The sequence below is a fragment of the Aulonocara stuartgranti genome (assembly GCF_965226115.1).
Source record: "Aulonocara stuartgranti genome assembly, chromosome: 7".
NCBI lineage: Eukaryota > Metazoa > Chordata > Actinopteri > Cichliformes > Cichlidae > Aulonocara > Aulonocara stuartgranti.
In genome coordinates, this window is record NC_138945.1 from 54,082,697 (window position 1) to 54,154,785 (window position 72,089).

The following is a 72,089-nucleotide window of genomic DNA, read 5'->3' on the forward strand; positions in this document are numbered from 1 at the left end:
ATTAAATGCACATATATAGCCTCTGGCCATGCAGTTGCTAAGGAAGTGCTGGTATCCAAGCAGAAGTTGGCAGGGAAACATCCCCAAAGTTGATTCAAGAGATTGGATGCCGCTGGAGATGATTTCAAGCTACATCCATATTTCATTTATGTATACGAGTTCTCTGAAGCCAAAGGAGGAAAATTACCTGGACATCTGTAGGAAGGCTGCAATGTAAAGTGTATCAGATCCAAAAGAAACTCTGTGAACGTCATTATTGGCTCACAGGACATTAAAACAACAACCAGAGTGGTTGGATATGACAGTTGTTAGACTTATGGCCCCGTATTCAAATGTTATAAACACGTGTTCACATCAAACTTGGTCAACGAGGTCCCAAACTGGCCGAAGAGAGAGAAGACGCAAAGCAAAACAAACAGTGACCACCGTGATGTTGTTTCCACACCTGACTGCTGCTCTCCACTCAAAACCAGACAAGCAGGCTATGGCTGACAAGCCACCAAAGTACACTGTAAAACATCAGAGAGCAATTTAAAGCAGTTCTTCATTGTAAATGTATCACAGCAGATCCACAGATCTTCTACAGCAAGTGATTGTATCCCAGACGTTAAATTACTATTTAATCAAGGAATTGAGAGGCGCAGTAGAAGCAGAACAGTGACTCATGGGTGCAAAATGCTGCTACGGTAAGAGGGTCATGCATTTTCTCAAAAACCTGATGCCTATCATGGCCCAATATGTGACATAAAAGCAGCAAAGACATTCAAATTCACACTCACAGACTTTCTGTTAAGTCCATGAGGACCAAGGGCTTTCAAATTGTCAAGTGCATGAGGGCTCTCTGGCAGGTATCTTGTATCCCTTTGCACTTTCCGTGGAGTGAATTTGGATGTTTTGAGAAAGGGAAAAGGAAAATGAAAGCTGAAAGAGCATTATTACAAATCAGAATCCAGCACAATAATAGTTTTTATTTTGTTTATCTTTTTTTAATTATGGTGATATTAGGTGTAATTAGGTGTAAAGGTGTAATCGGAATTAAAATTGGAGCAATTTTACAGTATAATTGTTTATAGAACTGCCAAAGATTAAAATTTCTGCTGTCTCTGCCCCAATATGTAGGTTTTAAGAAGCTTTCCCCCCCACATTACATTATTACAACTTTATTAACAGCTTAACATTCACCTACATCTTTACTCCAATAGCAAGTGGATATAATTCCCACCAGATATTAGCTGAACTGTTGTATAGCGCTACTGTGCACGCGCATCAGTGCAACAGTTTGATTGGCTCATTTCTCTTTCGGATGATTGGCTCTTTGAGGGCAGGGGTAGCATATCTTTGGAGACTTCTTACAGGATCCTTTTAGTCTCTTACTTGTAATGTCTCTACTTTAATGTTGGTTCAAATGAACTCATTTGAATATGAGCGATGGTGCTGACTGTCTTATGCACAAAGTGAATGTGTTTGGGGTGGAAAAACCTTTCTATGTCCCACGGTTCCATTTTCCAAGACTCTCAGACCAGAAAATGTGTCTGGCTCAACCAGTAACCACAGAGCTCCATACTTCTGCAAAGCATCATGGGGCTCTGACTGGCTTCAGCAGCTTCCTTGTAAACCTGTTTGAATTAAGTATGTCAAAACATACGCAGACTGTGTGGCACACGCACAGGACTACAGAGTAGAAAGTGCATGTTGTATCTGAGATAGAACAAACAGCCCATGTCAAACGAAGAAGGAGAGAAATTCAGTGTGACAGACAAATGGATCTTTCCCTGCCAGTGAATCAGATTTCTGGAGGAGGGGATGCAGCGGTGGCTTGCCTGGCCTACTTTCCTCCATTCATCAGCCAGTTCATCCTCCTGGGAAGACTGGAGGTACGGTATATGAAGGGAGTTCAGCCACGCTTGGCCTGCCACCACAACAGCAAAGAAATGGCTGCACTCATCAAGCAAGAGGGGATGGGTGGAGAGTCAGCATGCAAAGGTAAAAAATGGACCGCTCGCTCCTCTTTTCCATCTTTACACTCTCCATTTGCACTCACCCCGTGGCCCTATAAGCCTCGTGTGTGGCTTCTTTCTTTCCCCTTTCCGCTTGGTTAAGTTCAGGCCCTCCAGATGTTTCTGCTGTGTGCATTCCTGAATGAAGAGGTGTATAAAGTATCTGGTTAGACTGGCATATAACTCTACAGTATTCCCCCTCACACCCCCTCATATCCTCGGGCTCCTGTCACAGACTGAGATACAGCAGGTAGACATCCATAATTATTAAGGTGGAGGAAGGCATCGCGCTAGATTGCCTACAGGTGTTTTTTAATGCTAAGGAATGCACACGCAGAGGGAGAAACACAATCCAGAGCCGTCTCAATACAGTGAGCCTTAAAGATACTTTCAAAGCTTTCTAATTCCAGATTTAGCCTGCTAATGCTCTGATTTCCTTCTTTATTCCTCTTCCCACGGATTTGTCCAATTACTCCTCTAAACAGCGCTGGGGGCTTGTTGCTAGGTTACCACCAGGTAACACACACACACGCAGTCACCACAGAGTTGCTAAGATGAAGGTGTTTCCAAATAAAGATGATTCCTTAGCTTCTGGCTTAAAAATGAAATGGTAAATGGCCTGTATTTATATAGCGCTTTACTAGTCCCTAAGGACCCCAAAGCGCTTTACATATCCAGTCATCCACCCATTCACACACACATTCACACACTGGTGATGGCAAGCTACATTGTAGCCACAGCCACCCTGGGGCGCACTGACAGAGGCGAGGCTGCCGGACACTGGCGCCACCGGGCCCTCTGACCACCACCAGTAGGCAACGGGTGAAGTGTCTTGCCCAAGGACACAACGACCGAGACTGTCCAAGCCGGGGCTCGAACCGGCAACCTTCCGATTACAAGGCGAACGCCCAACTCTTGAGCCACGATCGCCCAAGATCGTGGCTTAAGAGTTAAACAGACACGTCTACTGTCACCTTCCTCTAACCCTTCTCCATCAGCTTGGTGAACGTGACAGATGCAGACAGGCTCACTAAGCCAGATGGAGCCGCATGAATTCACACATGATTTCATGTGAAAGCACACTGATTTTAAATGGTGTCGCAGACAAAGTCATAGAGGGGAAATTTGTTTGCCACTCTCTTCACAAGTACTGCTTCAGCTTAAATCCCATATATTTCACATATATATATCATCATTTTTTCTCCAAAAGTTTCCTCTCTGGGCAAATGCATGCCTAAATTCAATCTGGAAAACCAAATTATGACTCAAACAATACAATGGAAAATTAAAGACAGCAAGCTCATTCAGTGCAGTGGCATTGCAACTTGAATGTGTGTTATACAGCCCTGATCCAAAGGATGAGTCTACTCTCTGCCTCACAGCTTGAGTCCCGTCCTGGAGACTTAGAGGGGGCAGAAAAGCTGGGACACATGCCACGTCCCCCCTGGGCATTGGCTGATGCCCCCTGACAGATTGAGGCTGCAAAGATGTGTTCACATTTGTGTACTGTGTGCGCTTAAGGGTCTTACATTAATCAGAATTGACAAACTGCGCAGTTTGGGACAAGTAAAGGTCTGTTTGTTCAAGTAAATAACATGTAAAAAAATTGATCTGTCATAAAAGTCTATGGCTGGACTGCTCTGTTTACAGTAATGTGCAAGAGTCACCCTTGATTTCATTATATTTTGCAAGGGAAATGAAAAATAGGTGAGGTGATTTACTGAAACGTGTGCTATCTAGATATGCTTTTACTGCATTGGCAGTGTGTTTGGCATCACTGCCATGTTGAAAAATGAAGCTGTTGGCAGTCAGATGCTTTCCAGATGGTATTAGCTGATGGATCAAAATCTCATTATAGTTTTCATCATAATTCCATCAATTTTGACAAGATCCCCAACATCACTGTTAGAAATGCAGTCCCGAACCATGACAGAGCCTCGACCGTGTTTTACAGATGGGTCTAGACACTCACTGTTGTACCTCTCTGCTGACCACCTCCATACAATTTCACATTCTACCCATAAGATCTGTTGCCACTGAAAGTCCAGTTCTTGCATAATTTGGCATACCTTTGGTGTAGACATTTATACAGTCCTAACACTTTTTGCACATAGAGGCGTCACCTCTTGCTAGCCAAAAAACAATGCAGGTTTAAAGATTCTTTACGGTTGCCTTTACTTTTCAGACCCAGACGCTGTGTCCATCTTTTATACAATTTAATTCTGCTTCATTTAATTTGCACTGCAAGAAAGTCAATCCTGTGTGTTTCAGGGACCAAAGTAACACAGATATAAGATATGAGGTAACACTGAAAGAATCGGACAGTTATCAGTATATCTAACTTTGGAGCAAGCATTATGTCACTAACAGAGATAGGCAGTAACGCGTTACTGTAATCCGATTACTTTTTTCAAGTAACAAGTAAAGTAAGGGATTACTATTGCAAAAACGGTAATTAGATTACCGTTATTTTCCCGTAGGAACGCTGCGTTACTGGTTACTAAAACCGTGATTTTTTTTTGCGAGAATGTAAGCGAGTGCTACATTGTGACAACAGCTGTGTGCAGATCAACAATGGATCATATGAGTGTGGGAGAGAGTATGAGCGTGCAGCATTTAAAGCGTGGAAGTACTGACCTTACTTTGAGTTTGATTCCATAAAAAGTGACAAAAACATTAGCGTCCGTTGTGCGTGGGAAGAAAACTTCTTTTTACAGCGAAAAAACCCCCCTAAACTTCCAAGCAAGCACCGAGTAGCTACCACATAATGGGAAACTCACAGAGAAACTCGCGGATTCTTCCACTGACCGCTGTGGCACACCTGCACCAGGGTAAACCTCCGCCTACCCGACTCCTGCTTTACAGGTGAAAATAGAGCAACAGGACCGCTGAGTCTTTGATGTTATTTATTTTCTGCTGTGTTTTACTTGCATCTATTTGAAAGACTGAGTGTAAACACAAAAAAAAATTTATTTTATGTGCTGGAATGTGCAGAAAATAGGTTTAAATATTAAACAAATTTCTTCCAGTCAGAAAATGTTGCATATAATTTAATTTTTGCTTGATGCATAAAGTTAAAAGATTAAAACTAATAAAACAAGTTTTAAAAAGAGACTTTTCCATTTGATTACATTTTGTATGATGGATTATGCAGAAAAAGTAGAACTGGGCTGAAAGATCTATTTCTTCATCACCTATTCAGGTTGTAAATCATGTTTTTAAAAAGTAACTAAGTAACTAAGTAATTAATTACTTTTGAAAATAAGTAATCAGTAAAGTAACTGGATTACTTTTTTGGGGAAGTAATCAGTAATTAGTTACTGATTACTTTTTTCAAGTAACTTGACCAACACTGGTCACTAATAAGGTAAAAATCCAAATATCACCTTAGGCTCACTGAACAGTGTTACACTGCAATGTAAAATACTCTAAAAGCTATAAGTAACGCTAATTATGTTTGCTAACTCAGGGCTAAATAGTGCCTTGCTAACGCATAACTGACATTAGCTTTCTTACAACTAAGTAGACACAGAGCTCTAGCCAATAGCACTTCAGCTGACAGATGCATATAATGGGGGTAAATGTGTTCTGCTCCAGAAGGTGTGGCCAGGCTCCTCTGTGTTTTAAATGTAAACTTACGGTGTTAGCGTGAAAGCTCCATGGGTGTTGGTAGTAGTTTTTAGCCAGCTGTTTCCATCTGCTTTCAGTCTTAAAGACAAGTTGGATAGATAGATTTGTTTATTTCAAACATACGGAATATATTAACCATGCATCTGCATATAAGTAACTCCTAAAAGGAATAGGAAGAAGTATAAACCTATGTGATCCTACCCCTCCAAGTTATTGGCCCCTTGACTCTAGCTACATATTTAGCCAACCTCTAGAACACAAACAATTACCCTATTGATTAGCTGATCGATAGAAAACAAATTGTCACTCTCTATGTATTGATTAATGGCTGAAATGATTGTTCAAGCAGAAACATTCACAGATTTTCCGGCTTTAAAATGTGCTGCTGAAGTGTAGGAGCATTATTTTCTCCCTCCAGTGGCTACACAATGGTGATATTTCATCCTTTGCTCATAAGGACTTGATATTTGCATGCTGCAAAACATTTAAAGAGAAAACAAGACAGCATTGCATTAACACAAAATGCGGTAAATTAAATTACTCCTATGCCGTTGCTGGGGAAATTCCTTCAGACTCCATCCCCTGTGTGTGCTTATGCATGTCTCTGTGTGTACATAACAATGAGTCCCACTTTGTGTGAGCTTGTGAAGCATGGCCATGGCCTGTTTAATGAGATAGCATGTGTTATGATGCTATGTGTGTGAAATTGAAGTGCCGGCAGTGTAAATTGAATTAAATGGGTATGTGTGCGATAAGGATGTGCATATGAGGAGCTGCCTATAGGCTGAGATAGTTCTACCTGCGAGTGTCATGTGCATCTTATGTGATTACCATGGACACAAAAGTAAATTTCACTGGCAGCTGCATGGATGGAGGAGAAACAGTAATGAAGTCTGCTTTCAATCCAAATTCTAAACAGTTTAACATGCACATGACTTAGCTGGAAACTCTCAGCAATGATAAACAAATAAATGGTTAATTGCACCAGTTTCCATCTGAAGCACCTTAAATATGACTTGGAGTTTCGAGAACAAATAACTTCCTGGATTTTCTTTTGTATTGGGGGGGATAAAATGTCACTCTAAGCCATTACAATCCGACTTAGGCCATCAAATAAAGGTCAAAACCCGAGACTGTAATCCAATTTTGTGGCTGTGTATTGACTGTGACTGGCGCGCTGCATCATGTGGACAACAGATCAGTACATTCGTTGATCAATCACTGATTAGCTAAGAAAAGAACAAATAATCACTCAACTGAACCGTGTCAGAGCTTAAAGAGTGCACATCTCCCATCGCCAGTGAACCATGTGAGCGCTCAGATGGGAGTGGGGCTGTTTAGTCAGTGATTCACTTCAGCTTTTCTTTACTCTGAGCCCTCTGAAAATACCCAAGGAGCCAAAAGGAAAATACCTCACAGCTGTTCTCTCTGCAGCCAAATCATTCCAGATATACCTCTCTTTACTCGCCCTACGCCTGAACCCCGAAGAGCTATTGAATCCAGCCTTTCCATAAGCTAATCTTTGCCCTCCTCCAAACTTCACATTAAGTCGCTGGATGTCTTTTCTTTTCTTTTTTTTTGCTGTTGTTGTTTTTAACATTAGAAATACATTTAAAATAATAGACGTGTCCCGAGAGCCAATGAGCAAAGAGTCAGGAGACTGGGGGTTGGAGGTATCACATGTGCCAGTGGGAATGTCAGTGTCATGACCTTAGAGGAGTGGGCAAAAAAGATCAGTCTCCGGAGCGCTTATCTTGCTCTCCATCTGTAGTAGATTTGGTGACACGAGGAGCACAGAGGGATAGAAAACACTTCAAGCTCAACCCCCCACGCCCCCAAACCTGGAACAAAAGCACTCGCCTTGTTTTCTGGCTGGTGAGAGAGTCACACAGCATGAATAATTAACAAGGGACAAACAATAACTATCAGCTGCCTATGTGTAAGTTGTTGCTTATCTGTGACTGTCATCAACAGTGCTTCAAAGGAACCCATACTCGTTAGTCTCATAAAGATAATATTCCTGTATGCCTTGGGGTACTCGCTAGAAGCAGTATATTGTTCTGTGCTGTGGAATTTTGTTAGTTTCCCCCAAAGTGTTGACGGCATTCAATTCAGTTTTATTTATATAGCATCAGATCACAACAGCAGCAATCTCAAGATGCTATATAGTATAAGATAAAAACCCTGTAATGTTAGATAGGAAACCACAGAGTCCCTCATCTGTGCAAAAAAGACACTGAGCGGACGGTTTTCCTTTACAAGGGATGATTGCAAACATTATGATCATTTTATCCAGCAACCCAGCAACTTTATAAGCCATTTCTCTGCTAACCACAAGCTGCAGAAGTGATTATTTGAATCATGCCTAGTGCTGCAACTTATTTTCAATACAGATAAGTGTGTAAATTATCTTTCCCACACCCAGTTTGCGTTTATATTTTATTTATTTTTAAACTATGAGACACAGAGAAGGTTCCTTGCATTTCCCCCTCCTATTTAAAGACTTAAACAATTAATTACCCATTAAAAATTATGATTTTCTTTAGATGGACTAGGCCTAATCAGTTATTGAACTCAGCAGCTCCAATTCTGAGTTCAATAAAGGTTGAATATAAATGAACAAAACCTAAGAGATCCAGAGTTCCCCAAAGTTTGGAAACCAGGTAGAAACAACTTAGTGGAGACCAAATCTAAGCAGGGGGTCGGGGTCTGGGGCCGTTATTACAGTTGATTACACTTGTGTTTGGTGGTATTTGAATGAATGTGTCACTAATGAACTTTTCAAGAACTGATTGATCGGTACTAGCTTAATTATTATTATTATTATGATTATTATTATGATTATGATTATTATGATTATTATTATTATTATTATTATTATTATTAAAATACTTGGGGGGAGGGCATATTTGGCGATATGTATTACACCACCCATCTGTTCTTACACCTAATTTTGACAGATTGATGCTTTCCATTAAGCTGGTAAACGCACGTTTCTGCTGCGTTTTGCCACACACGCACAAACAACACAGTGAGCGTAAACTCGAGGCGTGTATGTGGTCCGGAGTCTCCGCCCTCCGGAGCAGAGCAGGCAGCTGTATGAGCCGCTCAGCTTTCAGTGAGTTCAGAAAACTGTTTGCATACCAATCTTCCCCCAAACACTGCGTGCGGGTCTAAATTGGGATCGCCGATCTCGTAGTGGTGGATCTTTTTTCACAGTTGGACGCCGTTGGGCACGTTTCACTCCAGTGGACATCCCAGCTGATTCCGCCTTTCCTTTTTTTCTTTTCTTTTCTTTTTGGTTTTGTTTCACCTGAATACGTAGGTTGCAATCAGTAGTAGCAGCTCTCAGAAATAGGCTGTGAGTAGCAGCGAAAACAGCGTGTCACAGCCAGAGGTTTCGGCACTGAGGTAAGAAACTGCTCTTCAGAAGTGTCTCCAACTCAAATGTTACGCACCGAGGCAAAAGATTTAAAAGAGAATTTCGTGACTGCCTCGTTGAACTGAGTCATTATTTTCAACAGCGTGTCTAATTGTCTAATGGGTGGTGGTGTGAGGGGTGTTGTTGTGTGCGCACTGTTTGATTTCTGCAGAAGCTACTTTGTTGCGGAGAGTTTAATTTTCACATCAAACAAGGAGCAGAAATGAAATGCCTCGCAAGAAGTGACACGAGCAGGAGCGCGCTTGTTAATTGTTTAAGTCGTTTATTGGGTTGTTAAAACCTCTTTAACCACGGGTCAGATCTCTCTTTCGTCTTTTAGAGATGCAGAAAAAAAATGCATCGACGCATATCTACATTCTTTGAAAGTAGTTCAATCTTTTCATTTAATTGTGGGTTATAGTGTGAGAAACCTGACAGCAGGGGCAGTCCAGAGCGACGTCTGTCAGTCTCCAAGCTGGCTTTCTTCCCACGGGGGTCCAGCTAAAAAACGGGCAGGCTGTCTGCAGAGACTTATGGAGCCACCAAATGGATGTCTCTCATGGCGCTACCTTCGTTGTAGGGCAGGAGTTCACTGTCAGTTCGCGTTAATCAGAGGGATGCATCATCCAAAATCACCTCCTCCATGTTTCTGTCTGTCAGAGCTCCTCTGGACCAGACATGAAATACTCAGAGACTGAAAGGGCAAATCCGGCACTCTTAGGAAAGTCCCGTACTTGTGGCTTTTCCTAGTAAACTTGGGCTGTTTTTGTTTTTAAACTGATAAGTTGGATAGAGTGAAAAGTTGACGTTCTAACTCACTCAGTATGCAGTGAGAAACTCAAAACATCTGTCACTGAGTGTAACAGCTGGGAATCGGGTTATAATCAGATTTTGCCCAAGGAGATTGGCTCCAAGGGACCTATTAACACGCTCACCGGTGTGTCCAGGTGAGCGTGGTCTGCTGGGCTCTCTCGCCTCAAGTTAAAGTCACTGCCGGGCCCATGTCTCCCCGAGGCTGGTACAGTGTGTCAGGAGAAAGCAGAATCATATCACGCCCCAGCAGCTTGGACAGACTGACAAATCAGCTTCTGTCTTGATAAATGAGCTGAGCTCCACTATACTGCTGCCTCATGTGAAGATTTCTCTCTCTCCGTCTCTCTTTCTGCTGCCTGCTCTTTGTTCCACCTTATTTATTTTCTTTATTATCATTTTCTCCCCCCTACAAATCAGATGAATGTGAGCTGGTGGCTGGAGAAGAAGCACAGAAACTGGGAACAGAGGCATGTTTGTTCACCATGTTGCGGATGAACATTTGCCTTGTCAAAAAAAAAAAAAAAAAAGACAGAAAGAAAGAGGAGGAGGAGGAAGGGGGGAAAAGAAACAGTAGTATTGATGCTTTTGGAGCAGCAGCCAACACGGATGACTAAACTCCGCCTGAAGCCTTTCTCTCCTCAGCTTGATTCACATGAGTGTTGGAAAATAGAAATTGTTTTTTTGCTCAGCGATGTTTCCAATACAAGTACAAATGTCAGCAAGGGGCTTTGCAAACCTACAGTGTAATTTATACGGGGAATAAAGGTTAGCAGCAACAATGCAGACTCCGGAGGACAGCAATTAGATGGGAACATGTTTGAGTAGACTCAAGTCTCCGGCGTGCCCGGCTGATATTTATTCCACCTACAGACAGAGAACACCTGGTGTGAGACTTGCCACCGGTGATCAGTGCACTCGTTTTAATAGTGCCTCTGATAATGTGTTGCTCTTAATCACACGTTTATGCGCCGGCGCTGAAGTGAACAGCAAAAACACATTAATAGGAGAGAGAAGGCGAGATGGAAAGAGGGAGAGGAAGTGTGGTGAGTTCTCTGCTCCTGTGTCATTCAGTCCTTGGCAGAGATGGGGAAGTGTGAATTGTAGTGTATGGCAGCTCCCGCTGTGAAGATGGGGTGACTGACTTGATGCCGCCTGGCCTGGCAGTGCATCGCTCATTAAAGGCCTGAAATTAATCAGTCTGCGGTTCCACATGGTTGGGTGCCTCTGATTTCTCTCCGTCCCCTCCTGTTTCACTCTTTCTCTCTTTCTTTAATATCAGCTGATGTGCATGCAAATGACGGGGTGGGGAGGCTGATCACCGACCCTGAGTTTACATTCCTGATTCACTATGCCTCACCATAACCTCCTTCCATCTTCTCTTTCTCTCTCCGTCTGTTGCATCTAATCTATTTTTCCTTCTTCATCTCGTTCCCATCCTTTCTCATCGTACCTTTCTTCGTTCTGCCCTTATACAGTTTGCAGTACACGTCTGTATATTGATGAGTTCAGAGCAGCGGAGGCACAGGGAAAATGAGGCTGGGTCATCACTCTACACTCGCTTTCCCCTGTATCAGCCTCACTACAGCAGCAGTGGTCCGTAGAGATCCCGGAACTAAATGGAGTATCTATTGGCTCAATGAGAAAATTGCTTTTTTCGATTGCTAGAGGACCCTTCATTTAATGTGTGTGATGCAGAGGCCCCGGCCTGTAATGGGTTCGGCATCTTTGTTGTCGAGAGACAGGAGAAAATGAAATTTGCTTTTCAGCTGGCAGAAATAATTTACTTTCTGAAAGGTGTATTTTTCATCAGCTGTTTAAAAGCAGCGAAGGTGCGTGTTGGTGTACGGGCCACGTCTGCGCTTGAATGTCCAAACCGGCGTGTTTTGATGTTCTCTGCTGAGGGCAGTTTTTCCGCTAGAAGTTTGATCACAACACAGCTCTGCTAAAATATAAAGCCGAGGTGGAAAACTTTGCTCCTCCGTGAAAGCAAAACGCAGCAAAGCTCGGTAGAAAAATGAGCGTACGAGGTCAGTGAAGCCCACTACTTCCTCTCGCTGAGGACGCCTGAAACTGTGGCAGGCCAAAACAAGCATGTTGAGATCACAAGTGTCTGATGAGACATTTTGGAGAGCGAAGAAGCAAGCACAAACAACAGCTCTTATCTTGTCCGGCGATGATGCGCAATAAATGGTACTTTCATCCACACTCCAATATGAATTTACACATTAACCTCCTCAGATGAGGCTGCCCTTAATTAGAATAGGAAAAATGTTATTCTCTTTAAATGTGCCAGGCACGGCAACATTTAACCTTGTTCGTACCAGATTATTTACATTCTTGATTGACCTATACTTAGCTTTTATAAGGAAGTGAACAGCTAATATGCACCATCTTTAAAAAGCCAAATCTTTATTGCAGTATTGACCAGCGGTATTGCACATTCTTGGGTTTTCTAGGGTTTAGCTACCCTCCCCATCATCTTCAACCTTCATCCGTTCACGCTTCCATTTTCTGTTTTGTTCTTGGGTATTAGTCGCTGGGGAAGCAGTCTAAGGCATATCCCTTTTTAAATCATTTTTCAATGTGCAAGATTCTCCAGTAGGATTGACTCAGTCCCTAAACCTCTGGAGTAGATGCTTTGAGACTCAAATTTGCTGTGCTGCTGTCGTTGCTTGGAGAGAAGCTCGTTGCAAATCAGAAAACTTTGTCTGGTGAAGTGTGTCATAATTGGGTGTTTTAACCTGAACTGTGATCCTGACCAAACAACTGGAGGAAAAATGGAAAAGGAAAGTGTAAAAATAATCATCTAGGCATTCAAACTCTTTGATTAACAACATCCATCTGGATCGAGGAAAGAGTTTGCATCGGGTATCAACAAATTTTGGTCAGGAGTGAGAAAGTGTTGTGTCAAAGCTGTAGCAGCAAGTAGACACAGTAAATTGTTTATACTGTAAATGTTGCCATAGCGAAAAAGAGACATGGAAATTGTTAAGCATTAGTATGGTTAAGCAAGTATTTTAAACGCTTGCATATCCTTCTAAGGGGACTTTATAATTTTATATTTGATGATTGTATGTGTTTATATGCTAATTCTGGATACCTCACGAGTGCAGTTGCTTGTTAGAACAAAGGTGTGTTGGAAACACAACACACCTAAAAGGTTTTGCTACATCATATTGCATATAAACTGTTTATTTGAGATGCATATAATTATAAATATTATAAAGTACCAATCAACGTGAATATAAATTCAGTCTTAGCTTGCTATCGAGTCATGTTTCTGCATGAACACACAATCGTGCACTCCTGTGTCCCCGGTGTGTCTCCATGTGCACCAGGAAGCAGAGAGTGACCTAAACATGGGGCAGTTGGCAGCTCCACACTTCGCTGAGAGCAGGAAGTTGAAGGGGCCTCTTCCGTTTTTATCTGGAGGAAGCAGGACGTCTGTTTGTGCTCAGCCCAAGAATTCTTTGTGCTTATCTAGCGTTCACCCTATTTCCCTCAATAATGGCTGTGCAGAGCAGGTAATGAGGTAAAAGGTATGTATGTGGCAAGCTGGCCTCAGCAGATAGCAGGCTCTCCAATAGGCTTATGGCTCTTAGTTGAGGGCACTCTCAGCCACGTTTCAGATTGTTCAAATATCTCAAAGTCTCCCCCCTGCTTCCCCTCACCAACCCCGCCCTCAAGCCATCTTTCCTTCTGCATAATGTTTTTCAGAATTAATAAACCATTTCACTCAGGTGGCCATTAAAGGCTACTGGTGAGGAACCGCGAGTTATTACACAGAGCGAGCATACTTGCTAAATCCCCTGTGCTTTAGCCGGGAGGTTTCTTCATCACCTTGTGGTCTATTCATCCCCCCCACCCCCAGATGTAGTTAAAGCTGAGAGAGGGGCTTAGGCAGACCAGGAGTCTAGGTATGTGACACGGTGAGATTATCTGCCTGGCTTCAGAGAGTGGAGCGACTTGGTTGTACTGAATGATGTTTAAGTTTAAGCGCGTCGCTGATGCAGAAAGCATTGTAGCAAAGGTACAGCAGAGTGCCTCACAAGTTTTCTTTGCTTTAGGTGTGTAAAAGGGAGGCATTTGTTTTGTGTTTGCGGCTGGGCTCGCTCACATTGGGTTCAGTGCCGGCTCACTGGGCTGATAATCAAATAGTACCAGAGAGGAAGAGTTCATTTTACGGATGCGATTGTTCTCCACGCTCTCTGCCTAACGCTGGCTCTTTCTCACTGTAGATGACTTTTGGCCTCCCTTTTTAAACTGTTTCTTGTCTTCTTTTGCAGAAACGACTCACTCGCTGTTGTACATTGTGATAAAGCCCCTGTGCTCACATGATTCATTAGGCAACTCAAATGGGGGGGGATTATACACTGCTTACGAATCAATGAGGAAGGAAAGAAGTGTGTTACAGGAAGAATAACCCATTTTCTACAACAATGGGAAAAGACTCCATTGTAAGACTCCACCATGTTTCTCTGTTTGCACAATGTGCAAAAGCGTCACTCTGATTGTCCACTTCAGCTCCAGTGTTGTGTTTCAAGCATTCTTCACTGTGTGTTTGACTCTCAGCGGTGATGTGAGAATTGGAAATTGTGCAATTATAGAGCTGAAGTGAGTCATCAATGCCAGTCATCAGTCAGTTATTCACTAAGTTTTTCTGATCAACTGTTTGTGTTTTTTAGGGCTGTCGCTGTCTAAATGCCATGTTTTGGCCTTTTGAGCTTCAATGGTAATCGATAGCGAAAAATAATAAGTATCTGCTGGTGTACAGGAGTTAAGATCACATCTGCAATTTCAACATGAATGTAGATTTTTCACTCAAACACACAGAAGAAGAATATATTTCATACTTTTTTTTTTTTTTTTATTGTTCTCTGACTCGGTGCACCAGTGCTCACCACCCAGAGAGAAGGCAAGGAAAACATTGCTGTGCCAGGAGAGCAAGACTTGCTTGCAAAATGCAATCCTGGTCATCCATTTTTTGTGAGGCTTTTAAAGCCTTTAAATCGGATGCAAAGTCACTACATCTGCATCCAAGCAACAAGGCAAACTGAAGACTGAGCATCATTGCAGTGAGTAAAAAGGATATCAGACAGAGCAGCTTAAGTTATATTTACTCATCTGTAGGTAGCAACAGAAAATTGAACAAAAAACAATACTTTCCCAGCCAATATATGTGTTTTATTGTTTTATTTTGAGTCAAATAAAACCTCTTACCAACCAGTGTACCAGCTGTTTTATTTCTAATTGCACATAAAATTGCAAACTTTAGAAAGTTCCTGCAGTCCCTTATGCATTTAATTGAGCATCCTTGAAGCACATTAGCAGTCTGTGGCTAGCATGAGCGCATTATCTGAGTAGATGTACTGATAAGGAGACATCAGCGGACATGAAAACCCATCGCACTTCGTTTAAGGCCACTGTTGTACTCTTTGGCTGCTTTTTGAGGATGGTACTGGGAGCTGCACTCAGTTCAGATCTGTTTTCACAGCCTCTCCCTGTGACTCACTGGGCCTAATGGTTCTCTGCTCCTGACTCAGGCATTTTTTCTGATGAAATGGGACTCTCTGCCAGCTTCTGGTCTTTTTTTTTTCTCCTCCTTTTTTCTGTTGCTTCAACCACAACTGCGTCCCAAATCTCCTCTTTCTGTAGGTTCTTTTCCTCGAGTGCTCGCACTCTGTGCATCCAGGTTTTTGGATAAAAAGGCCATAGCATTACAAGAGTACCCCTATTAGTCATCACAGGCTTTTAAAATGTGCCCTATTTTATTCCATATTCAGCACGGTGCTTTTTATTTCCTCTGCCTACAGGGGATCTGAGCGCCTGTAAATATCCCTGTTTATTTTTAATCACTGACGACGGGCTACACAGTATAATGTGATATGATAATTGTTGCTTGCAAATACAAACACACTTGCTCTTGTCAGAAATTGATTTGGCAATTTAGAGCGTACAAATTATCTTAGGGATGGACAGCAGGTTGTTAATGATGACCCAGATAATTAGGTCATTATCACTGTAAACAAATTAAAGGCATGTTGGTGCTGGATGATACCTCATTAACTCACTTTTTCAAACATTTACATTCTGATTGGAAGTCGGGGAAACAAAGCGGCGAGGGTGGAGTCGCATCAGGTTTAATGATACAGAGCGGACGCTTGGTTGGTGTGTGACGTCGTCTTGTTTGCTGTCTGTTGCTTTTCCAAAGTGGCTGAATTATAGAGTGCTTTTTGGAGATTTATATTCAGCGTGATATGGGTTTGCATCCCGGTCTGTTAATAACACTTTGCTGTTCCAGTCAGTTATACCCATACAAACCTCAAATACAAAACCACAAGTGCACATGAAGCTCTCCCACACACACACACACACACACACACACACACACACACACACACCCCTGCAGCCTGGGTGCTGCTGCTACAACTCTAGTGGAAAATGGGGTTGCTTCATATTTACTGCATATGTCTTTCATATCTGCTTGAATGTGGGTGAAATGTTTTGAATCGCACAGGGGGGGAACCTTAGCTAAGCAGAGATTTCTTTATTTTAACCTGGAAGAAAACGTAAACTTCAAGAGACGTAAGTAGGCTAATGTGATTCTTTCACTGCAAACTGATTATGTGCGTTCATATTCACGTTTCAGTCCCTTTTCCTGTCAGCTGGCTGGCTTTGCTGTCTTTATAGCCCACACACCTCGTCCACAGTGCTGCTCCCCCCTGTAGCTCCTGTGGAATAACAGCAATGTTACAGGCCCTCCCACAGGGTCAGACTTGCCACAGGTCTATTAGACATACGGGCTCCCTGTTAGCTTCCAGGGCATCAAGGCCACAGATCGGTTTTTTCTAATTAAAGAAAAAAAAAAGAAGCTCGCAGCAGGTTAGAAGCTGTACCTGGGGAAACTTGTGGGGGGGCAAATAACGGTCTCTCTCCCACCATGATCACAAGCCTCTGAGAGAGACGACTGCATTTACCTCGAGCTTGTTAACAGGAAAGTGAAAATCTTTAAAAGTCGTGGCAGTTTATGTGGCGGGCGTCTGCCTCCGCTGTTTTCTGTTTACATTTTGTAGGCTTGCTTGTGATTCGCTTTACTCGTGCAATAACGTTTTGTCGCCTGAGGTTATAGAGCGTCTTACGAGTGTGACACAGGTGTGCTCCTTGCCGGATTTAGCTTCCCTTCAGCGTCGTCCTTGTTTATTGCACACAGTCGCACTGTTGGACTACATGTGGTTGAAAACTGAAGCTGAACTGTTGCTCGCAATGTATCCCTCAAAGCCAACTGAGGTTGTCCAAGTGAACCAGCATCCTCCAGCAATCCAGAGTAGGCCTGTGTGAAGATCGTAGTGATGGTTCTTGGACAGCCTCCCTGCGTGCTGAACGTCTGCCCCCTTCACGTCTGACTGAATAATTGCCTTTTAACAGCAGATCAGATGTACACGGTGTAGACTGTTATTTTTACTCCTCAAAGGCGAAAACAATTAGACGGCAAAGACGGTACGCACTGCTGCCTCATGACTTTTTCATGGCGCTTTATGAAATTTTTAACCTGCTGCCTCTTTAAAAGTGCGGCGTGCTCGAGACAGCATTCATGGGTCAGTGCACTAAAACCCGGCCTCTGTCCTTTGGGCAAACGGTACGTCAACCCCAGCTGATGTGTTGCAGCCACAAGCAAACCACACCATTAGTATGAAGGAAATGTGCTGCATTTAATATTCTCTGTGGCTTTGCAACTTCCAAGAGGAATTCTTAAGAAGTCATGCGTTTTCTAAGAAGAAAATAGATCTCTTTTTTCTTTTGTAGTTCTTCATGGTAAAATAGTTTTTATTCACTAATAGTTATTAGGGTAAACACAGGCAAACCATGAAGCATAATTCCCTTTTCCTTAATCCGTAACTCTCTGTTGCTTCTTTGCTTTGAAGCTTGAGAAGAGAGTCTGTGGAATTGAAAAAGCTGGCCACTGTTTAATTATTTAAAGTAATATTAAAGCATTTGATATTTTTATGAAAATGTGTTTGATTCCAACATTTCTGACACCAGCATCCAGGGATCACCTTCACGTGTGTTTGTCAAAGATAGCACAGGCAGGGCAGGTGTCTCCAGTCTGTGAAATCAAATTGGCTGCAGTGCTCATCGATTTAAATGTTCAAAAAGCGAGAACACCCCCCCCCCCCCGATCAGACACACTTGGAGATTTTTTTTCCCCCCTCAGTGGAACATCAGGTGAGCTTGGCTGGCTTCCCGCTCGTTTTGTCACTCGTCTCACGTCAAGATGACAGGCTGCTCGCACAGTGGTCCAATGTACTCTTGACCACCTGGTTGTGACGCTCACAAGTGTGAAGTGTTTGAGGACAAAACAGACAGCTCAGGCAATTTTCCAAGAGTTTGCACCCCGGAGGATCGCTTGCCAGATCGTCTTTCCCGATAACGCTTGGCAGGAGGCAGATCCCATATGAAATATCTCGGCACCGACTATGAAGCCAAAGTAATTTTGTGGGTGTCTGTGAAAACCCCTGGACGTGTAAAGGTTCTTTTTAGCTTAAAAAAAAAAAATGGTGGTTCTGCTGCTGGCTCCAGACTGCTGCTTTAATTGGACAGATGACAAAACAGGATTTAACAAAGATAAAACAGCTTTTAGATGAATTCCTTTTAATGCTTAAAATTTGGCCTCACAAAAGAAACAATGAGGCAGAGGAAAGCCAATATAGCGGGCAGTTATCACAACCACTTTTGCTTATCTTTGCAGGCGATTTTGGAAATGGACAAGCCCCCCCCCCCCCCCCCCCCTTTTTTTTTTTTTTTTTTTTTTTTTAAATAAGGAACAGATGTCTACCCTTTCCTCACTCAAAACATCTCAGGGTGAGCTATTTGCCACATCGGGTGCGGCCGTGGAGTCTATACACTGAGCTTTCAAAACACCCCCCTTCAAATATTTGGTCAGCTCCGTGTGTCTATATATTTATCCTGTTGCTTTTGGCTTGAGCCAAATGTGTGTTGTGCTTCCAAGAAGCTCAAGACTTTGCAGACAGCAACTTTAAAGAAAAAAAAGGAAAGAAAAGAAAGCGTTCCATATCTCCTCCTGCATCACCACAGCTCATTATACGGGATATCATCTGTAATCTCCCTCTGCTTTGTTCATCTCTTCACCATTTGGTGGCTCACATAAACACAAGTCCCACGCCGTGAAAAGTAATGAGTTGCATCTTATATTTGTTCTCTAGGCTTAAATGTTGTTTGCAGCTGTTTGTAGATATATTTTTGTTGTTGTTAAGACTATATAACAGACCCCTTGGATACCTTTGATCTGCAGTACTCCTCTGCTTCAGCTCGCAGGATTGCTGAATGTGCATCACAGTCTTTTTTTTTTTTTTTTTCATTTTAAAATCAGTCAGACGTTTAAATAAACACATAATCTGTAATGTGTTTCGCCATAAATATCCCAGCGGTGGTCACTCCTGTGGTCCTGTTTCAGGACTGTGGGAGCACTAAGTGGACTATTTATTTATAACTGTTAGCCTGTGCTACCCCACAAAAGCTGCAGTGCACGCTTGAGCGCATTACTCACAATTTCGTCACCATCCCAATTAATACTCAAGACGGCATCAGCAGCATCTGCATCAGTCCCTCTGCTTGAGTTCAGTTGAGTTGAGAGAATTAAAAGTATATCAGCAGCGGTGTGATTGCTATTCTGAGCTTGTTATTGGCGTGTGCAACCATGAGCAGGTTCGCAGAGAAGAGTCTGCATTACAATTATGTCTGTTTTCATAGTTTAGCGTTTTTGTTTTTTTTGTTTTTAGTTTTAAATCGAAACCAATAATTTCAGATGGGTTTGACCTCACCGTGTTGCCCGTGCTTCTACGACCGCAGTCCTCCCCATACGATTGTCTCAGATCCATCATGTTCTGTGGTGTAAATCTATTGACTTGTGTTTCTTCTGGGACTTAATCTTGGAGCCTCTCCAAGCAGCTCAGTTTCCATCCTCTCCCTATCTTTCCTCCCTCTCCCATAAATCAATGTGATGTAATTGCATAAACTCCCTTTCCCACATCTCAGGACTGGAGGCAGATCATTCTCAGGGAGAAAGTGTTTCAGTGTGGCCTGTTAACCTTAACCCTCAGATTCCCACATTTGTGATGTCCGTGTCTTGTGAAAGTTTCATGTTGACCTTTAATAAAAAAAAAAAGAAAAGAAAGAAAAGAAAAAAGCAGTGTTTGCAGAGTTTATTTCATTGGTGATATTTGGTGTTTCGTTTTTCCAAGCAGCAGGACTGTGGAAGTGAACTTTCTCACAAATGGCACTGGCTGTTTACATCTGGCTAATTTACTCTAAGATCAGCAGATTAAATCTCATTTCTCTGAGTGCTTTTTGTGTTTAGCCAAGCATGATTTCTCCTGACGTCTCCTCATCGTCAGGAGTCTCACTAGGTTCCCTCGGCCTATTGAAGGAATGTTTCTCAAAGCACTTCTGCATTTTCACGAGATTGGACCGTGGCAATAGTCCAGCTTCCATTCCCCCTGTTTTTCCACATTTCATTGCCTTCCTGGCTTCCTCTTTCATTCAGATATCTCTCAGCTTTGTCCGAGGAGAATCGAGCGTAGAGTCTTACTCACACACTTTGTACTTATACTTTATCCAGGTTTCATCATTCGTCCGCTGCTCCAGTAATCCTCCCGCCATGAATCGCACCCTGCTCTCATGGTGATAAAATGATTTTTTTTTTTCTGGCTCACGCTGAAACACACTTCCACGGTATTTGGCTATTAGCGCAGGCATATTTGACAGTGTGAGAGACAAAACGCATGTGTCGCTCTCAGTTGTGAGTTTGTCACAGCTTGTTACCTGCTGCTTGTTACCGCAGCTGCCACATACAGGCCGACATGGATGAGGAATTCTGAGGGATACAGGGTTCTTTGGCATATGTGCAGCTTTATGAGGAGTTCCCAGTGTGGAGCCTGTGTGCCGAGGAAATGATCCAGATGCAAAGCTTCTGGCTCTCATAACCCAGTGGGACACCTGCCTTACTGCTCCCGTGCAGCCCTCTGCAAAGTCCACAAAAACGAAGGCTACCATCTTTCCTTGGAAGGAGGAGGAGTCATAACGTGCTGCTGCATATCAGGCATGTGGAGTATTTGTGTTGCTTGTATTGCATGTCTCTGGTTTAGGAGTTTCAATTTAAAGCCGTTGTTGAATTCACCTAAATGAAAACTCTTAACAGATTAAATGTTGAACTGGTTTTGCCGGGTGTGATTATTTTAAAAACCATGTTTAATTTTCCCAACATGCGTCTGATGGATGGAAAAAGCTGCTGGACAACCCGAATAAATGCCTCGGTGTTTGTCAGCCGCAGAAAACTGCCAAACCACGCTGTGATTAACTGGCTTATGCTGAAATGGCTAATGTTTTTCTTTATTTCTCAATAAATTGGGCTCAAAAGGTTTTGACATTCACATAATTTACTGCAAGATGAAACCAACATGTCACAGTCTTAATTGCAGGCAAATGTAAAAAATATTATAAACTTCAAGCATATTTCTTTTTTTTTATAAATATAGTAAACAAGGGGTTTTTGCTGTGTTTACAAACCTAAAGGAGAGCCAAAAATGTATGTATATTTATGTTATCTGGATTATTTTTGTTCACATTAAGCATCTCTTTGAGGTATGAAATCAAAATGACATCAGATCCTGGATATATATCAGGATGTCCTGCAGTCTTTCTCTGTGTGTGTTTGTACTTTTTCTTTAGTAATGCGACCCACATGTTTGCATGCTAATAAGCCCAACATGTGTTGTTATAGCCCAGCCTTTACAGCATTGTTCCCCTTGTTTGAACACAACAACAACTTGCAAACAGCGGTTTTAGAACTTAAAATACGCCGACAAAATAGTTTTTGTCAGTCGGTGCATCATCATCATCTTATTTCTGAAGTAGGAAGCTTCACTGGGGTGTGTTCACCAAGGTATGTAGTGAAAACCATTAAGAATTGGAACCAGATCTGATGCTGTAAGTACCAGGCAGTGATCCAGACATTGCTCCTTTTTGGGATTTATACGTTAGTTGTGCCAAAAGTTTTTGTTTTCATTCATGCGGCAGTGTGATGTACAAACTGTTACAAAGTGGCCATGGAGCAAATTCAGATTAACAAAAGCAAAACATCACTGGCTTGGCACAGCCTGTCAAGCGTATGGACGTTTCAGAAGAGGAAGGAGTCCAAGTCACTCCTCCTCCTCCTCCTGGTTTTAATCATGAAAATAAGTTTCATCTGGTCCCATTGCGCACATATTCTTGCTTCCACTTCTTGTGTCTCTTTTGCATTATGATGTTTACCGCTCATGACCCACTAAATAGAGTCATGAGCTTCAGCTGACAGAAAGGTCAAGGTGAGAAAGATCATATCCCATGGCAGCTAATCTCACAGGTACAGGATGTTTCTCTCTGCCATTTCTACATCTCTTCTCAGAGATGTAGGGAATCAGATCTTCACAGCTATACAAAAAACACTATTACCTCACGGTATTGCAGAAACATTTAAGTGAAGCCTAGAAATGGTTTCCAGATGTTTGTTTTTTTTTTTGTTTTTTTTTTAAAGTAGCTTGTTGGGTGTATAGGACAACAGTGGGCCAATATTTCTACAGCGTGCTTCGGGGGGAGTCAGGATATCATACGCTGTTGTACAAAATGTAGCTGATTCATAATATATTTCAGTCTCTTAGGTGCAGCAGATATCTGTATTTGTTCTATACATGCATAATACATCATTTTGTAAAACGGTCTTCTGTTTGCAGCATCGAGCCTGATCTGTATGTGCAGGCTGACTGACAAGCTGTCATTGCTATAGCTGTAAGTGACCAACAAAAAATAGGCTGTCAGTTACTCAGGAGACGCTGCCAAAAGTTCCATATTTTAAATTGTTAGTAAATGGTGTTTATTTTATGTTTTCAGAAGCTTTGGGTTTTGTTGCAAAGATTCAAAATATCAATGTGCAGACACTGCATTGAGCTTTAGGACCTTTAACTGGGATTGATAAATAAAACAACAATTAGTGATCGGAACCAGCTGAGAATGGTTTCCAAATGGTCTAATCCAGGGGTGCCCAATCCCGGTCCTCGAGAGCTACCATCCTGCAGCTTTTAGATGCATCCCTACTCCAACACAGCTGAATCAAATGGTTTGATCTCTTCAGCATGCCATCATGTTTGGCAAGGGCCTGATAACAAGCCATTCATTTGATTCAGGTGTGTGGGAACAAGGATGCATCTAAAAGCTGCAGGACGGTAGCTCTCGAGGACCAGGATTGGGCACCCCTGGTCTAATCGATCAGAATCTATCAGAATCGTTTGCCTTCCAGCTAATCAATTCCTTTCATCAGTACGGGCATGCTGTTGTAAGACTTACATGCAGCAAAACAATGATATGAAACTTTTACAAACCTCAAACAAGCACTGTTTGTATGCTGTATATAGACTTGGAGATCACATAGATCAAAAAGGGACGGTAATCAAGAACTAAAAAGTAAACGGAATCAATAATGGGATTGGTATCAGTTGTATCAGTATACATCCCATGTTACAGCTCTACTAATGAAAAAAATGTCTACAATAGTCTGATCTAATAGTTTGAACTGAGCGCAGATCTGGCGTTGTTTCTTTTTGTGTACACGAAACACTTTATGAAAACTGTGCTAACTTCCTCTCTGTGCATGCAGCTTGGATTTTCTTCCAAATTCCTCTTAGATTTGAAGCTCCCTGAGCTCACTTCTGCACAGTTCTCAAGACTTACTGACTGAGGAATTTCTGTGGGTTGGAAAATGATTATCCTGTGGCTGTTCGACAGCTCGCACCTCTGGCGGTGAACAAACTGGATTTAGCAGCCTCAGCCCCCTCCCCCTTTGTGTATCTAGTAATGAACTCTTACCTTGGCTTGGAAGGGTGCACTGCTGCTATCCTTTCTGTGTTTTTGTAACCCTCACTAAAAAAACCTTCCTCTTAATTGTGTCCCATGGGTCCCGAGCTCTCAGTATTCACAGCCTTTCCTGTCCCTCTTACTGATCCTCCTCCTCTCCCAACCTTAGCCCCATCATCCCAATTCGACAGGTTTCCTCTTTAATCGCTTGACTTCAAAGCGGTATTTTGATGCCCCCTCCCCAGGCCCCTGGCTCCTCGGAGATAAGGAGAGGGCTAGACTTTGGGGCCTGGGAAGTAGGGTGAAAGTGTGGTGGTGCACAAAGCAGCTGGTTAAGTTAGACAGGCATGGGTTAAAGAAAATAAGTAGTTCAACTGCTTTTTTTTCATCACTTTGTCACAAGAGAGAAATTGCTGTTGTGTTTTTAGAGAAGCAAGTCGCACACCTGAAAGGCTCTGTGTAAGACATGTCTCGCTGTTCTTTGCAGAGGTGAGAGGTACAAGCTCCTGCCGGAAAAAACCTGGCGAATAGAGACGAGCCCTGGCTAATGTTTGCCACAGAGGTTGGACACAGTGTCATCTTTCATCCACATCAAAATAGCACCCTCCAAACACACTTCCAAGAGCTGCATTCTCATCAGGTTCCCATTTAGCTCAAAGCGATTAACACTGAGAAAACACAAGGCTTGCTTAATGAGTTCAGTCTGCATCTTTTAGCTGGAAAAATAGTGCACCCCAAATGCATGAATACACTCTTGCCCCGCGTGTAACCTCCCCGGAGCACCTACTGTAGCGTGAGGAACAAAGAAGAATTGGGTTTGCTGTGGCCAGAGAGGAAAGGGTGAGTGATTAGCTGTTGGATGCCCTCTGATCAGTGCAGGGATTGTTTCTCCATCGTGCTGGTTTATCTTTGTCTCTGGTAGTTGACTCGCACTGTTAGATCAATAAATCCAGATGGAGTAAGGCGATAATTCTGCCTCAGCATTGCCCTCATTAAAGAGGACGCTCAGGAGATGTATAGCTGCCGGCAAGTGGCCTCCTTCTCATTTCTGTAATATTAGAGTTTGATGTATATGGCGAAAGATCACCAGGGAGGAATGACATCCAGAGCTGTAGATTTTTCCTTTAAGTGTCTTTATGAAAGTTGGATTTGAGCCGTAAACCGCCCCTTAGGTTATTATCTCCAAATTTGGAGTTCCTTGTAAAGCTCAGGGGTTTGCTCTTTGTCATCATTAGTGAGAAGTTGAAGTTAAACCCAATTATAATGTGTAGATGGAAATACTGTCTATTCCTGTACTGTTGTCCTTTCCACTTCCTTTCCTCAGAGGAAGTGCCACAGCTCAAACTGGGTGCTGTGCTCTGACTTCTGACATGTCACAAAAGGTTTCCTGCCTAACATGCAAATTGGCCTGTGCTTAAAAAAATGTTATTAAATCAACGTGTCTTGGATGAGCACAGAAAGTCATGCGTGTAATGTTAGATTATTAAAAATCAATGTGGTCGACTGTGTTCAGTGACTCAGCTGTGGTGAAGCCTCGCAGGCAGCTAGCAGCTACAGCTGTCAGTGCCACTCAAAGCTGTCAGGCCCTAATAACTCAAACATTTAGCATTAGTGAAGTTTGAATGGAATCGAAAATACTTTATTGTTGTTATACAAGTATACCGATGTTTAGACTGCCATCTCTCCTATGTTCACCGGGAAAAATGAACATAAATAGATTATTATTCAAGATGGAGTGGTTATATAGGGGTGCAAAGATAGTCCTGAAAGTTATTGTCAGTGCATGTTGTTCTAGTGTATGGGGGGGTTGGGTGGGGGTGATGAAGGCCATAGCTCGGGGGAAGCTCAGCTTGTGTGGGACTGTATTAATTTGTTTGTCTATCTGTTTGCCTGATGGCTGAAGTTCAAATCGAGGCTGACCGGAGGGGAAAGTGTCTGAATTGAGGCTTTTGCCTTCTTCAGACGGTTAGTGTAGACATCTCTGTGGTGTCATAGCTCCAACCCTACCACATGCTAGGCAGTCTTCACCAACAGTGTAGGTCCTTCTGCTCAGCAGCTGTGCAGCTTCTGCACCGCACCTTGATGCTGTTTGTGAGGATGCTTTCAAAGAGAGTTTCATTCAGCAGCAGCAGTTTTTGTGGGGGAGCTGTGCTTCAACTTGATGAGTTATTGAAAAGATGAACTCACCTTACAGTTCTTATGAAGGTGGGTATTAGTTATAGAGACCAAAAGCTTCTTTGTACAAAGCTATAGATGTGTCTTTTTCTTCTATAAAGTGATGCATTTTAACAGCGGACTCCATCTGGTTTGACTCACTTTTGAAATTGGCCTCAAGTGCCGATTGGAGGAACTGCAGATTTTGGCACTTTGTGGTGGGTTCATTGTTCAGTTCTTGAGGTTTCTGCATGTTTAAAAGAATCAATCTGGCATCACAGATGATGCAAGAGACAGAGAAGCTGACAAATGGCAGTAACATACGGAGGCTTTTGAGCATTTTTATTGAAGGCATTTGTCCTTATGCACACAAAAATCATCAATTTCGTTTTAAAAAAAACAAAACAAAAAAAAAGGAGGGAATAGAAGCTTGATATCCATAGTTCATAAGTACTCACTAAGTACTGGTGCTTCAACCAAAATGAATTTGTTCTAATTCCCTTTCAGCCCTTTCAGCGGTTATCTGCGTAAGCACTGACACTCAGAATGGCCATGGATATTAGACTGTATTGAGAAATGCCTGGAAAGGTGAGGGCAGTGTTTATATAAGGAGTATATTCTTACTGCATTATGATACTACAGTTTCCCCTGCTATCTCTATTGTGAGTGGTATTGAAGCACGTGATTTATCATGTGCTGATGGCTTGCACACAAGATAGATGTTGATGATGCAATAATATTGCCAGAGCCTGAAATAACAGCACAGACTAATCAATTAGTGGCTGCCTTGATGTTTAAACTGCCCACAGTGCTTCGGCGCTTAAATGTCAGTGACAAATTGGCAAGGGAGATTTCCTTTAAAAGGAAAGTCATCGAGCGGATGTAGATGAAACCTTTTCTCTAGTGTTGACTCGTTCTCTTTGTTGGACCCTCAGTGGCCTGGCCTTTCTAGTCCTCCCCTCGAGGTTTCGTCCTATTGTTGTGCTTTCTCAGCCGCCTGCGCTGATCTCTCTTCGCACCCCCCCCCCATAAGCGATTCATTGAGGCTCTGCGATCCTATTGGTGCTCCACTTTCCCATGGAAGGGTTTCCATGGAAACCAAAAAATAATGCAGACCCTCAACACTGTTGCTCTTCACTGGCTAATAACTCTCTAAACAGGGGTTCAAAAGAGACTGCCACTGCAACAGGCTTCATGGTAAAATCTGACCGCTCTGTACCTGATTACAAACCGTAATGACGAGAGTTACTTACATATATGCTGCTGTTTGTTATAATCTGCTGCAAAACTGAAAAGGATTACAGTGTTGCGTTACCTGGGGATCTCTGAGCTAAACCATATGGTGAATATTTTCTATAAGACTCACTCAACAAGGCTGCCCATGCATGCGTATCCACTGTAAGGATGTTAATGATTTCCTGAGCACGTGTACCTTGTATTGTCTGAGTTCAGGGTGCTTAGATAAGGGAGTGTATCATTCCAGTGCATCTCCCCACTTCTCAGATTTGTCCACTCTCCTCAGTCAGCCTTTGATTGCCTTTTCCAGATGCAATCAGCGCCTTCTATTCTATATGGGGCTGGCAACGTCAGTTAGGTTTTGTGTCCTGGTGAATCTGATGTCTGCTGGCAATATGGTGTGTCTGCGGGATGATGTGGCTGGCTCTATCAGCCAGAATACTCTTGGGATATTCTCCATCCCCGAGCCTCTGTCAGAATGAGAATACCCTGCCTGTATTTCACCATCTAATGTGGCAACAGCCGCTTGCCGTTCATGTCTTCGTAGGCAGCTCTCTCCATATTTGATGCGGTAGTTGTCAGTGCCAGTGCTTTGAAACTGGCTCCAAAGTATTGTCAGTCAAAACTGTGCTGCTGCCTATTTTTGTACATGGAGGCTGAAATACCACCAATTTAATTGGCTCTCATTGCGATATCATTATTTTCAGCTGGGAGACAGTTGTGGCAAAGCAGTTTAGAAACAGGAAAAAGTTTAAAGCATTTATGCTCATTAGACACACTCGGCTGGAGACGTATCTTACACTGACAGTTAAAGCCAGCAACGTGCGGTAAGAAAGCAAGGTATTCTACTTCCAGTGAATAATGCATGAGTTCAAATGCTCATCAAGGTCAAGTCGCAAACTGCATGAGGAGATTGTGGTGTGTTGGGTTTTCTAATAAAGGATAGTTAATTAGTGAGAAGATACACAGTTTCTAATACCTCGAGGCAGATATTAAAATTTTACCTGCCCAGAACTTTGGTCTGGGTTGCTGCGACTAAAGGCAGTGCATTTTCCTGTTCTGTCCCTGTTTAATTTTGCCTTCCAGCAGAGAAGTGGAAAAATTCACACAGAGAAAACACTGTTACAGTCCTAGATTGGAGCACTGCGGGGAGCGAGCGCTTCATACATAATAAATGCAAACTCGGTCATTTTAAGTGTCCTAGAATTTTATTTTCTGTGTTTTTTCTGTTTTTTTTTTTTCCAAGCTCTCGCTCTTACTCTGCTCAGATGACTTACGTGCACCAAGACAAATGTACCACTTTTCTTTCTCTTCGCCGCTGCTTCACTGTTCATTCATCTCATTACCTCAGTCTTGACCTGTGCTCCTTCTGCTGTGCTTCTCTCCAACAGCCCATGAAAACAGGAGAGGAGAGAAAAGCGAGAGAAGTCATCAGCTTCACCTGAACGAAGACGAGGAACAAGCAGATACACATGGTACGGTAGTGTTTTATCTGCTAAAGCGGCACACGCGCAGTTTTTCATTTTCACCTTATATTTATGTGTTTCCTTTACATTTTCCTCAGTATATGTCTGGAACGTGGGGGTGTTTTCATGAATAATTTCTAGCAAATCCAACAATAATTCCACTTCAACACACTTAAAATTGTTTGAGAGGCGCTGCATAAAGAGGTTGTTGACAGACTCTTTTCAGTAAGATGCTGACAGCACAGGCGCAAAACCATTGTTATCGCCGACAGGAGGCACAGTGCTAGAGCAAGAACCTGTGTGTGTGTGTGTGTGTGTGTGTGTGAGAAGCCGGTCCTGCAAAGAGGGAGACGTGCTTTTGTCCCTTTGCTATCATAGCAGTCTTGCACTGGTCTTTGTTAGTCCCTGATTTGCATTGGCATTTGTAGCATTAGTATTCCAGACACAGCAGAGCAGCAGACACGTATGGATTGAAAGGTTAAAGGGGATGTTAGACCCAGACACATCAGCTGCAGTCAGTCATACATGGAAGCATAAAAAGCATCCAGTGAAGCAAATAATATGTGCTACATGTGCAAGTGACATGTAAGATCATGAGCAAAGTCGAGCTGTTTTCAGTTACATAAGTATTGATTTTAAACTTTTCATTTTAGTTTATTGCAACGTGTGTGTTAATGCTCAAGCTGTCACTTGTTGGGTGCCCTTCAGGCGCCTTACGGTCAAGCCACACTGTGCATGAATCTAATAAACCTGGCAATGACATCAGGTTTGTTGGATGTAGACTGTGCAGTGATAATGGCTGCTGAACTGGAGGCTATGACACGCACAGTTGCAACTCCTGCTCTTTCTTTCTTTCCATGCTATGACCATCTTGGAATTTTCCCAAGCTATCTTTGGTTGCAAGATCATTACCACCTTTGAACTTCTCTATGGCTATGATCGGACTGCAAATCTAACGGTCCTTTTATGGTTTTCGTATTATTGCCCTTGCGGATGGCGGCATGTGCCAAAAGTGGCACCATAGCTGTTTGATTTTCTTTTTTTTGTGAGCTGATGTGCAGCCGGCATGGTTGGGTTGAAGATGGAAGGGTGTGATTGTATTGGTCTTTACCGCCATGCAGCAGCTTGAAAAGCTCAAACACTTGGGAGAAAACTTTGAAGAAATCTCTGATCGCTTTGCTTCCTCTTTCGACTTCTTCTGCTGTTATACCAACACTGATGCAGAGGTTTTTTGTAAGTGGCAAGGATGTGTTATTCAGGAGATGATAACAGCAAATCTGGTGCTTTTTAACTAATAGTATAAAATGGTTTGAGTGATAGTGGCTCTGTAGTGTAGTGGTTAACGCATTCACTTAACACAAGCAAAAGTTTAGGTTTGACTCCAGCCCAATCTGGACAATACGAGTAACAGATTTCAGAGTGAACTCTAAACTGACGTGTATGTGCAGCAAAAACTATTAAAATGTTATTTTATAGATGTAAACAAGAATAAACAAAATAGAAACCAGCAGTAACGGTTTCATTTGTAAGTCTTCTGTGCCGCAAGTGCCAGAAAATATGTTCTCTAATTTGATTTTCATAAGGAAGAGGATTTTGACATCGGCTTTTTTGTGGCACAGTAGCTGCTACCTGTATACAGAGCTTTGTGTGGATATGGAGTTGCAGCAAAGAGGGGTGGGATGGTGAATCTGCTTCATGGAAATAATGTTATGTAAAATTGAGCATATAAAGGACCGCTTTAGCCCACGAGATGCTCTGCTGCACTCTGCTCTGATGAGTCATGTGAATTCGGATTCGACCGTTACAGCTGAGGTTCATTTGCAAAGATTTAAAATCTAAATTTGATTTAGAATCATACATGAAGAGTTCAGCTTTTATATATGAGGAGTCACACCTTGATGCATGCTCAGTTGTTCAGCTAAGGAAATACAGGAAAGTGGATTTTGTTCATCTGGGCGTTGTTTTCAGTGGGAGTAATGTTTTGTCACTCATTCGAGTCACTCCCTTATAGTGGAGGAACTGCTGGTTTGATTGATCTAAGAAACAAACATTCACATTAATAAATAAACTTAAAGGAGGAAAAAATACAAGCCAGGATATAAGATTTAAACATCCAGTCTAGACTGGCTTCCTGGTTTCACTTATAAACATGTCTTCCTCTTTTATTTTTATTTTTTTATTTCAACATTGTTGGGTGGGGTCACTTTCAGTTTTACCTTGAACCAGCTTTATATTTGAGTTTCTTTTCTTTTCAGTTTTTTTTTTAACTTTAGTTTTACTTTTACCGCAGGACAGCAATTGAAAGAGACAAATCCAGGACAAGGATATAGAAGACTCAAAAGAACAGCGCAAATAGGAAAACAATGAATGGAAAAGGGGGATTGTGGGGATAGAAAAATGAGTGTAATGCAAATTGTGTGAAGATCTGCTGTTTGAGTGGGTTCAATCATGTTCCCCCAGTGATCAAATAAAAGATGGGACAAAATAAATGATAATGTCTGTGAAGGTTCTCAGTCATCCAGGTCATCGTAGTCAAAGGAGCTTGCAAAGAAAAGCGTCTGGACTTCTTTAAGTTACTTGAAGACGTTTCACCTCTCATCCGAGAAGCTTCTTCAGTTCTAAGGTCAAATGGTGGAGGCCAGGTTTCACAATGAACTCACCCAAAACTCTGGCTTATTGGAACCCACACCCAGTTTCACACCTTGGCTCAGGCGATTAGAGGATCATCAGGGGGTCCTTTTGTCCCTCTGTGGGGGGTTACTCCCACTAGGTTTATATCTGGGACTCCCCACCATTTGACTTTAGAACTGAAGAAGCTTCTCAGATGAGAGGTGAAACGTCTTCAAGTAACTTAAAGAAGTCCAGACGCTTTTCTTTGCAAGCTCCTTTGACAATAAATGCTAATAGTAACAATAATTTCAGCAATAACAACAATCCTTGTCTTCCTGTATTCTGTAAAGTATGCATGTATAAACCAATATACCAACCCATGCACATACAGTAGCAGCAGCTGACTCACAGGCATGTAGACACTCTGGACCTAAACTAGTACCACCTCATAATTGTCTTAACAAATCTGATAAAACTGACGACGTCTAAAGACATTTAATGTATAAACCTTTAATGATGGATACATGCACAATGATCTAAAATGAAATAGTCTTCTTCTGCTTCTCTATTATTTCGGAGTTTCTTTCCCTGAAGTCTGGTTTTTAAACTTTCAGTTAGTTTAATCAAAATGTAAGGTGTGTTTAAAGCTAGTTTAATTTTCTAGTTAAGTTTCTGCTTCCAATAATCTCTGTGATGTTTGCTCGATCCTTATAGTTATTATGTGATGCCATCTGAGGTCTGATTTGAGCTTTCACTTGAGGATTTTTTTTTTTTTTAAATAAGGAAATGTGGTGGAATTAAAAGCTCATTTTCAACAATCTCACCACAAACATTAATCTAGTTCTTATCTACCCTGGAATGAAAGGCGAGCTTTAGCTCCTCCTTTACAGTTCAGTATTTAAAGACAAAATCGCGATCCACTGAGATCCAAACAAACTGGAATAATCTTTTAATTTCTCTGATACATTCAGTATTGCTAACATGCTTTTGGTTTACTTACATCAACTTGTTTTGCAGTGGGGCCTCAAATATACAGTATGCCGTTATCTCTTTTATCTGCGGCTTCCACAAAAACACAAACGTTCACATGCTTTATCCTCAAGGCTTTGTTTTGATCTTTGCATTGCACTGAAACCCCAGCCTGTAACACAAAGTAGGTTACACTGTTGTTTTTTGATTTGGTTTTTTTGCTATTTTTCTTTTTCATTTTGTTGAACTTTCGCCAAGTGCGTGATATTTGTGTGTGCACGCCACACACAAGAATCATCAGTAAGTGATAAAACAGCTTTTAGGCTTTCCACACGGGGGAACTAGCTGTATTCAAACTAGCATATGGCCTTGCAACAGGGTGTGAGTGATTGCTCATTAGACAAATGGCTGGCCAAGCTGTCCCCCCCGTTGTAAAGTGCTCTGCTCTGCTCCCCTTTGTTTTCGAACAGGAACTCGAGCTAAGTGGAGATGCCAAACAGTCCTCTGCAGACAAAGGCCACTCTCACCCCATATCCGGGTTGCCGTAGAGACCAGAGTCTTTTTTTGGAAATGTTCCAGCACGTGATTTAGGAAATCCTTCTGTTTTGAAAGATGTGTATCGTTTGCTTAAGAAATAAGATTTTTTTAATTTTTCATGGTTTTGTTTTTTGGGGTTTTTCAGCCTGGATTTAGTGATGTTTGGTGACTTGCGTGTATTTTGTGTTCCTTTGTCTTTTTTTCCCCAGTGTCCTGTTCTTGTTTAGTGCCCTGAGGCTAAAAGTGTTGTCTTTCCTGAAATAGTCCATTGTTTACTTCTGCAAAGGCCATCTGTGATGATATGGACATCCGACAGAGACAACAACCTCGTATTCAGTGGCGTTTAAAACAATATTCAGTGTTAAGAAAATAATTGTTTAATTGTTTCTTGCCTGAGGGTCAAATGGTGGTCAGGGGAGTGCTGGTGAAATTATTGACTGGATTTTTCCAAGTTTTTGTTAAACGCGGAACTGATATCGATTCTTCTCCCTGTGACTCCGATATATAAGAAGGAGACTGAGAAACTTGTGGAATAACCCACAGAAGTAGACAGTGCAGTGATATAATTCCCTCAGTTGTTCGCTCAGTAATTTTAGACCATTTAGTTTTGAATTGAGTTATAACTCATTTTTGTGGAAAGCCCCAAAGGCAATGTGTCATTCTCTAAAAACGTGGGAAAAGCCTTAGCCGAGTCCTAACAGCCGGCAGCACCGAAGTGTTTATGTGTTCATTGTGTGCTGTTACCACATGCCCTCACTACCAGGCAACCAGTGGACTAAGCATTGGAGCTCTAGGGGATCAATGCATCATTGACCATGTGCCCGGGCCTGGTATCGATCCATCCTCACGCAGCCAGTTTGTATCTTCGCTCAGCCAGATACAGGTACCGAGACGATTAAGTGAAAGCCTCTGCTATGAGCGATCTCACACACAGCAGGGTTCAATAGAAGTCAAAATCTGCTCATCACTCAATCACATGTCCTCTGCTCAAGATAACTATCGAGAAGTTATTAGCGCTCTTCCCCCTCCCCCGTCCAGTAGTTCTAATCTAAGGAGCTGGAGAGTCGATTTCGCTGTAGGACTCGGAGCAACTGTTACTACTGAACTAACAGCTGGATGTGTGCCCAGTTGGGATGTCAGGAATGTAGCCTGCAGCAGTGTTGACAACACATGGTCAGTCTGTTTCTTAGTGTTCATTCTGGGAGTTTTCCTCTTGTTAATCAGCCTGGTTTTCAGGAGTGTGTCAGCTGCCTGGTCAGAGGACTGCTTCCTTCTGGGGTTCACATAGTGTCATTTCAAACTGAGTAGGCTAGGAACTGAAATCTGAACTGGAAAAATAGAAGAATTTGACTTTAGATGAAAATTAACTGATTGAAATGCATATTGTGTGTATGTAGTCTTTTAGTTCATTGCCTTAATAATGTTTTTGTACCTATTCTGAACTTTTATGCCTCTGCGTGGCTGTGGCTCAGGAGGTGGAGCAGGTCACCTACTAATTGAAAGATTGGTGGTTCAACCCTTGGCTGCTACAGCCTGCATGCCAAATTATCCTTGGGCAAGATGCTGAACCCAGAGTTGCTCTCTGATGCGTTAATCGGAGTTTGAGTGTGTGTGAATGTTAGATAGGGGGAAGAAAAAAGGGGGCTTGTTTAAATATGGGTGAGTGAGGCATGTTGTAAAAAGATTTTTGAGTAGGTTGGGGGGGGGGTTGCATAAAAACTTAACCAAAATGAGAGAACCCTACTCTGGAAACGTAATGGAATTAAAGTGAACTGAAAACCAATAATAATAAAATGAAAAAAAACAAACGTGAAAAATACCAAAGTAGCCTGTCTGCACCAGTTACAGTGCTGGAGTATAACTCTTTTGTAGTCCCAGCACAAATTGAATGAAATTATAAAGGCACGACTGAACCAGTTCATCATAAACTGTCCACTTTTGGAGGGGAGCAAACTAGCATTCCCTGTAATGTGCAGAAGCTGATGATATTCTGTGTGTACTCTGAAAACTCATTAAGCTAAACTTGCCTGAGGAAAGACAAGTTAAAATACCTACCTGAGCATCTAACCAGCATTAGGACCTTTGCTTTAGCTTGCCCGGCTCAGTGTCTGCACTCCTCTCTGTGTGAGAGCTACACCCACACACGCACACACTGCGAGCTGCCTTTGAGCTACTTTTGTACACTTTCTCCGTGTGGTTGTTTGCTGTTGTCTGAAAACTGTATGCCCTCTAAAGTATACAGTGCTATTGCTGTTTAGCATTCTGTGCACTTCAAAGCTCCTCCGTGTGACAGCAGAGCCCAGGGCTCATTCTCTCCTAATTGGAGGTTCATTAAGGACTTGGTGCGCCTCACGGGAACCCATTTCATTGCCAGAGGAGCCTGTCTTTATTCGGATTTGGGGGTGTTTACTTGCTGTGGCTGATCTAGGAAGTCATGGAGAAATATGAAAATGGGTTTTTAATTGAGATAAAGGCTGATGTGGCATGTGTGTGGTCCCCTAGTGTCATTGTCAGAGGGTATTAGCGCATGCACGGAGAGCTTAGACTGGCATGCAGTTGATGACAAAACACACCTGCTCCAGCTGCATCGGGGAGCCTGGGAACGAATGTGTCCTCCCCAGGGTTCAATTACAGGTGATCACTTAGAGGGTCAATGATATTTAAAGGGGTCAAGATACAACCCATAAAATCTCGAGAGGATTTCAGTATTAATGATTGTTTTTAATGCAGGATCATGCTCAAGATGAAGTGAACTTGCTGGTTATGTGAGGGTGGAGGATGGCGACAGTTTGACGAGGAGCAGACACAGAGTGTCCTTGTAATTCTGATCCTTTTGTCCAGGGCAGCCGCTGGGGGAGCAAGGGAATATGGACTGGTTTCATTAATCCTGCTGAAAGTGACATCTTCAAGGAGAATCACCCACGGGTGTGCTATTTATATGTGGAGTACTTTCAATCTAGTCTGTGTCTTCCTTATCTTTTAATTACAGCGGGTTGACACCACCATAATGGTTGATCGTGTAGGTGCCGACTGAACAGACTTTTGGTTTTATGAGTTAGGAATGGGGAAAAAAAAGAAAAGGTCTATTCCTCACGCTTCCATTGAGACGAATATAGGTCGGATCAGTTTGTCCTCATTAGAGAGCTCTTGCTTCTTTTGGTAGTGTGAGGTTGATGCTTTTAGGATCAGTTCACATCAATTCACCATCAAACTCATCTGTGCCAATTTCCATAGCCTAAGCTGACTGTGGATCAGTTTTCACCAGGAGTAAACAATGGGTTCTTAGCGCCGCATGACATTTTATGATGTCAGTTACAGGAGATGGAGACAGATTTGGCATTTGCTGGATACCTCGGGGCGAAGACTGTCGCTTAGCTTGTCAGATTGAGGACATACAGTATTTCCTGCATGTTTAAAGAAAAAATCCAGCACATTGTGTAGTTGTAGCAGTGCAGTACTCCTCACTGTTTTTGTGTGTGCAAATAGATTTTAGCCAGTACAGCGTGTTTTCTTGACACATCGCTAGCATTGCTCAGCGGCACACCTGAGGAGGACCAGCCTTTAACCTAGTAGCAATTTTTCAAAAGTGATATAAGCCTGCAGCTCCTGGGGTGTGAACCATGTTTTTCCTTGTCTACATCATATACACTGCAGAATATTCAGAGAAAGCCTTAGTGGTCTGATCTCTGCGACTGGCCAGTGATCGATGAGGACCTGCGATCCCACAGGAGTCATGGGAAAGACCGGTTTGTTTACTCTGCACTTTCTCCGGGGTCTCAGTGGCACTTTGATTTATACCATGCTGCTTTTCAACCATAGGCTTGTTATTTGGAGCCTGTCTGGGCCCTTACACTATAACCCATTTCATTCTTAAATATTCAATGCATTTTAATGCACAGAAGAAAATTGGCTCCAGATCTGACAGTCCGCTTGACCCTGAAATGGGAGCAAAGAGCAAAAGGGTGAAGCTGGAAAAGAAATCGGACATTTTGTTTAGAGAATAAGAAGTGAGCTGTGCCCTGAGAGGTTTTCCAGCCGGCCCCTTCCTCCTCCTCCTCCTCCTCCCCTCCTATTCATTCAACCTCTTCATCCCCTGCCTCAATAAATACAGTTTGCACCCTTCATAAGGGCCCAGAATTGACAGGCTCGAGCTGGAGGGATAGGAATGGACCTTTTCTGATGCTTTTCTATGAGACTGTAATGTATGCAAATCTCAGTTAAGACCTCCTGTGCCCTCATTAGACCTTTCTGGGGCTTAGGAAAGGGAGGGGTTAATTAAAACCCATCTCAGACAATGAATCTGTTGGTTGCTCTCAGAGTACCACTAGAAGGGTAATCAATACCTAAGCATATTATTATGATTTACAGAAAGTGTTTAACCATAGGTCTAAATCAATTTCCTGGGTCCAAAGAGGAAAGCGGTAAAGGGGAACAAACAGAAGCATAAGCCCTCTGGCTGGTGAGGAGAGGAAAAGGTCTTTTTTTGTAGGGTAGCTTCTTCTCACAGCAGACAAAGAATGCCGTCATATCTTTAGTACTGTTTAATTTTATTGTCACGGCAACTTATGAGAGTTAACAATGCAATGGGGGGAAGAAAAAATAAGCTTTTCATGAGGCTCGCAGAATGAAAAACAAACCAGTGTTAGTGCGCTGTAATAATAGAAAAACAGATTAGAAAAAGATATCAGTTCTGCCTTAATTATTCACACGCTTCCTTTTCTTCTGTGGGAAATAATTGCTCCAGCAGCTCAAAACTGCTTGTGCCTAGGCAGGGCTTTGTGCTGGGCTATGGTTTATCATACCTGAAAGCCAACATTTGTGAGTCTGCTGTGTGCAGCACAGGGATGAAAGGGTCAAGGCGGAATGAGATTTGAGCGACAGCCGAGGGTCTTCAAAGATGGACGGGAATCAAGCCCGGTGTTGATCACAACAGAGGTTTCACTCCTGCCTGAGAAGCAGAGAGAGATCACCCAGAGGAGTCCTTTGACATCACATCAAGCAAAGGAAAGCTTGCCTACACGTTATGAAATTACAGCTGATGGATGTTCTGCAAGTACGGATAAAAGAAGTGCGAAGAAGGCATTTAAAGATTTTCTTTTTTTTCAATTTGCAGGTGCAGTGTGTAGCTGTGTAAACCTATTTACAATTCCTCTGAGAAATCGTTTTTTAATCCGCTTGTTAGCCAGCCTCAATCCTGGCTATCACTATGGGAGAGCAAATTAATAATCAGAAAGTACAAAGCAAAGAGTGCCAATTCATTTCTGCCAAATAATTAATTTTCTTCCTTCACTGAGACTGCAATTACAGCTGCCCCACAGATTGTTTTCATTTCAGTTTGTGCACAATATGTAGATATGAGTCCTTACACAGTCCCCAGTAGGGCTGTTCCATATAACGACCGGATGACGATATAAAAACGTCTATCGTTTCATTTTATGCTATGGTTTGTTTCGTGGTGTCGCAAAATAAACAGTTTACGGCAATATCTTTTCATCGTTTTGATGGTCACTGTAGTGGTTATATTAATTTCTTAAAGTTCTTTCTCTTATATTTAATATAACCACACTAGGGATGGACAAGCGCCTGTTTTTATGCGTTGTCGTTAGCAACAACGATGGTAAAACCATCGCATGTCCGCTTGTTTATTTTCCGCATAAACCTTTCACACTAAAGCTCAAGATCCTGTTGAGACTTTTCAAAATAAACTTACCCACGTGAAAGACTATGTGGAGTGCTTACTGTTGAGAAGCAAAAAAGAGCCGTCAGGTGCTAAAAAATAAACATTAGATTCAAACGTTAGAACAGGCTTTTCCCCGCAGCACCCTGTGTAATAAATACTCACAAAGAAAACGGCGGCTGTTACAACTTATGTCTAAAATGTATCGTTTCATGCATCGGTTAAAACACTTGACTCCAGGTACACAACGCCCAGCTGGAAACACTTCACTCAAGTCGAGCTGCCCGAGATTCACAGAATTTACAGAAAATGTTAAAGTTTTGTGATTTATATTGTTATCGGATGATAAATGTCTTATATCGAGATATGAGATTTTGGTCATATCGCACAGCCCTAGTCCCTAGCTCACAAAGGCTGAGGGAGAAATCTTTTCATCTGCAGCTTGAAAGGTTAAACATTTGCTTCAGCGAGGGCACGCTGCATTTTTAGGTGTACTGGGACATGGATTTTTAGACACCCCACCCCACATACACACTGTCGCCCCAGTGTTGTCTGCTAATGCAGGAGAGGTGTTCTTCATTAACCAGGAGTGCTTCTAGGATGGGTCTTCATCAAGCAAAGTGTGTTTGTGTCAGATGGAGGGGTGGCTGATGGGAGCACAAGGCCTCTCATTACATTAAGAAGAAGAAGAAGTTCCATAGCAAAGGCCATCTCTTGTCGGCTAATGAACATGGAACCCCTGTCAGGACTCATTTCCTTAAAATGCTTCAGAGATGGACGTCCCCTCCAGTCGCACTAACATAGGGTTGCCATTTTTCCGGAGACAGGAGGAGCTGACAGACGGCTAAGTTTGAGAGCACGCTAAAATGAGATGTGTCAGATAGGTTGACATTGTGCTGCCTAATCTCGTAGTTGCTTGGGGATTTCCAGGACTATAGCTGGGGACAATGCACCTAAAGGGATAATATGAGGATTTTCATCTGAAATTGGACCAAATCAGCTGACAGGCGTGCGTGTGTGTGCTGTGTGTTTGACTGACAGAACTCATTAAGAATGTGAGCAGGTTCTGGCAGAGCATCCTTTTCTTGGCAGTTTCAGCGTAATGCTTATCCAGGGTGCAGGAAAGTGGGGAATACTGTGAGCATTTGGCAGGAGTCATTAAGTGGCACGTTTTATGTTGTGTTTAATGTCTTTTCTTTTAGGGGCAGGGAGAGGCTTCAGCACGGGGGACAACCATGGAGGGGGACTGTCTCAGCTGCATCAAGTACCTCATGTTTGTCTTCAATTTCCTCATCTTTGTGAGTATTTTTTTTTCCATCTCTTTCTCAAAGACACTTAATCTGGCCGTCTCTGAAGTTTGTGTCAATCTAATGATTTAAGAAGGGCTTCTGCGTGCTCCCTGCCTGACTGACTAATGGAGCCACATTTGCATTTCATTAGATGAGGCAATCTTGATTCTATCAAATTCTCTTTTGATTAAATTTTAGTGTGCTGACACACATCTGAGGCACATTGTGCCATGTGGAGTTTGTGACTGGCACCTGAGTTTATCGGTCTTGATCAGACAATCAAGGGTAATCCTGTTAGTCTGAAGCCGTAAAGCGGGGGAGGGTCAGAGTAAGAAGGTTTGTCTCTTTTCCTGCTTTATTAAGCACAACCAAACCATTTAGTCTCTGTTTAGATGAGGTTGCTCAAGGCTGGGGTAATAATGCAACCAGCAGAGCAAAGAATGAACTTGACTGTCGGCATCACTGTAACAACTACTTTTCACAGCTTTCTTTTTTTTATTATTCTTTTTTTAAGTGTGTCTATCTAAGGCCGTTTCACACTCGTGTAACTCAGCAGCATTTCTTTTAAAGCCCAGTGCCTTGAAAATGGCTGCTTCTTCTCCTCGTACCACAGAGTGGCTATCATTTGCACAAACCCCAGGTGACAGGAAGAAGGGGATTGGGGTAAAAATGTTGGAAGCTCAGATCTATTCCCCCTGACTCAATATCTTCTTTTCTTAATCACATGAGTCACCCCACAGTGGCTGCAGAGAGGATTTTATTAAAGGGAGGATGGGAAAGGATGGAAGCTCATTGCATTTCTTTAGCAGGTGGGGAGGCTGGGAGGAGTAGTTCAAGGGGGTAGATTTATCCACCCTTACCCCCACTGAGGTACTGTGGCTCTGTAGAGACCCAGCCTTTTATTTTAGCTTTACCTCCAACCTCTGTGGTATTTGCATAGCTAACAGTGGAGAAAAAAAGTCACCGTATGACCTCTGGTTGAATCTTTTGAGTTGCTGGGGATACAAAGCTACTATATCTTCTGAATTGTCGATTTCTATTTTGTCTAAGTAATGTACTCTTTGCCTTTTGTCGTTATCAGCTGGGGGGCTCTTTCCTCCTTGGAGTGGGAGTGTGGGTACTGGTGGACCCCACAGGGTTCAGGGAAATCGTAGCAACCAACCCCCTGCTATTCACCGGTGTCTACATCATCCTTGGTATGGGAGGCATGCTCTTTCTCCTCGGCTTCCTGGGCTGCTGTGGAGCCATCCGTGAAAACAAGTGTCTGCTCCTCTTTGTGAGTTGGCTGACAAAGTCGAAACATAGCTGTGTTACCACTCGCTCGTGTGTGTGTGTGTGTTGATTATTCTCTCTGTCAGTCTTGAAACAGAAAGCCAAAAGAGCAAAATGCTTTTGTATGCTGTCTTTGTGCTGAGTGAAGTGAGCACCACCAAAATGTGATTTTTCACTTTCCTTTCTTTTTCTTTTTTAAACACATGAACATGCACTTTTTTGTCTTCACTCTCATCTACCTTGTCATACTCTTTCTGACCCTTTCCTTTTTCCTTTTGTCTTACTGCAGTTCTTCATGCTCATCCTCCTGATCTTCTTAGCAGAGCTGGCTGCTGCCATCCTAGCCTTCATATTCCGGGAGCATGTAAGTTTCTTAAAAAGTTCACCCCACCTTTGATCACAAGTCTGCAGTTGGGCTGAGTGTCAAAACGCAAGGGCTCAGATTCTTACTTTTTGTACTTCCGGACCTGACAGCTGCTAATTTAAATCATGATTCTGAAAATTTCTTTTGACGGTGTTCAGGTATTGCACAAGTGTTTGTATTTATAGCATTGCATTCCTATAACAATGTTGTGCTTGTGATGCACAGTTAAAAATTGGGATCAAATTCTATTCAGCAACCAGAGATGCACTCTAATTCTCCATGTCAAAACCTGTTTGGTACATTACTCATTAGGCGTGTGACCACAAAGATTTGGCCTAATCTAGCCTCGAGTCTGTAGCCCCAAACACATATGAGGAGCAGATTGCTGGTGAGCTCACTTCTTTGTAACTCCACACCACTAGATTTTGCCGTAGCACCACCAGATTTCCCTGAGAAGACTTTAATGTGTTAAGTTAGCGCAGTCCCCTAATATAAATGACACTCAGCCCAACCCAGAATTCAGTGAAATCATTCGAAGTAACCGATGTTATCTGTGTGACGCTAACACGTGCGCCTTCGCTTTAGCTGACCAGAGAGTACTTCACCAAAGAGCTGAAGAAACATTATCAGGGCTACAATAACAGCGACGTCTTCACCTCCACATGGAACGCCATCATGACTACAGTAAGACCACCGCACACATGGCAGAGAGCTGACGTAATGCAGCTTTTACCGACTCACCCTTTCCACCAAACAGTCTGTGGAAACATTAAGGTTAACAGCCAGGGCTATATTTTATAGATAAATCCGAGACATTTAGGTCAATATTCATGCTGGATTGCAGCACGCACACAGTGGACCACAGGCCAGTGCGCAAATGGGCGCTTAACAATAAGGGCTTCTTCTTCTTCTCCTTCCTCTCAGTTTGACTGCTGTGGGGTGAACAGCCCAGAGGATTTTAAGGAAAGCATGTTCAGGATGATGAACCAAAATCATGTGGTGCCAGAAGCCTGCTGCCAGCGTGCCGCTCAGACTGCCGAGTCAGCCTATACCAGCCAGGAGCAGTGCTTATCGGGCAATATGATGTTCCGTAATAATAAGGTAACTTTTCACATCCACCATGTCAAGACCTCTCTCTCTCTCTCTCTCGCTCTCTCTCTCGCTCTCTCTCTCGCTCTCTCTCTCTCTCACTTTCACTTCCTTCTTCTAAACCTCCTCAAGGCTTAATTAGAGCTGAAGACGGTTGAGGGGTGACATCCAGGGACTAGCTGACTCCTCCATGGCTGATTAGTGCTTTTCTGTGTTTTGGGTGTCACAGAAGGCCATCTTACTGTGTGGTAGAGCACAGAGACAACAGCGCTATGTATGTGTGTGGATGTGTGCGTGTGTTTTGTGTGAGATATATACACACGCACACACACACACACGTGCATGCCCACATCCCTGCTCACATGGCTTCCATGTGCACAAAGGAAGCCTTGAGTGTAATTACAGTGAAAGCTGATAGGAAGAGCTTTTTTACTGCAGTCTCCACCTGTTGTTTTTCAGCCCATTAGAACAATGAGAGATATCCACCGTGTGTGCCTCGCTCTGTTCATTCACACAAAGAGCTCTCATTAAAAGCCAGTGAGGCTGGAGGCCCTCCTTCCCACTCATTCAGTCAGGCCTTTGTTCAGACTCTCACTCAGTTGAAGCTGTGATGTTACTTTAATTGTCTCTGTAATTCTGCAAGTTTATAGCCTATTGATTCTCTGCTGAGTGTCACGTCTTTGTGTCCACAGGGTTGTTACTCTGCAGTAGTTGACTACTTCGAATTGTACATCTATGTGGCTGGAGCCCTGGCCATAGTGGTGCTAACCATAGAGGTATGAGCAAGTTTTAAAATATGCAACCTTTTTTTTTTTTTTTTTTTTTTTTTTTGCCTCCAGTGTATTCTGAATATTCATTTTAGAAAATTTGCAAGGCTGCTTTAACCCAAGGCTATTTGCCTGAATATGCCAGTGTTATGCTTTTTGAATAGCAACATCGCCACCTTGTGCTAAAATTCAGTATCACAGAACATAGTGGTTTTTAAAATGAGGTGAATATTGGACAGTACAGTGTATTTATTTCTATTAACAATTTGGGAGGGAGGGATTTTCTGTATGTGTGCTCATTATTTCTTTTTCTTTCCCTCTTTCCTCAGCTTTTTGCCATGGTTTTTGCAATGTGTCTCTTCAGGGGAATCCAGTAGAGCTGCTCCATCCACGAACTTCTTTTTTTTTTTCTCTAAAAAACAAAAAGGGAATTCAGGAGAAAAGAAGAAAAAAAAATGGACATTTGTAAATTTTGTGGATCTCTTTTTCTATTGGCTAATTGGTAGAAAAACAAACTCTTGTACTTCACAGCTGGACTTTTGAGGTACTGGGTGATTAAAAAAATATACAAACACACACACAGACATAGAGAGACACACATTGCATTGAGACTAGACTAGAGAGAAAACTGATGTTTAAAAAAAAAAGAAAAAAAAGATTTGTGTGGAAAGGGTAATTTGTGGACCAGGTCTTGAGCAGATTGGGTGTAAAGTGGACCGGGGATGAGGACCAGGTGAAGCCTGAGCAGAAGGCACTGCACTGACTTTTGGATGAAGAATATTTATATTAAGTAAAGTTGGCTTGACTGTAAAAATGAAAAATGTGTTTCTTGTAAACTCTGGCTGTTATCCTTTCCCCTTTCATACTGTATAATGTAATAACCTCCCTTCCTCCACATGCCTTTTTTACAGCCACACTTCTTCAATGCTGTATTATATAAGCTCTGTTTATTTGTGTGTGCGTGTGCGAGTGTGTATGAGTGTGCGTGTATATACTGAATGCTCTTTATGAATGTGTATGAGCCTATTTGTATGCATGTGAGCTTGTGGCTCTCCGTGATCTCTCCCAAGCTTCAAAGCCAACTACTCTAATTCTTTTTTTCCTGTTTGTATGGTGATGTTTTATTGCATTAGTGGTTATATGTGGCTCTTGGTGGTGAAATGTGTATGCCTTTGTATTAGATTCTTGAAAAGTAAGTTACATAAATGGCATTTTACCTGACCCTTCCCGTGTGTTTTCTCAAGCTGGTTGCACAATTTCACACCATTTTCGTTTTCTTTTTTTAAATGAAAGCTCGACCCCGTTTATAAAGACACTGGTAAGTAATGATATTGCATCACAGGATAATTAAAAACAAGTGTTTGTTAAAAGATTATTGCTTATCAAGTCTAGATCACTAACTAGCTTAACTTTTAAGAGCTTATGTCACATTTATGATCATTTATAGGATACATGTGACAGTTACACATTTCCCACATGAAATTATTTTTCTCTGCTACTAAAGTCTGGAAACAAAGAAGGGGTTTTATTTGCTGAATAGCCAAACCATAAGAAAATGCCATTAGCCTTTAGTGTCCATATATATTTATATGACTCCGGGTGTAGCTTTTGTAACGAAATCAATCTCAACCATATTGCTGGAGTGCATTGATTTTATTTGCAAAAAAAAGTAAAGGTATTGATTAGAAATGCCTGTGGACATTGATCTATTGCAGCAGCCTCAGAAAATGGCAGAAGAATACATCAAAGGAAAAAAAGGGGAGGCATGCAATGCAACAAAAAAGCATGGTAGGGATGAAAATGAAACCCTTCATTTGTGGAATTTGCATTAGTATTCAGAGCAAAGAAACCGATGGAAATTGAAAAGACACAAAACTGTTTAACATGGGTAAAAATGAAGGTTAGTTCCTACATACATGAATTTTCACTTGTTTTGCCATCCTATTTTTTATTTTTTATTTTTTTATTTTTTTAAATGTGGTCTTTTTTTCATCTTCTTTTTTTACTGCATACCTTTTTGCATACTCCCTCCAAACAGCGTGCATGACAAAGCCTACTAAAAACCCAAGTATGGCTTTGTTTGACATTTAGTAACAAATCCCCATTTTCAGCAAAATGTAGCCATTTGGAGGGGAAAACACAAGATCATAGCAACTGGTAAGTGATATCCAAAGAGAAGCAAAAATGCTTATTCTGTAACATAAATATTGTTTTTAGAGTAGTGCTTGCAACCTCAGTCCTGCTGTGTGTTGCTTGTTAGCTTGCTATAGTGTTTGAGGGTTGTGCTACTAACAGTTAATCTTTCTATTTGCATATGCAAGCAAACCGATTGTGCAAAGTACATAGGCTGTATTTTGTGGCTTGTAAATGCTGGTTCCCACAGACTTTGTGCAGAAGACAGATGGCGCTGAGAGAATCCTGAATTTATGGAAGAATTCTGTAACAGCAATTTAATGTTGAAGTCAACTTGAAAGGGTTCACATTGTAGAACATTTCTGAGAGGTGGACATAACTTAATCGTTTGAAAAGCGAGGTGATGCCTGTAAAGTCTTCAGTCTCTCTTACAGCCAGCAGAGGGCGACGCCTCTGGTTACAACAAGAAATCTCTGGGAAAACAACCCTTTGGCTCCTTTGATTGATGATCTCAGTAAACGCGTTCCTGATGAGTTATGGGTTAGCTTCATGTTTTATTGACTACAGCAGAATGTTTAGTTTATGAATTAGCCCCCACCCCTCCCCTAGAGTTAAAAAGGTCAAAAAGCAGGTTTTGTTTTCAGGGAGCCTTTATCTCCTAACAAGCTGCTACAGCACGAATGTACAGTGTCTCTCAGATTCACCCCTTGCTCTTTACCTCCACTGTCAAAAAAGGTAAAGAGTTCTTTGCATGTTTAAATCTGTCTGTCTTCTTAAATGCCCACACTGAATCTGTCTTTTGTCTAACAAGTAGTCGAATTTCAAGCTTCAGCTCAACAGTTGCACCAACCTTTTGTGGTTCTTGGCTCTGTTGATGTCACTTAGAATTCTTCTCCATCTAAAATAAAAAAAAATTAACCAGGCTTCAGCTCCTCAGCTGTCATGATGACAGCAGAAAACCTTTTACTGAAACCAAACAAAGAACAAAATAAGGAGGTACAAAGAAATGGCACCCTCTGTCAATTTTCAGGTTTTACATATCAGGAGATAATAGAGTACACAGCGTGTGATAGCAATAGAGCTAACTATCTTAGGAAGAAGGCCAGGAAGGAACCGCTTTTTTTAAACCCCTTTAACCCCCCACTCATACGCTATAATAACTTGAACTGATAACACTCTGATGATCATAGGAGAGATGCCAGTCTAAAATTTGTTGCACTTAACAAAATGACTATTCTATTCCATTTGTAGTTAATGAAAAAGTCCTTAGCAGGTCTTAAAATTAGGTAAATACAACTTGAGATGAAACAAATGACACATCACATCATGTCATATAGTTATTTAAACATAACTCTGGTGTTTTGAAGCCATTCTGCTGTAGATTTTCTGATGTGGTTGGGATAGTTATCCCGTTCTTTGGTTCACAGAGGAGTTCAGAGACCGCAAAACAAGCACAAATCAAGCACCCTGCACCATCGTGCTTGACAGTTGGCACAAAGTGTTTGTGCCGATTTGCTTTTGATTTTTATCAAACACAGCACTGTGCATCTTGGTCAAACATCTCCACTTTGGTCTCGTATGTCAACTAAGATATGATTTATTTCCTTTTTGGGATTTTATTACCACCACACCTGAATGCTGCAGATCAGCAAATGGTTCAAATTTCAGCTTTTACAGAGATGTTCACACTTCCTGGTGATGATGCATACAATTAGCAGAACCCAGCTGCTACTCACCCTCTTAATTCCTATAGACGCAGCAGGATTGTAGTTATTACATGCTGCTTTTGAATGCCGGTGTAGGTTTTGCTAAATAAATAGTATAATATGTCATATGTTGTTGTTTAACTGAGACTGATTTTCTTAATAAAAGGTTAGATTTGCCAAACATGAAGAAAATCAGTATTTGCTTCACTTTAAACGATTGGATTAACCTCAACATAACACAGCTGCCTACAGTCATCTACTGCAGGCATCCTACAGTATATATGTGACAATATAGCATACTTTATAACTGGATTTAGCAACTAAAGCAAAATGAACTGATGCAGGTTATATCATCCATACTTTAATACTTTAAATCATCCTCACTAATCTGTGCTTGGGATTCCCCAGGGCAAGACGGGAATGCCACACACAGACTGTATATCCAGTGTGATTACGATTATCTGCGTGATGTGAGGTTTTTTTTGCTTTTTTGCTTTTTTTAAGAAAAAATGGATGACCAACATTAGGTTTGTCATTCGTCTTTGTCATTTGGCTAGTTTTACAGCAAAAATGAATATATAGCAGCTCATAATATTATAGTCATGTTAATGGTACAGTGGGTTACTGCAGCACTCACTTACTTTAGTTCTAAATGAGGCATCGTATCATTTTACATGCCAATCAGAGCATGTTGAAAAATACTCTAATTTTTAACCTGGTTTGTTATTCAGTCTTATTATACAATCTATCATTTCTAATTGTATGTATAATTTGTGTTCATCCTTTCTTTATAAACCATTTACACTGTTCACAGTCTCTCAAAAACTCAACCCGACCCAACATATGATCACAATTTTCCTAATGACCCTATTAAGAGTGCACTTTTACACATGCATGAATAATTGTTAAGCTCAAGGTGTACCAAACAATGACCAGCTGACTTCTTTTAGTTTCGCTGCCTCATTACCATATACTGGAGCTCATTACTGCCACCTCAAATAAAAGAAGAATGTACAGCTTCGTTTCTTGTTCCAGAAATGCCAAAGGCATTAAAAAATGGTCCCAAACAGTAACCATCGGTGTTAAGTGAATTGTTGCCAAACTGAATCAGTCCAAGTTCAATTATTAGAGCTCACCGGGATGTTATTTTGGAGGTTTTGGAAACCGCAGCATTATTATTCACTCTGCAGTATTTAAGGAATTTAATGTATGTGTTGCTTTCAAGCCAGACTTTCTTGTCATTTTGAAAGTACTCTTGATCAATAGTTCTCTGAGCTTTCTGAAAGTTTCTTAGGGCATTGGCTGCTTTTTCACTCATTTTCAGTCCATTTCTTGTAACTGAACATTATCAGAGAAATGACTGATAAATTATTCAAGCAAAAGGGAACCAAACCCAAGGAATAGATACTTTTTAAAAAATTAACAAAGAACCCATTTGTATTTGCACTTTGGGGCACTTTTTTTTTTTTACTTACCACTTGTTACAAAAATGCCAAATGTATTTAGCTGAAAGGGTGATTACCTCACACGCGTCAGCAGGTTGTGCTGAGAGAAGAAGAGCTTTTAATTAATAATTGTTCCAACTCCATTTGTGTCTTATGTCCATTTATTTTTGCACGTGTTCCAATAAATTCACTTTTACACATCACTGTAGATGTTAAATTAGTTGTGAATAATGCCAATTTATTTAAAATTGTGGTTATTTTAAGGCAGCAGGGACTTAATTCACCACATGAGGGCAGTAGCATTCCTACTCCTGCTCCATGCACTTCTCTTGAGGCTACATTTTCTTCTTTAAGCATGAACAAGAAGGGTCTTTTGTGTAGCGAGTGTTTTAACGTCGATCCCAGAGTGTAAATCTGTCATCTTTAATGTCTATAGATTAGGTTGTTTTGTATTTTAAAATGGCATAAAGAATCGCCACAAAACGCAGCATCGCCAGTGGATGTGTTAAAGTGTAACATTTCATCAGATCTGTAAACAGCGAAAAACCTCTCAAGAGGCCTGATTGTTTTAATCCTGCAAACATGACATGACTGTGAAGCAAATTTAAACAATGTGGTGCTTTAAGCACGTTTTGCATTTGACCTTCTGTTAATGACTTAAGCACCAGTAGCAGTTTGTGTATGCTTGTGCCCCCTCCACTCCCTTTGCTGTCATTTGAAATGTTCGGATCTGCTCAGGATCTCAGCAGTGAAGCCTTACAAGTGTTCAGCAGCGCTTCCCCATCATGGGTGTTTACTCTCTGCAGCACGCTCGGGTCACATCGTTATATGTTAATGAGGCTCCAAAAAGCACTGCACAAAGTCGCGGGAGACAGTGTACTGTGACATTTATTGTGATATCCTTCTGCTGTTCTGCCTCTGGGATATCATAGCTCGACACACATTTGGACCCATGAAATCAAACTAAAACCAGCTGAAATTCAAAATCTGGCATCTTCGATCTCCATTTGAGAGTTCTTTCATACAAGGGAAGAACACCAAAAGAAACATTTTTGCTTTGAGTTAGTGAAATGAATTGACAGTTTGTGGTTTTAAGAAAAAACTGCTTTCAGTGTGTGATTATTTTCCATATTAATTGGTGCTGCCAGAACTTTTGGATTTTCTAATAGAAGAACAAAACCCTGTAAGGCATTATTTGAGAATACGCCTTTGTTCTCCAGTTATGAGTTACTGGGGTTGGATTTGAAGTCCATTCATTACTGATTAAGAACCTAAAAGGTCTTAAAATATTGTTAGAGTTATTTATTATTATTTGTTTATTTATTCGGTTTGTTATAGTAAAGGGTCATCTTAAAGGATTGATGTCGTAGCAGTTACCTCTTTGCTCGAGTGTATGTTTGCACCGCCACATATCTTCTTTCCTCATAAAAATTCCTACCGGGAAGGAGAGCGAAGGAGTGAAGGATGGGGGTGAGGTGAGGCCGAGGGGTTCCATGTTCAGTTTGTTTTAGCCCTCTGTTTGGAGAGGAAACTTTCATTGCTTGGTGATTTATGGGTGGTTAGCTTCCCAGTGGAATCAGAGAGTCGTTTTCCTGCATGTAATAACCCACTCTTTAACATAAAACTTGGGTTTCTCTTTTGTGTTTTGCTGATCCAGTGTGAAAGGTGTTACATCCGGTGCAGAGCTGAAGTGCTCAACAAGAAGCCCTTGAGGACAGTTTAGCAGAAACTATACCACGGGAGATGATTCACATCTATCCACAAAAACCCTCATAGAAATGTAAGGATCTAGGAAATGCATATGACAGCATAATAGCTTCGGTAATGCTCTAGGTCCCTGTGCAGTGTTGTGGTATAGCACATCAGAACTGTCCCACAGAAACAGCAGTTTTGGACTTGACCAGGCCGCACTTGTGACGCACAATGCGGTGCCTACGGCCCAACATGAAACAGGAAGTAAGCGAGAAAGGCCGGGAAATTAGTCTACGGGGATGAGTTGCTTCTCAGGCCAAGCATCACCACTGGCTTGAGAGATCTGTGACTCACTTGTGGAGCATGTGTTTTCAGTCCGTGGGACAGATGACTACAAATAGATGGCCCCAGCAAACCCATGTGAGAGGACCGCAAAGTGTTCTATGGTTACAAATGAGAAAAATAAAGTTTAGTGGCCGGCCATGAATCTGGTGATAGTGAGTGCTGGAGCCTCCTTGGGATTAGTATCATTGTCGGGGGTTTTTTGTTTGTTTTATTTTTGTTTCACTGTTTGTCTTGTGTTTCTGCGTTCCAAAGTTTCCACACAACGTGAGGCTAATGCAGCGCTTGGCAGCTTTTGCGTCGGCCTCTTGGCTTTCGCTGCTGAGCCATCATCTCTGCCTGTCAATCACATCCAGAGTGACACAGCGCACATGAGTCCTCGAGAGGTCAATTGTTGTGTATGTCTGACCTTTGAGCCCTGCAGCAGGAGGGATCCATGTGCAAATGCACTGAACAAAACTGAGCTTGAGCGCGTAATAAATCAGAAGAACGCTTTACTATCCCCATATACACAGGATTCATAATTGGAAGCATATTGCTGAGCGGAGAGACGAAAGGCTGCTCCAGAGCGAAGACGTAGAGGGGTTAAAAACACAGGCTGATAGCAAACTTGAAGGGTGTTGGGGTGGAACTTGCAGTCAGGCTTTCAGTATGTTGACTCAGGCAGAGTAAAAAACTACAGCAATCACCACAGTGAGTCATTCATGGCTACAGCATGCCAGCTCACAGTCGAAGCATGTTTTATCCGTCGTATTATTCATGTTCTACAACACGTGTCTAGTAAATGCAAAAAGCTGCTGTTATAAACCCAACCAGGCTGTTCTTCCAATGTAATGCTTCTGCAAATATGCACTTTTATTCTTGTGTCTTAACAGTCCCTATAACAGTACATGAGTGCTGGTTTAACCCACTAACCCAGTTTTTTTACATTGATGCTGTTCATCTCTTTTTTAGCCTGCCCAAACCTACACCCACGTGCCAGTACCACTTTAAATCCTTTGCCTCTATATTTATGTTAGCATGTCAAAAAGCCACACTAGACATTTCCACACTGTAATAAACTAGATTTTATTAGTGAGAGCCAGTGAAGGATGGGAACTGCAGCCAGGCCATCTCCATGGTTACAGACCACAGAGATGGCTGTCAAGCAGCTTCTGACCGTGGCGTGTTTCGTGGCCACCATCAGCTGATGGCTGAAGACAACCCAGCGCATGTGTACTGTGCTTTCCTTTCCAAGTATGCTTGCTCTCACCTGGGCCTTCGTTTAGGCTTTCAATCGGGAGTTTTGTTTTTTCAAGTTGGCAAAGTAGCCCTGCGACAGACTGGCAACTTGTCCAGGGTCTACCCCGCCTCTCACCTGTGACGGCAGCCATGACCCTGAATTGGATAAGCAGAAGTTGGCAAATTTGTTGCTGCTATTGCACAAATAAACCTTGGAAGAACGTGTGAATGGAAATTTAACTTTATTATTATTTAATAGTAAATAGTAAATAAAGTTATTATTTACTGTCTTTCATGATGATTACTTCCTATATTCACCAAAGTTTTCATGACAACATTCAAATTTTGGTTTGAGAAAGATTGTTGTGTTGCATACCTACAAAAGACTGTGTGTTGTTGCTGGACATGTGGAGATGAGAAAATGCAGCAAAGAGAGACTCTGCCAAGGTTAAGTTCACAGGAGAGCCTTTTCTGTATCTTCTGAGGGTCTTTTTGTCAAATTATATTGTTTCTTTGTAGCCTGGCAGTGACTGTTAGCAGGACTAATTGTGGCCCATTAGTTGGGAATCTCCATTTTTGACAATAATCCCACTTGAGTACTAAGTGCTGAGTTTGTCCCGTGTCCCTCCCCTAACCTTTGCCTCCCTTACACCATATTTGCCAGAGGTCTCTTCCTGTTAAAAGGAAGTTTTTCCTTACCACTCTTGCCAAGAGCTTGCTCATAGGGAGTTGTCTGATTGTTGGAGTTTTCTCTCTATTATTGTAGGATAAAGCACCTTGAGGCACCGTTGTTTTGATTTGTACATATACATATATATATATATATATATATATATATATGTACAGAGATGGGCAGTAACGCGTTAATCTGATTACTTTTTTCAAGTAACGAGTAAAGTAAGGGATTACTATTGCAAAAACGGTAATTAGATTACCGTTACTTTCCCGTAGGAACGCTGCGTTACTGCTTTACTAAAACCGTGATTTTTTGCGAGAATGTCTCACGACAGTGACGTAAGCGAGTGCGCCGTTAGTGACAACAGCTGTGTGCAGATCAACAATGGATCACATATCAATTGTGGGAGAGAGTATGAGCGTGCAGCGTTTAAAGCGTGGAAGTACTGACCTTACTTTGAGTTTGATTCCATAAAAAGTGACAAAAACATTAGCGTCCATCGTGCGTGGGAAGAAAATTTCTTTTTACAGCGAAAAAAACCCCTAAACTTCCGAGCAAGCACCAGGTGCGCTACGACTTAATGGGAAATTCACAGAGAAACTCGCGGATTCTTCAACTGACCGCGGCACACCTGCACCAGGGTAAACCTCCGCCTACCCCACTCCTGCTTTACAGGTGAAAATAGAGCAACAGGACCGCTGAGTCTTTGACTTTATTTATTTCCTGCTGTGTTTTACTTGCATCTATTTGAAAGAGTGAGTGTAAACACAAAAAATATTTTATTTTATGTGCTGGAATGTGCAGAGAATAGGTTTAAATGTTAAACTAATTTATTCAAGTCAGAGAATGTTGCATATAATTAAATTTTTGCTTGATGCATAAAGTTAAAAGATTAAAACTGATAAAACAAGTTAAAAAAAGAGACTTTTCCATTTGATTACATTTTGTATGATGGATTATGTAGAAAAAGTAGAATTGGACTGAAAGATCTATCGCTTTATGTATGTATGTATATATATATATATATATATATATATATATATATATATATATATATATATATATATATATATATATAGATATATATATATATAGATATATATATATATAGATATATATATATAGATAGATAATTTAATTGAAATTAATTAAGTCAACAAGGAGAATAATACTTGGTTTAGATCCTTTGAAAAAGTTCAACACTTTTTCTTTCTTGCAGACAGTAACAGTAAGTAGAAAACACATGTGCCCGTCAGGTATAACTGCTGTAAATGCAAATTTACAACACTGCAGATGTTCTGTATGAGCATGAAAAGACATGAAACTGATCTCAATGATAGTTCAGTTAAAGGTAATAGCAAAGGCTGGCTCATAGCCAAAGACCCCATTAGAAGGAGCCCAGGGAAGGCAGGTATATATGCTTCACCCGCTCGCCTCTCTAATCTCAGCTGTGAGCCATATCCTCCTGCAACATTTATCTCCTACTGCAAACACAATAACCTGTGACATGTCATGCTCTTGTGCAGACACAACACATTTTGGGCCCCAGTGATTTCTGTTTTTGTGAGGCAAAATTTTCATTGGATACTACAGCAAGTCACAAAATGTATTCTAGGCAGTATCATCACATTTCTCGATCACGCTCTTTGTCAGTTTTCCTTCTTTAGTTGTAGAGCCTACTTAAAAACAGATGTCAGTTCTCTTAGATCATTCATTATTTATCCTCTTGAGGATTAGTTTCTTATGTGTGTCAAAAATTATAAATCTGAGTTATTTACCGGGATGTTTTGCTGGACATTTATCTTCTGCTGCCTACTCCCCCGCACTGATGTACAGCCACAACAGGGGACTGCTGCTGCTTATACTTCCCATAGGGCAGAATCAACAAATCAGCTTCTTTAGATTAACAATGACAACTCCTTATTTGAGCGCGGTATCCTTTGGTTTCAGAGCAGTGAACATGACTGGTGTGAATTCGCATGTCTAAGCCTGTTAGGAGTGAGGCCTTTTACTGGAGAGCTTGCACGTCTTTTTGCTTCGGCTACAGTCCTTTACAGTTTGCGGGTCTCTTCATTGGCCCAAAAATGTGTGCAGAAATTTGATTTACAGTGCAAGCAGCAGCTTTCTTTTCAAACCAAGGGATCATTTAACACTGCAAGTGCCAGCTCTAAAATATGACCTATAAGAAATCTTTGCTGAAAGCTGATATAAGCACTCATTTACAGCCTTAGCCTGGCTAACGATGGCCCTTAATGAGCAGCTCAGGCATCTACTTGTTTATTAGGGCAGACTGACTGACAGGTCAACTGATGGAAAAATAAAGTACTGAATGAGGAATTGGATCTGTCCCCTCTTTGCCACATCAGCGGGGCCCTAATGTAGTGGGGTGAACTTTGAAGTGCCCTAATGGTCTTCATGGTCCTTTAACCATGCAGGCTTCTATTAGGGGTGTCAGTGGAGCCTGGCTGGAGCAGCGTGACCTATTAGGTTTAACGAGTGCTGCTAAGGGCACAGTAGGCTGCTCTTCTTCCTCTCTGTAAGTGTTTATTTATCTCGTCTAGCTGTGTTTTGGACTGAAGCAAAGTGCAAAGGCAGCGGCAATGTCTCTTACGCTCACAGTCCATTTTATTCTGTGGGTCTTTCTCTTTTTAATAGGGCTGTGTGATTAATGGTCAGTTAACAAGGATGAATTATGTTGTATTTTCCATATTCTTGCAGTGGAAAAACACTGAAATTGTTCTGTTTACCTCTGATCTACAGACTTACTTTGTTTAAAAAGTATTAAAACATCAGAATCACACAACTACCAAGTTAATTGGAGAAGGTTTGTGATTGGCTTTAAGATTTACTTTAGAGCTGGGTGTCAAAGACAAGATAAGAAGGTAAAAAGGTACTGAAAAGCATGGTAACACTAGAGTTTGCTGTCCTTTTGTGTAGTGCTATTGTAAGAACACTATGAGGCTTCCTAATGCTGTTTGTAGTTTGATCAGGTTGTCTTCTAATCTTAGGGTCCATCCCAGGCATTTCCAACTTGACCAAGTGACTTTGGAAAACACCAGATGGCAGGCCAGAGGCTTGGATGGCAGCTCTGCCACCAATAGTGTGTGAGTGAATGGGTGAATGAGAAGCACATTGTAAAGCACTTTGTAGAACTGCTAAGGTTAAGAGGTGCCTCATAAGTGCAGACCATTTAGAATTTTAAAGAGCACTTTCTAGTCTAAGTAAACTTTACTTATTACGTTGTTCTGAAAAATCTGTATGCTTTGTCTGAAATGTGCAAGCCTGCAATGAAGCCGTTTTTCTCGTATTCACGATTGCCAGTTCCTCTGCTAGACATGGAAGCTTTATTGGGTGACAGCAGGCGTCTCATGAGTTCTGCCATTGTAACGTGATCGAAGTGCTCCAGTAAACTGTTGCGGCGCAGTGGAAAAGTTAGCATTTGTTTCTGGGAGCAAACAGAAATGGATGTGCCTCAGTGCAATGTTTTTTTTCTTCTTTTTTTCCAGGCCAAAGACCAAAGCAGTGGCATGATGTGAATTGCCACAGGTTTTCTATAATTGTTTTTATTCTTTTTTTCCTGGCCATGCTTTCTCTTCCTCTTACATGAGAGTTGTTCTAAGTGGTTGCTCCTTCTCTGAAGGATTTTCAGAACAAAGGGTAATAACGGGGGGATTGATTACACACAGAGATTTTGCAGTGTAGGAAAGATATTTTGGAGCATTTATAAGAAAAGATTTCCTGAACACTGTCTTGTCTCATACTTGTAAAGCAAAAACAAAGAACATCTGTGTGAAAAGAGGTTCTATATTTTCTTACATCTCAGTTTATTCTAGCTCTGGCTACAGCTAGATTGACCACCTGTAGGTATTTAAAGCACATTCAAACTATTAGGCTTAACTTTCAGTCTAATGGCTTAGGCAGAGCATCCCATCTGGACGCTGTTGATGCGAGAAAAAGGATGGAATCGGATATCAACCCCAAGAACACAGAAAGACAGAAAGACACACATCCACACTCGCACACACACATCACTAAAAATGTTAATTATTTCATTTTTAGAGGCACCTATTGTATTTTTCTATTTATGTTAATAAATGCGTGTAATTTTATGTTCAGTTCAGTTACATTTTTTTCTTGTATCACCATAAGAGCTATTTATGTTGCAAGATAAAGAAACGACCCTACAATTTTAGTGAGAGATCCACAACAATTACATGATCCCATGTGAACAACAATTTACTAATAGCGGGGAGGAAGAACTCCCTTTTAACAGGAAGAGACCTCCGGCAGAACCCTGCTCAGGGAGGAGCAGCTATGTGTCGTGACTGGTTTGGGAATGAGGAGAAAGAGAAGAGATACAGAAGACAGAATGTTTATGCATTCAAATGGAAATATGTTGATGTTTTTGAGATTTGAGGTAACTATTATGAGGTCTGATCGTTCAGAACTTTTTATGTAAGGAGACACATTTTAAACGGATTCTGAATTTAACAAGAAACCAACAAAGATGATTTCTCTCTGTATGGAAGAAATATGATCTACTCTTAACTAGCTGACCATAGATAAACAGTTAAACAATAGGTTCTACTGTCAGTGCTTTTTTTGCATATACTGTATGAAAAGTTCGTAGGTCACTGTTGTGATCATGCAGTACACTGCTGAGTGTTTTTAGAGTCTGAAAATTTTACTTTTCTCTTTATTGTGCTACTGCTGAAAACATAAAACATTGCACAACATTATTTCTTATTGTTTATTCAAGAAATGTTTTCAGCTGCTCCCAAATTCACAAGGGACAAAAACACCAAGTAGCTCCAAAAGTTATAACTATAGAGCCACTACTTTTGGTTTTTCAATGTGTCGGTTTAATAATTGTTTACAAGTCGCTGTCCATCTATCCGTTAAATACAATCCTACAGCCAGCATTCACTCACCCAAAGAAACAGCCCAAATAAACCAAACTCCTTCTCTTTCAGAAAATGATTGTGGTGGACATGAGTTAAATTTCTTAACCTTTCAAAGAAAGAAAAACAAAACTATTTGCACTCATTCTACCACTGGAGATCAATTTATTTCAAAATCATTTAGAAACCATCATTAACAAACACAGCGAGTTACTTCTGTACAAAAATACAGCACATGAGCAGCGCTAAATATGGACGGGCTTCGTTTTTTTTCTCTTTTTTTAGTTTTTCTTAGTTTCTCCTGGGACAAAACCAAAACCACGTAGTCTCTGGCTTTATTAAAGGAAGCGTCCCAGTGGAATAGGCAAAAATAATGATTAAAAAAAAACTCGGACAATCTAAGTGCAATAACTTATTGCACTGGCACAATCATACATGGAAATATTTGATTAATATACAAAAAAACGCTTAAAGCCATAAACAAAATGTGAACAAGTTTTCAGCCTTTCTTCCATGGCTACTTTTCAAAATAACAAAGAACATAATTTTACATTTCTCGGCAATATTAAGGTAATACTTCATTGGCTTATCTCTTGTGGTCCATTATTTGACAAATAAGCAAAACAAATGTACAAGCAAATGAACAATATTATTTATATTGTTCATATTCACACAATATGACATTACAACCATGGATTTCAATTGCTTTATTTCAGTAGTATCAACACGGACGGAGCTGCAGAGGAGTGGAGCACTGAGGGAGTACCGGCAACGCAAGGTCAACTTGACAAAGTAAGGATTGAGCCACACATTTCTAATCTTAGAGGTCCTTGTCTTTTACTTTGCTGAGGTTTGAGTACCCTCTGCAGGGAATATATAAAGAGAATACAGACATCATCATCTGGTCCTCCTTAAATGGTCTTTCCTTGCACACACAAAGGTAAACGTTAACATTTTTGATGTTCTGAACGGAAAACATGGTTGTACATGCTAGTGCATGTGAGTCCCTCTCTTTGGGACGTCTTCATAAAGAGACCAGAATGACACTAAAAATGAAAAGACAATGTAGAGGCTGAGCAATCAGCATTTTTCCCAAGAAGCAAATAAGTATTTTATCCATCTTTTTCTGTGCAGTCACATCATTTCAGATTATCTGAATCCTGTTGTTTTGCTCTCTTTTGCTTGTGCTTGTTTCCATCGCACTGTACACACAGTGAGACAGAGAGCAGAGGAGTAGTAAATGGACAGTTCTTATGTAGCACGTTTGCTTGTATCAGTCCTAGGCTTGTATTAAGCCTAGCTCAAGACTAAAAGAAAACGTTGATAAGGATCCCCGCTGAAAAACGTTTTAGTCCAGGACTAGAATTATTCCAAGTCCAGGAAACTAAACCTTGAAGATTAAGACCAGTAAGCAACCACTAAGAGGACAGAGCCATGCAAGGTGTGGGCCTGTCACTGAGATTAAACTGGGTTTGCTGTCTTGCCCAGAGAGGAGAATCAAACTGCTAACCCTCCACTTCATTGTCAAATTATTCTACCACCTCAGCCGCAGCAGAACGGAAAAGGAGAACGGCAACACAAACTTTCATCACCACGGTGGGCTCATGATCAGCTGACTTAAAGCACATGGCTACCATGCAATAAGTTTCACAATGCAGACGTCAGCCAATTATCATGACTGGATTTTGGTGTTTTTGGCTGTCATGTAAAATACCTTCCTAACTGTAACTGAAATATGAAATGAGGGAGGTGAGCAGTGGCCAGCGGGCCCTTTTGTTTTGGTTTGAGATGCTGACGCAACATTTAGTGGTTGAATAGACAAGTATCACCATTAAAATAGGGTTTTTTATATTGCTGAAATCTCAGATGTGACTGCAGCAGTGGGTCACAGTAACTCAACCACTATAATCATATACACTTGATCAATGAAGTCATTTGTCAAGCAAAAGCACCAAACAAACTGTTGAATTGATGTTTAACTTTATCTTATGTTACCATAAACTGAATATCTTTGGGTTTTGGGCAGCGAGACATTTTAAGACGTCACACTGGGTTTCTTGCCATCATCCACGCAGGAGGAAAGAAAACCGATATGTAGCCCAGCATGCGTCATAGAGAGATCAGCCAAAAAGCTAATGAAGCCTGTCTCTAGCCTCGGCCTGGAGCCCAGCTCTGGTGACAAGCTTATTCCGGCGGGGTAACACACACACAGATACCCCTACAATCACTGGACATGCTCACCACATTCCTGTAGTCCAGCTCTAATGTCATCACATTGACCAAACATTACTGAATGCTCTTCGGGACGATTAGGCCCACTGATTTGGCCTGCAGTCTCTGGCATGTATAAGATTCTGTTACCAAGCTATGAATCGAACCTTCATCCCTGCTGAACCCGCGTCTAGTGATGAAGCGATCACTTCTGTGTGTGTGCCGTATGTCCTCACCGTGTAGACTGTGATGTACTGCAGCTTTCACAGGGCAGAAAGGCTCATTTTGATGCTAATTAACTGTGTCTATTCCTGCTGGTTGCTGATTAGAGCTGGCGTGGTAAGCTGGTGTTGAAGGTTGCTGCTGTGCATTCCTGTGCCAATGGAGACACCATTTCCTGTAACCTGAAGCCTGAGCCTATTAGTTGAACCTGTGGAGGGAACCCTGGGAGGGAAATGACAACTTCATTTGAAATTGCTGCCAATCCAAGCCCTGCCCTCCACCCAGACTCAATTGGCAGGCCATGTCTGCTCTCGCTCAGTTAGACTCTGTTCACTTACTCTGCCCTTCTCTGCAGGGAAATAAACTCCCAACAACATACTAGTGAAATGTACAGAAATGAACTGGTTTATGCAGTGGAACAGAATGGTGTGTGGTGGGATGGTCGGTATAAAAGATAGGATGAAGAAGGCAAATGATGTGAATCAAGATCTGCTCTTTAAATGACGATACCGTACTTGGCATTATAGGCTATAAGGCTATGAGGACATTAATAAAACCAGGTTTGGGTTTGCTGAATTTTACTGAAAACAGCGTCATGTTAAACGGTTTATTGGGGTGTAAACACCATAGTTGCATGAGACCTGAGAGATCAAGGAATCAAGAATGAACATCTAGGTGATATTCTCATCTAAGTCACACCTCTGCTTGTCTCTCACTTTCAGCATCTGCTGATTATCATAGACACAGTTGTCTTGGTTGCATCGGCAGCTGCAGTGGCCTCTGTTATCTCCACAGTCTCTCCCTGTTCATTTGACCTGTGTTATCATTAGTGCTCGCCTCCTCCCCCCATAGTGCTTGCTGACGGCTGCTCCGGGGCAGGGGCCTTATGGGGGCAGGTTGGGATCGGGCTGGAACATCATGTAGCCCAGGAGATGGCTGCACTGTGTTCCTTGGCCTTCATACGCAGCGCAGCTATGCTGGAGGACTTTCGATCTGGATCAACATTGAGATCATAGCCATTGATTCCCCCACCGATCCCAGCGCCCCCAAACAGACTGCCCATATGAGTCTGTCCCATGTGGCTGCTTCCTGGACTTGGTACACCCAGGAAGTCAGAGACGCCTCCAGGACCGTGAGGGTGAGGGGGCATGCAGGAGGGCATAGAGTCACAAGGCACGACACAACCGGGCACCGGAGATGCCCCGCTGCTGCTCCCTATCCATGAAGGGTTCTGGATCTGGAGAAGAAAAGGAGGCGATATTTTCATAATAACTGTTGTTTCAAATGAACACATGAAAAATATTAGTCCCGCCATAGTAATCAGAATCAGAATCAGAATAGTCACCTGCACAGAATTATTTTTGATTTGATTTGATTTTTTTGCCACATCAGCTGCTGTTAATAGTAGAAGCCCTCAAATTTAACACTTAGACCGAAGAAACGTTAAGAGAGAGCAAATTTCACACTTCCTAACTGCAATTCTGATATCTGCCATCAGGTGTATCTGTAATGTGCACACCACTGAGGACTGAACATTTACCTGTGCATAGTTCTCAGGTCGAGTGAGCAACGGCAGCTCGTAAGCTGTGGAGAAGTGCGTGCGGACCTGTTGCATCTGGCCAAAACGCTCTCTCTTCCTCCACTTGGCTCTGCGGTTCTGGAACCACACCTGCGAAGAAAACAGACTATCAGGAAAATACCTCTAACCAAATAGAGACCAAACACTATCAAACAGAAATGTGAATATCCTTCTTAAACGAGGCCATTAAAGCTCCTAAAAAGTACACAGAGTGCTTTAGTTTTTCCCACAGAAAACTGGGCCATCTTCTTGCTAAGAAAGACAAAGTAAAAGACCACATAAAATGAGGACAGTGAAGCAAATAAATTCTCCCGCACATGAAAGTCCGAGACCCGATTTTAAGACTTGACGTGTCTTTAAAGTGCCGTCCACACTGAGCTATTGATGTGAAAATGGTGAGTCTCCCCTGGTGCTGCATGTTTCAGCTCCTCCCTTTGATACACAGACGTCTGCCTCCCTTCAGGCTGCCCGCGTCGACAGATCCACATCTGGGCCTGTAGCCGTGCATAAATCACTCTGAGAAAGGTGTGCTCTCTCCCACATGTCAGCACAGTGGGATCCAGTGGGGAATCCTCTGTATAATCCATGGAACAAATGTTGAACTTTTGACCAGGACATATATATATATATATCACCTCCTACATCGTTCCCTCGCTCACCTGGAGACCGCTGGAAGCACTGTGAGAATCATGTTCTTTGATTTCTCCAGTGCCTTCAACACCATTCTTCCCTCGGTTCTAAAGGACAAGCTGGTGAACTCTGGAGTGGACCATCACCTCACTACCTGGATCCTGGACTACCTCACCGACCGACCACAGTATGTGAGGACTCAGGGCTGTGTGTCGGACAGGGTCGTCTGCAGTACGGGGGCCCCACAGGGAACGGTTCTGGCTCCGTTCCTCTTCACCATCTACACTGCAGACTTCTCCCACAATTCCACCCAGTGCTTCCTGCAGAAGTTCTCTGATGACTCTGCAATAGTCGGCCTCATCACTGATGGGGACGACAAGGAGTACAGAGGTCTGACCCAAGACTTTGTGGACTGGTGCCAGCTGAACTACCTCCAGATCAACGCCAGTAAAACCAAGGAACTGGTGGTAGACTTCCGCAGGCACAAGCATTCTTCACTGCAACCACTGAACATCCAAGGTATGGACATTGAGGCTGTGGACAGCTACAGGTACCTTGGTGTTCATCTGAACAATAGACTGGACTGGACTCATAACTCAGACGCCCTCTACAGGAAAGGGCAGAGCAGGCTGTACCTGCTGCGGAGACTCAGGTCGTTTGGGGTGGAGGGCCCACTCCTGAAGAAATTCTATGACTCTGTTGTGGCTTCTGCTATCTTTTATGGTGTGGTCTGCTGGGGCGGCAGCATCTCTGCTGGGGACAGGAAGAGACTGAACAGGGTGATCCGAAGGGCCAGCTCTGTTCTAGGATGCCCTCTGGACCCAGTGGAGGTGGTGAGTGACAGGAGAACGGCGGCTAAGCTGTCATCCCTGATGGACAACATCTCCCACCCCATGCAGCAGACTGTGACAGCACTGAGCAGCTCCTTCAGTGGGAGACTGCGGCACCCACGGTGTGGGACGGAGAGATTTCGCAGGTCTTTCCTCCCCACTGCTGTCAGACTCCATAATAAAGACTAACTGATCAAGCACACACATCCATACATATGCAATAATACTAAGTGCAATAATCCTTTCTGTCATCGTTGTATTTTTACTCAGTTGTATATAGTATTTGTATTTGTATTCTATTTTTATCTTATTGTATATTTATTTTATTTTATTCTACTGTATATAGTATTTTATTTTATTCTATTCTGTACAGTTGTGTACTGTATTTATTCTTATTGTATTCTAATTTTTGCCTCACAACTTTTGCACTGTCCACTTCCTGCTGTGACAAAACAAATTTCCCACGTGTGGGACTAATAAAGGTTATCTTATCTTATCTTATCTTATCTTATCTTATCTTATCTTATCTTATCTTATCTTATCTTATCTTATCTTATCTTATATACTGTATATATGAGCATAGAGTATATGTATGTGTGTATATTCATCATTAGCTTTACTGAGCATTGTTTGTAGCACATGAAATGACTACTGCTCTTCAGATTTGTAGACTTGCTACTTCTCAGAGGGTTGAGCTTTCGGGAACCTACTGACAGACCAAGTGCAGGCTGCTTAGTCCACTTCTCCATGACTGCAAAGTAGAAGATGGCTATGAAGGCTGAAGCCTAAAAGAACTCCCCAAGAACATTTCCCCCCTAAAATCTTAGTGTTAATTGATGTGATGCCTAATACACTGTAGAAATTCATGATGTTCTACATACTGGAAGACAAATCTCATCACTTTTGCTCTTCCAAAGGTTTCTTCCTTATCTAGGGTTACACGATATTGATGAGTGTGGATAAAAATAAGGAAAAATAGATACTAGATATTGATTACACACATACAACTACCTGGTAAAATAATTAATGTTTTAATAAATGAAGAATTCATTTGTTCTAATAACAAACAATGAAAATAATATTCAGTTGCAAACTTAGTACTATTCTGTTTTATGTAGCCCAGTTGTGTGTCCTATTGTTTTGGGAACTAAAATGAAAAGAAGATGATTAGCAAATAAAACAGTACTTTGCAAAAGTACTGTTTTATTTGGCATAGGCATGAACACATTTATTCTTCAACACAACCTGAACTCTCTCAGGCAAACTTGCATGTAGTTTCTTTAAGCGGTCTGTGGGAATAGTTCTTCAGGCTTCTTGAAGGACATTTAAAGGTCTTTTTTGGGTGTTAGCGGTCTTTTGTTCTATTCTCTGTGAAGATTTTGAGGTCTGGGCTCTGGGGAAGCCATTACATAAGCAGTAGTGTTCTACAGTGTATTTTTTTTCTATCCAGGTATACTTTTACTGCATTGTCAGTATGTTTGTGATCATTGTGATGTTGAAGCTGCTGCCAATGAGATGCTTTCCAGACGATATTGCATCAAAATCTCACTGGGTCCTTGACACCATGGGCTGAAATGCAGCTCCAAGCCATGACAGAGCCTCCATTGTATTGTACAGGAGGCTGCACTACCTCTCTCTTCACTTTCTCCGTACATATCGACAACCAGAAATATAAAATCTACCTTCATCACTCCAGAAGAGCTGTTGTCACTGATTTTCAGTCCAGTTCTTGTGTAATGTGGCATACCTCTGCCTTTTCTCCCTGTTTCTCTACCTTCAGAATGACTTCTTGACAGCCACCCCTCCACTCAGGCAATTTCTGATGTGGTTCCAGTAAAACAGTAGATGGACGGATCTCACATGTCCTGTGTCAGGTATTTGCTGGATTTCCCCCCCTATTTTTTAAGGACCTGACCTTTTGATAGACTTGCCACTTCTTCTGCCATGGTGTGTTATCTTTGGCATTTTTTGTAGATTCAATAAAATAAATATGAACAAATGATGCGCTTTTGTAACAGTTGGCTAGTAAAAAAGTGCCTAAAGATACAATTTAAAAGTGATTCTTTACTAAGATGCGTTTTACATACAACACTGGTTCCCTTGAGTTCCCTTGAGTCCCCATATCCCTTGAGTTAGATGCTTTTTTTATATTTGAGTGATGCATAAGTCACTGTTAGCTGGGTTAACAAACAAGAAAAAACATTCATCTAAAAATGGTCAGTTAGAAAGATTGGACTGAAAATGAGAGAGAAAAAAGAGCCAATGTCCAAACAAAACCTTAGACCATTTTAAAAACTTCTGAGAAAGTCTGGCGCCTTGGAAGCAAAATATAAGGAAATAAAGGGTAGTCCAAGACTTTTATACAGTACTGTATGTTTCAAAATAGTCAACAGATACAGATTAAACCATACAGATTATCACAGCAACTGCATCTTTCGTTAAACTTTTTTTCTGTAGAATTTTCTCACATCTCCTTGCGAGAGAATAGAAAAAGCAGAGGGGGTTACTGGGAGTCTCCACATGTTTATCTGTATCTATTTGTTGGTTGTTTGAATCTTATCCTCCCTGGAGAGAAGGGGGAAACTTCTTCAAAGAGAAAAGAGAGGGCAGCCTCGGTTTGACACAAGGGTTAGGACTTGGATTGTTGGGCTGATTCCCAGCCCAATCAGCTTGTGGTTTTCACAGTCCCTGACATGCAATTTCCCTTCAGTCATCCCCTTCAAATCCCCACTCTTGTCTCTGGCCATTTCTCTCAGTCAACAATAAAGTTTGGTGGCAGAATTGAGCACTGTCGTACAAATGCATATTTGCAAAATGCTGATTTTCTTATAGTAAGGACTTGACTTTAAACATATGAGATAAGACCACCTATAAGCACCCTAACCTGCAAACTCATCGTCTCATTTTTTTAGATGCATTGACCTCCTAGCAAAGTCAAAGTGAATAACATATCCATATGTCTGTATTTTTGCAAGAAACTGACGTAAAGAAGTCTCGTCTGACTCCGACATTCTTTGGGTCAGCTGGTGAGATTAGAGAACAGCTCACCCTTACTGAGTGGTAAGCTGATATGTGAGGTTGTGACTGAACCCCAATGTCAAGGTGAGGGGTTGGAGCCCTTTGAATTATATCATATGTTTGGAAGTAGGTTTGTGGGTCTATTTTATACTCCTCCTGAGGATTTGGGATCTATTATTGTTTAAGATTTGTCATGCCTTTCCTTTGGTGGCTCTTTGGTTGCACAAGCTCATAATATCACAAGTTTCCAAATATAAGCCCCAACATGAAAACAGCAACATTAAGTTTCATTACAGCCTCAGTTCTACAAAGATATGTTACTAATGTGATTAATGTATTACCAGCTCAAGGACTCAATTTTCCTCCAGATATATGCAATTCTGGCAAAGTTTGAAAGATGGCGTATAAGTTTGTCCATTTACTAACTCGCCACAGGTAAACCACAAGGTCTTTATGATGTCCACGGTACCCTCATTTAGTTTTATAGTAAATGTAACAGTCTATTGATACAACAGTGATTGGTACAAGCCAGGTACATTGTAAACAGTTAATCACAATGTAAACTTACTTATATTCTAAAGCCATTTCAGACTCTTCAAGAATTTTTCAGGGCCCTGCACGAAAAATACGTGTTTCTTTCTCAGCAAACCTAAGTTTTTAATTTTAATTGTGATTTTGACAAATAGAGATGCCTCATTCAGTTTTCATACTGTGCTGGCACCACATGATATGTAGCTAGACTTCCTGGATTTTTATAATATTTAGATACATGCAGGACAAGAGCATCTACTGGATCAACCATCAGAGTCGTACTGCCCTTCCCTCCGTCTTTGTAAACTAGCCTTAATTTTTGGTTACCTGTATTATGAAAATAGTCACATTTCATTTAAATATTTATAAAACTCTTTGAGGAAATGTTGTCAGAATAGCAACAGAGCCTGATGAATGACCTTCTTGATTCTGGTCTTAGATTGTTATCAAAAATATTTAAAAATCGCATATTTCAAAGCTCTGCTGTCAGTCAGCCAGCGCCGTTATTGTACTCCCACTCCTGTGTTGAAGCTCAGGCTCTTCTGTCCCTCGCCACCCCGCCCCCAACTCCGACCCCTCTCTCCATGTCTCTCTCCTCCCTCCGTTTTAAGTCAGTGAGGGGAAGTGGGGATATTGGAAAGTGAGATGGGAGAATGTTCAAACTGGAGCTTGTTTTCATTTCATGTTTAATTTCCTGATGCCTAAGCCCTCGGCTTTCCACAGCTAACCCCTCTGACCTTTGAGAGGCGTGCAGACAAGAGCAGTGGACCAGGCGTGCACACACATACACACAGAATCACACACATTTGCATACCATGTTATACTCACATTTCAAAGTTGCTCTCCAAAAAATGCAGTATTTTAACCTGGACCCTCTCAAGCACTTACTGGAAGCTTTTTCATAAACAGTTTCTGAGCACATATATTTCCCTTGTCTTGGTTTCTGAGTGTGTAATGTTTCACAGAGAGTTTGCTCTACGTAGCTTTTCCTTTGAACGGCAGTAGGAACAAGACCCCTGCCAAATAGTTTGGCAGAGAGATAATTCGGGGAACATTGTGGAGTCAGATGTGTCCCTTGCTGCTCCATCTCTCATAGTCCCTGACTTATAAATTCATGCAGTTCTTGAGAAACTGGTCACTGCTGTCTTTGTGCAAGCAGTTTTCCAATTAACATAAATTGTCTTAATTGTTTGTCATGATGAACACCAGTGGTTAATAATATATAAAACCCAAAATGATGCTATTTACCAACTACACACACTCACGACTCCTGTTTATTTTATTTTAGCAGACATCTGCAAGGAAGGTGGCTCAGTGGTCTTGGAGCTCAAATAGCTTGGCGGTGATACAGTAATTGCTAAAGACGCTGACAGCGAAATGCAGCTTACAGAGCCATTAAAGAGCTTTATTTATGCTCCAGAGCCAGCAGGCAGAGAGAAAGGAAGAGGGAGAAAGGGAGGGCAGAGTCCACAACTCCAAAAGCAGCTTTGAAGTCCAGCCGTCTCACCTCATCTCTGTCATCTAGGACCACTGCAATTGATAGACTGCCTCAGCAGTCAATCACGTACAGCCTCCTCCTCAATAAAAAGTAGGCCGTATGGTGAAGTTCAAGTCACGAGACTCTGAGCTAATTGCTTCTAAAGAAAGTAATGGCACCAGAAGTCACAGATTGTGTTATTGGAAAGCTGCAGCCTGATTTTATGAAGACATTCAACATCAAAACTGAGGATGAAACCGTAGGACCTTGACACTAGCAATTTGGCAGAAAACATCTGTATTCTGGATTTCAATTGCTGTTGTTTTGCAGATGAAAAGGATTCTCGATAGCTTTCCGAGCATCGAGTGCCCCTTGGTATTCAACAATTGGATATCCCTGGACTTTGTCTCAATGTACCTTCAGTTGAAATTGTGGGGTTTAGTCTTGATTGCGTGCATATTTAGGGTTTGATTTTAGAAGTATGGGTCAAACCTCACAGTGACTCAACAGAGTCTGCAGTGTGCCTGTCAGATGAAGACGTTAATTATATTCATCTGGGGCATAGATGGGTCTGTGTGAATGCAACATGAATGTACTTATTTTACTGTACCACCACAAGGACCAGGCCCGGTTCTCTGTCCCTGACTATGTCTCGGACTATGTGTGGAAATTGAAACTGGCATCTCAAAGTGTTTTTTATATCCATGCCAAAATAGCTTTGATGGTGTTCCATGTGTTTTCCCTCGTTGCCTCCAGAGCTGTGCAGCGAAGTAGTTTAAACATGGCGGTGTGGGGAGAAACCCTTGGCCTCTGACCCTTTCCAGAGTCTACACCGTGTAAGTGCTAAGAGCAGCGTATTCCCTAAGTCTCCTCCATCCCACTCTGATCTAAAACTGGCAGGCACAAAGACAGATGGAGAACAATAGGCTTTGCTGTCTAATGCTAGGAACAGTCTTTGTAACTCTCAGCCTTCCCTGTCAGTTCCCCCAATGATTATCAGCGTGCAAACAACTGTACTCATGGAAACTGTCTTAACAAGACAGAAGGACACCATCAGCTGCTTCAGCAAGTGCACGGAAATGACATATGTTTGTATTAAAGTCTCAAAGTTCTCCAGTGGACAGACAGTTGTTAATTTCCCACTCACAATGCAACATTGTCTTTAACACGATCATGCTCATTCCTAAACCATATGTTTTATTACAGTGCCAATAGAATCAAAACACCTAATGTTTGTTTGTTTGTTTTTCCCTGAACCATGACTCTGAGTGGGGGGGTATGCATGTGACCCAGTCTGTCTGACATCTCTATGCTGGTGTTGTTCTTACATCATCATAATTATGTTTGTCCAAAAGTGCAACTAACCAATCACACTGTTGTGATGTTGCTTTGGACTGTCGAGGAAAATGAAAAGAAATGATTTTGTTCATATAAAAGTCTCTTCTGGGACAAGCATTACAACTGTTTTTATTAATTAATGTATACAATATAATAAATATATTAGCAAGTTGCTAGTGATAGTTTTGGTCAGCTGCAATCTTGATCCTGGATCAACATTTTTGTGATTGATATAGGAACAACAACAACACGGGGATATGTCATAAAGTAGATTAATTGTGTATTACAGTAATTTGTTTCGATGACATAAATAAAATCTGGTGATATTTTGATTAGATGACAGAGATTCATTTTCTCTTATAAATAAAGGACTTCTTAGCTTATGTCAATGCAGAAAGGTGCTTTTCAAGCGTAACCCTCTGTTTTGACTTCATCCTCACCTGTACACGGGCCTCTGTCAGGTCTGTCCTGAGTGCCAGCTGCTCACGGGCATATACATCAGGGTAGTGTGTCTTCTGGAAAACCTTCTCCAGCTCCTCCAGCTGGTAGCTGGTGAACGTAGTGCGATTGCGCCTCTTCTTGCCTTTGTTGCTCTCGGCCTCGCTTTTTTCCAGTGGGCTAGAAAGGTCCGACCCCGGGCGCTCGCTCTGCCCCTTCACTCCAGTGTCCTTTAGGTTCAGGTAGCTGCTTTCCATCCCAGGAGGGTCGACGCTCTGGGGCAACTCAGACTCTGTCAGGCTGCTGCTGTCCTTTCCTGTATTTTGGAGATAAGAAAAGTAAAGAAGAGGTCAAAGCGTTTATTTTTAACAGTTTGTTCTTTTAAAGGGGCACCACACAAATTTTATACGTTCTTTTTTAGTTCAAAATGCTCTCAAGCACTAAATCGCTCAAGTACTCCTTCTGTGGCTTCCTGTTACTGCTCAAAACTTTAATGTGGAATTTAAAATGTGAAAATACAAGCATTTGGGTGAAGCATTAAAAGATGAAGGTAATACTTTATAACTATACCCACAACTAAAGGTGTAATTCCCCTGTAATTAAATGGAATCTCAGTGTATTTTTATTTAAACTACAGTGTCATTATATTTATATATATATACTTAAAGGTAGGTACCTTGCCTTTTAATTACAAGAGAAGGACAATTAAATAATACAAAATTATGAACCATGATGCTCACCATCATTAGGACTTTTAAATAACAATGTAGAAATATAAAGATATAAAAAGACAAGATTAAGTAACTCCATAATGCAACCCAAAAAGTGCAACGTTTTAACGATATTTACGTAGTTCTTAAAATTACTCACACACGACTTAAATTTACTGACAGTATAATTATTTCTTTTTTCCTGTAAAAACCTAACTTGTTACCCCCTTTCTTTCTAGAGTACCAACCTTTAAGTATTTGTATGTAAATATAATTGCCTTGTAAGTTTAAATGAAATGTGCTGAAATTCCATTTGATTAAATATCAATTACACCCTTGGTCGCTGTTCGTATTATAAGGTGTTAACAACTTAGAAAACATTCTCAAAATTGACTAAAGTGTGGCTTTACTGTGAAATCAGTTCATTTGTGTAATAATAAACAGACAGTTATCTTTCTGACCATCTCACAGATGAATAAAAACCGCCATGTGTTCTCAGTAATAGTCCCACGTTTACAGTTAGAACATTCATTAGAGCAACGTGTCTTTAAAATGTGGCTGAATGATCACATTCAAGCCACCAAGAGTGTCTGCTCATCGTCACATTACAGCATCCCCGCCAAATGACATTTACTTTAAGCACACATCATCTCTGTGATGTTTTATTTTAAGGTTCAAAGGCCTCGTCTGTGTGCAGCAGGAAAGAAAGTTTGAAAGATATGTCACGACGCATTGGTGTGACCTGCGACACAACCCTCGAGCCCTTCTCCCCTCACATCTCTCAATCACGCCACCTGAAATCCGAGCCACACAAAATCCTGTGCGTCTCGGGCCGTGTGTATGGCGGGCCTTGTGTATGGGGGCAACCACGCTTACCCCACGGCCTTCCCCCTGAGATGTAAACAACATTGTGTTTGTCACCTTCAATTTTCAGTGCATCCATTTTGTTACAGACCTTGCTCTGTTCCTGTCAGCACATGCTGGCTTTTTGTTTCCTTTTAAGAGATGAAGAAAGCTGTCCCTTCTCCTTCAATAAACAAACAGCCGTGTGAATAAATAAGCAGAAGGGCTCTGGTTGCAGGCCAGTGAGAACAGTGTGCTCGGTCAGCCTCTGTTTGCCTTTCCTGCAAATGGGCATGGAGAGTGCCCTGTCCTAACTGTATTGGTCTGAAACCAGCGCATAATGGTCTCCTCCATATAAACAGACTTGTGAGTGTTGTGCAACACCACCATTACTTTAATCCAACAGAATTTTTCTCAGAGTTAGGAAGTGCCAAATGATTGAAAGTTATGGGCTTGTATGCATGCATTTGCTTTTGTTACGTTGCATTTTTCTTCTGAGTAACGTCAGTAATCGCTGTGTGTCATTCTTAGAAAGTTACCTCACTGAAAGAGTTGACACCTTTTGACACACAGTGAGTCACAGAGTCTTGTTTTTTAGTGGTTAACAAGATGACTGAATAGTTTTAGGGTGATGAAGTTAGGCGGTGGTTGTCTGCAACAAGCATGTTTGTTTTCATGGATTAGTACGCTTTGGGCTTGTGTGTCCCACAATGAGATGTCAATAGTCATCCCCTCAGAACTGCTGCAGCCCTTCCCTGCTTTCTGGCTCAGACCTACATGGGCTGAAACACTAATGGAACAACACAGCGTTGCCCAACTGGAGTTCATGTCCTCATACAGCAGTGGCCTACCTGTCAGATCTTTTTACAGTCTCCATGCAGGCAGATATTCTGACATTACCAACCCCTGAGCTGGCCTCGTATCCTCGAGCTACGTACAGTCATTTTATTCTG

At 41.7% G+C, this 72,089-nt stretch overlaps 2 protein-coding genes and 1 long non-coding RNA gene across 3 annotated transcripts in view; 1 reads left to right on the top strand and 2 right to left on the bottom strand.

The window, feature by feature from the left end:
- Positions 1 to 1,889: 1,889 nt before the first annotated feature.
- Positions 1,890 to 5,690, bottom strand: LOC309712199. Its single transcript, XR_014278203.1, has 3 exons — positions 5,637 to 5,690; positions 2,042 to 2,135; positions 1,890 to 1,909 (listed from the first exon to the last, which is right to left on the bottom strand). It is a non-coding gene; the product is annotated as an uncharacterized lncRNA (long non-coding RNA).
- Positions 5,691 to 8,706: 3,016 nt separating this feature from the next.
- On the top strand, positions 8,707 to 44,414 carry tspan18b (tetraspanin 18b). The gene is made up of 9 exons (XM_082538406.1): positions 8,707 to 9,038; positions 28,545 to 28,628; positions 39,615 to 39,710; positions 40,783 to 40,977; positions 41,263 to 41,337; positions 41,923 to 42,021; positions 42,262 to 42,438; positions 43,119 to 43,202; positions 43,523 to 44,414. Exons 2-9 carry the CDS (start codon positions 28,626 to 28,628, stop codon positions 43,568 to 43,570), a joined length of 777 nt encoding a protein of 258 aa, XP_082394532.1. The 5' UTR covers positions 8,707 to 9,038; positions 28,545 to 28,625; the 3' UTR covers positions 43,571 to 44,414.
- Positions 44,415 to 57,444: 13,030 nt separating this feature from the next.
- The window catches only part of alx4b (ALX homeobox 4b), a 23,124-nt gene continuing 8,479 nt past the window's right edge, over positions 57,445 to 72,089 (bottom strand). The window contains exons 2-4 of the mRNA XM_082540292.1: positions 69,586 to 69,899; positions 61,283 to 61,411; positions 57,445 to 60,979 (exon numbers count right to left, since the gene is read on the bottom strand). Coding sequence (XP_082396418.1) covers positions 60,659 to 60,979; positions 61,283 to 61,411; positions 69,586 to 69,899 — 764 coding nt within the window. The 3' untranslated portion in view covers positions 57,445 to 60,658. The remainder of the gene's footprint in view (positions 60,980 to 61,282; positions 61,412 to 69,585; positions 69,900 to 72,089) is intronic.

Coding starts and splice junctions, on each gene's coding strand:
- tspan18b (XM_082538406.1), top strand. Junction 39,711..40,782: donor TCTTCAATTTCCTCATCTTT/GTGAGTATTTTT, acceptor TGTCGTTATCAG/CTGGGGGGCTCTTTCCTCCT. Junction 40,978..41,262: donor ACAAGTGTCTGCTCCTCTTT/GTGAGTTGGCTG, acceptor GTCTTACTGCAG/TTCTTCATGCTCATCCTCCT.